Consider the following 50,591-nt stretch of genomic DNA (forward strand, 5'->3'; position numbering starts at 1 on the left):
GCTGAAAAATGTTATCAGGATTATATTTCAAGTGACTGCTCTTCAATACTGAAAAGCAAGAATATATAGGTAGTGGCAAATAAGGCGGTTGGGCGGTGGGTGTTGGGGTTTTTTTTAATATTATAATAAAACTTTCAAAGTCTGTTTTAAGCCAGCGCAGGCCCCGGCAGACAGCACACGATCCTGCTGGCTTTGCATCGCCTCACCTCAGAGAAGAACTTTTATTTGAGCCTTATCAACAAGGAACAATTTATGTATTAATAGACGAGTGTTTTTGAAGAAAAAAAGCGCCTCTACCGTGCCTCCGGCCGAACTGTAGATCCTGAGAACGACGCTTAGTAGGAAAAAAAATATTTTGTTTTTTTCTCTTTTGTACTTTCGCCGTCAGAGCCAGCTGAACTGCAGCGCTCGGTCCCTGAGGGGACCTTCCCCGCCCTCCCCCGCGCCCCGAGTCGGCGTCCCCCGGCCCCCCCCGCAGCCGCCAGTGGTGCGGCCCGGTTGGGCTGCCCCATTGCCTAGCAACCGGGGCGGCCCGCCGCGGCGCTGAGGTGAGGGGACGGCCGGGCCGGGCAGGGCCTGGCCGAGCCGGGCGGCGGGGTCCGGCTGCTGCCGTGAGGGAGCAGCGGGGTTGGCCGGGGCTCCCGCCGTTAGCAGGGGCTCCCTCCCGGCCGGGAGGACGCGCGGGGCGGACGGGGGTTTCTCTAGGCCGGCGGTGTGTCGCTCGCAGAGGCCCAAAGGGGCTGAGGCGGGACGTCCGGCTCCCCTCCGACCGGGCCGGAGGTTGAGGAGGACGTGGCACCGGCAGGGATACGTGTTGTGAAGCTATAAGTCCTTCTGCCCGCCAGGAGACTCTGTTAGCCAGATTATACGGAGTGGACATTAAAATGACGTTTTGCGTTGCTCTTAAAACACGTCGATGCTTTTGCAAGTCTCATGCAGTATGTAACGGCATTAAACCGCGTCCCTTTCTGGTGGTGAGGTGCGCTAGGGGCTCTGAGAGACACAAATGGTTTGGAAAGCCTAAGTGCTGACAGAAGAAGGGTGGTACCCTGGCCTGAGGGGATTTGGGCTGAGTTTTGCCACGGCCTCCAAGGGAACCGGGATTTGACAGCCCCAGAGTTGTCCTGTTGGTGGCGTTGCACAAAAAAAGAGTCATGTTAAGGACAGACGGAGGTATCCTGGAAAGCTTAAGAACATCAGTCTTACCAGTCAGAGATTCCAGGACCTTGGCACATAAACATTCACCCTGTATTAGCCCTTTGAGGAAGACTGCAGTGCATTATTAAAGTTGGTGAGTGGTGATCGTAGTGTCACTTTGAATTACTGGCAAGATTACACTGGGAATCCTTTGCTAATATAAGTCTGTCTACAGCCTTTCAAAACTTGTATCCATGATGGGGAATGCTGACTGAGAGAAGGACAGCAGTTGTATAAATTGAACAACACGAGTGGAAAGAATGTAAGCCTTATGTTTAGAATTTTTTTTAGCATGTTTTTGTCCAAGTTTGGTTGGTCTCACTACCTCAGAAGAAATTTACTGTTGTGCACAATAATACATTTTCTCTTACAAATTTTCTGTTGCAAGTGGAAAATCTGTACTTGGAGCCACGGTGTGGAAAATATTATTGAGGCCAGGGTAGTGGTGGCACATTATTTTAAGCTTCTTCCTTATTTATTATTTAATACTGCACAAGGCCATAAATTAAAACAGCACTTTATGAGGTTGAAGCACCTCTCAACTTCTGCCTGAAAGATCTAAAGCAGACTAGAAAACCACATACCCGAGATGAGGCCTTAATGTAATGGGAGAGGTGGATGTTCTCAGTCCTCAAAAGTGCTGATCCAGGTATGTTGGGCATTGCTTTCATGCTCCCCTCTGCTCTTCTTCCCTCAAACTTCTATTGCTCAGTGATGATTTTAGGTTGGGGCCCTATAAGGTTGTTCAAGCCAGTACAAGAGTGTTAAAACAACAAAACAAACACAATACCACTCCTGGTACTAATATTTCAGCTTTGGAACTGTTGAATCTTAAAGTGCTGCCACAATGTGGATTATACAACTGAACTCTGTGTTGTCCTAGCAGCTAATCAGCCTTTGTGCCACTGCTCCAGGAGCGGGAAGGTGCCTCGTGACTGGAGCCTGGCAGGAAGAGTCTAAATTGTCTAGCACTGGGTGAGTTCACGTGCACATTGATATTAATGCAGCACCCTCCTGAGCTGCACTTCCACCTTCCCGTTCGTGAAGAGCGAATACAAAATGAAGAGATTTCAATGCCCTTCTTGAGGGCTGAAAAACCTAGTATGGCTTTTGAACTCAGTACTTTTTCCAAAAGTACCTTGTCTTTTTCTCAATGCAGTTCTCCAGTTCATAGGAGAGCTGAGGGCTATGTGCTATATTTATGAAGATAATTTCTTGCGGGTGGATTGTGTCTGGTGTCCCTATTGTGTAATATTTGCACTTGTCATTAGAGAAGTTTATGTTCTGATAACTGTGCTTACTTAACATAGGATCTATAATAATCATGGCCTTCTGGGTTTACAGTTATCTTCACTAAGCAAATAACCCAGATGATGCTATCCAAACAAAAGATTCAAATGCCAGTTTTCTTATCCCTCACATTAATATTTAAAAATTAAAAATGAATCTGCAAGTTAACAACCCAAACACTCAGGAGAGATTGGAAGAACATCTCTGCAGAAATCAGTTTGGATAGTGGAATTATCAGAAGAACCTTCTCTCCTTTTCCGTGCCGGGGGACATGAAAGAAGAGAGATGTTTTACACACAGCCCTGAAAGCCAAATATCCCCAATAAGCCTTAGAACAGATGAACATACCCAAAGTGCTGGGGCTTGTGGTGGGAGCAAGGTGTCCTGGAATCACTCTGTCCTTGTACTTAGCACACAGAGAGTAATCAACTTCAGTAGGAAAAAAAAGTAACTCCCTCTCCTAAATGTTTTTATAAGAAACAGATGTTACCAGAGCAAGGGAAGATATTTTGATTATTATGTTATTTTGATTTGACCCCAGGTGCTGAGGAGTCTTAGTACCATTCACGCTCTGTTTCTGTCCTAACATGGATGTGGTTCAATCAGCCATGACAGAAATCACAGTCACCAAGAAATCCTTCAAGAAAATACCCAGTGTCCTTCTGGGCAGCCTAGTGGAGGAACCTAAAAAAAGACATGTCCCCAATCACCTGCTGGAATCAAGTAGGTTTCTGCTCTTTGACTGTTCCCCAACCTTGGAGCAATCCTAGAAGGCGCTTCTCTGGTGTTTTTGGTTTGGTTGCTGGGTTTTTTGGTTTTGTTTTTTTTTCCCCCACAACTCACAGGCAAAACTCCCATCTTGCAGCTTAAATTGCATCTTCCTGTGAGCCCAAATTGTGGGAGAGATAGTCAGGAAAGAAAGAAGTACTGATCCTCGCTGACCGTAAAGTTTTGCGGTGGCTTGTTGATGCCAAGAGGTAAACTGGCAACAGGATCTGCTGGGGTAGTAGTTGCTGCCTTAACTTTCCATTTAAAATGTCGTGCCTGCTTAACAGGAGAAATAATGTCTCTCATTTTTTTTCTCTATAATATGTTGGGTGCAGCATACATATACTTAATCTATGTAAGTAACAGCCATCATGTGTGTTTCACCTCATCTCCTTTTCTCCCTGTTTTATTATCTCTCTCTGCAGAGATTTATTCAGAACTCCAGAGGAGCAAGGTTATACAGGCTGAGCCTTCTGTGTTACACTATGGAGGGTATGAAGTTGGAAAACATCACCAACAGACGCTGGTAAGTGTCAGAGCAGGGATCCTCTTGGGGCTCGTAAAAGGATAGCAGAAGGCAAGTAGACTGTGGTCTACTTGGCTTGTGGTCATGAGGCCTTTTGCTCTATGGAGTGCTCTAAAAAGCAGCACTTAAAATCAGTGGCCCTGCGGTAATACAACAGATGAGTACCACGCTGTGTGCATCACTGTCCTTTACGGTCTCTGTTTTACCTTTCTGTTTCCTGTGTCTGTGAGCAGTGTTAGTGATAAGTGATTTGGATGTCATGAATGAAGGATTCATGCTTTAGCTCTGTAGGAGACTGTTTTAAAAGTGTACTTGGACCATCACTGCGTCTGCAAACATGTTCAGTGGTGTGAAAATTTTGAAAGTACCTCTGGCCTTCTGCCAAGAGCAATTTAATCTAAGGAAGGAAACTCAGTGTGTAGGTTTGATTACCTTTCCTTGTGAATAGTTTGGGTATTTCCTTTTCTTCTCTCCACTTTCCCTTTGTCTGCCTTTATTCATGTGGTAAGTGTTTTGAGGCAGAGGCTGGGTGATTATGGTGGATTAGGTTCTCCAGATATAATGAAAGTAAACAAGATGCAGGAGGCTTTACAGGCTGAACTGTCACCATCCAAAGGTTTGTTGCTTGCAATCCAAAACAAAACTATGGAATATTACATAATTTCTGTTGTTTCAGACCCCTGTAAAAGCAAAGTCAATAGGTTGCTTCATTTTTTGTTACTTTTGCACAAAAGCAAAACAAGACCAGAATTTGATTCAACAGTAGCGTCTTCTTTAGCAAGGCTAACTGTTATTCCAAGGTAAGGAATTGTGACTTGGTTCCAAAGAATAAAAATGTAGGATGTAAGGTTTACATAGTTTTCTTTTAAATGCAGAGCATATTCAGTATTATTGCTGCTAAAGTAGAAATTATGACTTCCTTGTTTAATACAGCTTCTTTTCTGTGGATAGTCTTACAAAAAGTACAGTTGACGTTCTCAATTGGCCTCATATTCTAAAGTGTTTTGCGGTTTTGGTTTTCTTTTGTTCTACAGAAGCTGATAAATATTTCTGGTAATATAGTAAACCTTCACATAATACCACCCCAGACAAAGTATTTTCAGATCAAATACAACAAAACGGTAAGTGTCAGAAAGCCTTTACACTGCACTTTGCCTGCAGAGCTGTTTTTTGTGTAATATAAGTGGCTTTTACATGCGTTCTATCTTATTTTGGGTCATTTTCTAGCACCGGCTTGTCCCTGGCTTGTCATATGTGGTTACTGTTGATTTTTGTCCTGATGAGTGGCGGTATTATTATGACTGCATCCGAATTCACTGTCAGGTGAGGATTTATTATAAAATATATTTACAGTTGTAATGGAACCATTAGGAGATGATGATAATAATGAAAATGATAAAGTGAAGGTACAGTTAATTTCCTAGAGCCACGTGGGTTAATTCTCAGTAAGTCTGGATTGAAGTATTTTATTTTAAGCATTTAAAATTTTTCTTTATGTAAACACCCTAGAGCTGTGGGTAGAATATCTTCCTTATTCTGTTATTCTTCGCCAGTAGATTAGTCTTTGTGCCACACTGGTGTAACATCTTAGCTGAGCAGGCTTGGAGGAGCTCTAGATAGTTGCTGAAAGTATGGAAAGACAGATGGGTACTGAAAGCAGGTAGAATATTGGTATCCTGAGGTGCAACATAGTGATCATCTTGAAGACATTTTATGCCTGCTTTTTGGCCAACTACTACAGAAACTTTTTCCTTCCATAACATTTATTCATTGTAAGAAATAAATATTTACCTCGTTTTTTTTTTTTTTCAGGGAGAAGACACATTACTCGTTCCTGTGCATGCTTATCCTGCTGTGAATGTTGTAGAATTTCCATCATTTATAAATCTGTCTGATGTAGCAGTTGGTAAGAGGTGAGTTAGGGACAGACATTTTTCCACATTTTGTGATACAGAAACGGAACTGGGGTTTCAGCTAGTCCCAATTGGTGCTGACTCAGTTCATTCATCATATGGTGAAGCAATATGGCTGCTGTTCATAACCTGTATACTCCCAAGTGCTATGTCTTTTTAGCATTAATAAGTTCTAAGTGAATAGATCTTCTTTTCCAGATGAAGGGTTCTGGAAATGAAGGTATGGGCTGGTAATGGTACGCGTAAGTGACAGCAAATAACTAACTCAGTACAGAGATTGATCAGTCATTAGATTCACTTCTTTGTTTAAAAATATTTAAAGTGATCTTCTGATGTGGAGCTCTAAATGACATAGACTTCATCTTTCTCTGTCTGTGGCACAGATGTCACACTGACTGCCCTCATGAAGTAATCAGTAATAATTGTTAATAGTAACTGGGAAGGGAAAAAGGAGAAGGGAGATCCTGTTGATGAGGATCTAGTTCTGTAGTACATTGACTGTACTAGTTGTAAATATAGTGATTTGTGTTAGTGTGAAGTTTTGAGTGAATTCTGGGAAGTGAAGGTCTTAGCAGCTAGATTGTGTCTTAGCCTGTGAGTTGGAAGTAAATCGTTAATTTTACTGAAGCACATAAATATGAATAGGCAAGGCGCATACAAGGACAATGCAAAATTCTGCAGTAAAAATGAGGCTAGCATCGTAGAATTAACATACAAATGTTAATTTTTCTGTTTATTTGTTTTTTTCTAATTCCCCTTAATCTGTTAAACCCTAGTGAATCCATCAGAAGTGATGTTACAGCTTTCTCAGAGGACTGAACATAACTCCTGATATTCTAGGCATGATATGATTCTGTTTATTTGCTCCATTTTTAAAACAAGGGCTGAAGCATACAGAATTTTCATTCTCTTAGAACACAGAGAAGAGATTAGGCAGAGTACAAAATAGAGTTTTAAATAATGGGGAAAATTTCCAACACAACAGGGTTGCTCAGAGGTGCCCCTGAGGGAATTTGGAAGAGTTCCTGAAGAGAGTACTGGTGGTTTCAAACCTTATTTTTTACCAGTATTTTTCATCATTAGGCTGTTAAAGACTTTCCTAAAAATGAAAGCTGTCTGAGATACTTGGTACTGTACAGAACCCAAAGGACTATGGGCTCAATCTGTAGCCCACTGATGTCAATGGATAAACTTCTTTTTACTTCTGTAAATGTAGGATAAGACCTATATTCTACCACCCAGCTTTCTCCTTAGATACAGAAGATCCACAAGGAAACAGGCAGCATAATTGTCTTGTTTTTAAGTCACTTTGGTTACTGTACAAGCTGCACTATAGCTTAAAACAAATTTCCTCCCCAGTCTGCTGTTACCTCTTCTTTGTGAACAGGTCAGGTTGAGGCAGAGAAAAAAGGACTTGGCTATTACTATTTCCTTAGGCATTTCAATATGTGCTTTCCAAAGGAACACTGTGTGTAACATGCATTCTTTGCTAATCAGCACGATAGGATTTCAGACAGTTTACAAAAAACAGAAATAAGCCTGCGTAAATTGGTCTTCATTTGTGGGATGATGGATGGTGTTACACAAATGTTTTTGTGTTTCAATTTGAGACTTGAAAATAGATGCATACAAAAGCAAGACAGCTTGAAAAGGTGTGCGCTAATACCCCTCACACAACCAGTGTGAGACAAAAGGGCTTTTATGAAAATCAGGCCACAGCATCATTATTTATGCAGTGGTTGAAGTCCAGTCATTCTGAGGTGCTGGAGTTCTCAACACTTTGAAGACTGCACAGATTCTTTTCTCATCATTGTCCACAAAGAGGGCCATGAGAGAAGGCTGATTTCTGGTTCTGTACTTCTTATTGCTCCAGTTTGGATCGTTTGTACTTGATAGATATTGCAGTTTGTGGGAATGTGAGGAAACACACAAATACCTTCTAAAAAGTAAATTTTATATTTTTTTCTGTAATCAGATTCTGTATGGGTAGGAGAAAGTAAGTCAAAATGTAAAATATCCAGCATTCAAATCAAGATTTAGTTCTCATTTCCTCACTGAGTGAAAGATCTGAAATATTTTGCTTTTTTGGGACAAAGAGGAACGACTATTTTCACATTAATAAGAAACTCATCCCTCCGAACACAGATCATTTCAGCACATGTTGTGTATAATGTGATTTTACAGCTTGTAATTGATGCTCAACTGTAGTTTCATTAATTTCTTTCTTCCTTTCTCTCTTTTCAGTAAGGAGTATGTCATCCCGTTGCAGTGCAGCTGTCCAATAGATTTTGAATACCACATCGATTTTATTCAGCCTCATAGAGCCTTCACTGTCCAGCCAACATTTGGTAGATTGAATTTACTTCAAATTCAAAATGTTAAATCCGTATTTATTGAGTGTAGTTACTTGTGATTGTACCCAGTGCTGTACAGAATAAGACCTTGCCTCAGAGTGTTTCCACGTAAATGCAGGCTGGTAAATATTAGTCATATCACAGAATCACAGAATCACAGCTTGGAAGGGACCTTGGGGATCATCTAGTCCAACCTTTCTAGGAAGAGCAGAGTCTAGGCAAGATGGCCCAGCACCCTGTCCAGATGAATCTTAAAGGTGTCCAACGTGGCCGAGTCAACCTCTTCCCTGGGGAGATTATTCCAATGGTGACTGTCCTCACTGTGAAAAATTTCCCTCTGGTGTCCAATTGGAATCTCCCCAAGAGCAACTTGTGTCCATTCCCCCTTGTCCTCTCCATGTGACTCCTTGGAAAAAGGGAGTCTCCATCTTCTTCGTAGCTGCCCCTTAAGTACTGGTACATGGTGATGAGATCCCCTCTGAGCCTCCTTTTCTCAAGACTGAACAAACCCAGTTCTCCCAGCCTATCCTCATATGGCAGCTTCCCAGTCCTTTGATCATCTTGGTGGCCCTTCTCTGGACCCCTTCCAGCCTGTCCACATCTTTTTTGTATAGCGGGGACCAGAACTGTACACAGTACCCCAGGTGTGGCCTGACAAGCGCTGAGTAGAGCAGGATAATGACTTCTTTATCTCTGCTGGTGATGCCCTTTTTGATGCAACCCAGCACCCTGGTGGCCTTCTTGGCCGCAGCAGCACACTGTTCGCTCATGTTGAGCTTTCTGTCCACCATGACCCCCAGGTCCCTTTCCACAGAGCTGCTCTCCAGCCAGGTGGATCCCAGTCTGTGCTGCACTCCTGGATTATGTGTTCCCAGGTGCAAGACCTCACACTTTTCCTTGTTGAAATTCATAAGGCTCTTGCTGGCCCACTCCTCCAGCCTATCCAGATCTCCCTGCAGAGCAGCCCTCCCTTCTGGAGTGCCTACTTCCCCGCTCAACTTGGTGTCATCCGCAAACTTCATCAGGCTACACTTGATCCTGTTATACAGATCACTTATGAAGATGTTGAATAACATTGGGCCCAATATCGATCCCTGGGGGACCCCACTAGTGACAGGTTGCCTGTCTGAGAAAGAGCTATTTACCACCACCCTTTGGGTGCAGCCTGTCAGCCAGTCCCCCACCCACTGCACAGACCACTTGTCTAGGCCATAACACACTAATTTCTCCAGGAGGAGGCTGTGGGGAACCATATCAAAGGCCTTGGAGAAGTCCAGGTAAACAATGTCCACCACTCACTCCATGTCAAGCAGGCAAGTCACTTTGTCATAGAAGGCCACCAGGTTTGTCAAGCACAATCTGCCTTTAGTGAAGCCATGTTGGCTTTTCCCAATCACATGCTTCAATTGACTTGTGATGTCCTCAGGAGAATTCATTCCATAACTTTCCTAGGGATTGAAGGAAGACTGATATGCAGCCTCATGGCAAATAGCCCTCTGTGGCTGGTAGATTTCCTTAGTCAATGCCCAGCTACAGACCTCTGGCAAAATATGGGATGCCTGAAACAGTCCATCCAGCCTTTGTCTGCTTTCTTTGCTGGAATGCTGGCATCTTTGCCTTTGGAAAGGAAAGAGGCAGGAAGCCCAGCATTCACCTCTTTATGACACCTTTCCCCAAGGATTGTCTGGCTCCTGCCCCATTCAAGGAACAGATGTCTGTCTTTGTGGAATAGTTATGCATTGTGGTACTTGACGGGGGGGCGTGGAGGAAAGAAAGGTGACCGCTGCTCTATCAAACATATCCCCCTACCTGTTTTTCCCTAGCAGTCTGGAAGAACTTAGTAGAATTGTGTCTGTTGCTTCAGGAGCTTCAGTGTTGGGCACAAACCACACTGCCACAGGTGTTTCATGGGACAGCAGTGGCTATTAGATTCAGTCTAGAACTCTGTGTATGGGCTTCACAAGAGGCAGGGACTTACAGCTACAGTGTGCTCAGCTATTTTCATGTCTAATGCTGGAGGGGGCTCTGTCTTGAGGCTGACGTAACTATTTGCAGGTCAGTTGCTGTCACTGTTGCATTTGCCAGGTGCCGTCAGAAGCACATAACTACCCAGGCGTTCTGACAGAAATGTGTAAGTCAATGAGACCCGGCTGCATTATTCATTTAGGCAGTCTGGTCAATTCCATGAAAATAAGTAAAGATGTAAATTAATAAAATCCTTCATAAATCTGGTGCTTAGTGCCATGTGTGGCACTGGAATTTAAACTTTATGCACTTCAATAGAAGTTGCTCTTTTTTCATGTATGTACAATAATAAGAATTTTCCCTGTCTCGTCAGATGGATTTTCATTCTTCAGAGTAGTAGTTGGGTTCTATCAGATGTGTGGTTCAGCAAGATGAACTATGCTGCTGCCTTGATTTGGGTCATTCTTTCAGGATAATATTCTTTCTTATTTTGTGCTTAAAGAAGTTTTGATATATCAAGGGAGGAAAGGAACAATATTATAACTGGGTAGAACTAGGGAGAAGTTGTAAAATTCATCAGGAAGTTTTTGGGGTTTTGCACAGTCATAGACAAAGTGGCTAGAACTAATTCATGCTTTCTAAGTTGGCTTAGTGCTTGCTGACAGAAGAGCAAAAATATCCAGAAAAAAACATCAACCCGGTAAAAGTTAAGTCAGAAACTTTGGTAGCAAGAAACTGTGAGGTGCTGAAGCCATCTGAAAATCACTAAGACGTTTCAGCTCCTACTCAAGCCATTGTGCTCTGAGACCAGTAGTGATGAAATACCACTAACAAATTACACACACACACACAAAAAAAAAACCAGTGAAACTAATTGGTATTTAAAACTACAGGATGCCGAAAACCAGGCAATGGTCACTTTACAAAGAAAAGAAATTAATATTCTCGGTGAGCTGAATAAGCACCTTGTTGCAGAAATGCTGAGGAGCATCAGGGCCTGTATCCTGGGATTGCACTGAATGTTTATGGATATGAAGGGTGGTTAAAGTGGTTGAGAAAATAATGGAATAGGTAATAAGGAAATAAGACCAAGTAGAGACAGGTATTGCATCAAATCCAGATGATTCCCCCAACTTGGAAGAGCACAGAGGGATATGTTTATAATGCTTTGCTTATGTAAGCAGGAAGTGCCAGAGACTTAAGACTGGCAGATGCAAGTGAAGAATTTCTACATCTAAACAGGCAATCATTCTCACAACAGTAGGAAATATTACAGTCTTACAGTCAAATCTCTCTGCTCTTGCAAAATATCTCCTATTATCTGGCAATGGATAGTTCTTGAAAGACACTTTAAGACCTGAAATGTTTTCCAGGCCTACTGCCATCCATTCAAACATTAATATTGTTTTTAAAAAAAGTAGTCCAGGATCAATTTCGGCATACTTAAGTGGGCTCACGTTAGATGGACTCTTATTGTTTTTCTCCTCTAATCACAGGAATTATTCCAGGCAATGGGAAAGTGGAAGTAACTGTGAAATACTCCCCACTTGAGTATGGAACAGCACGAATGACAATGCAGTTATGGATTTCAGAGTTTCACTCAAAACCCTATGTATGTGTGTTCACAGGAACATCAACACCACGTCTGGGTCTAATGTATGTGTGGCTGACTGATCTTTGAGTATTTTTGCCCAATGATGAAAAATACCTATATAATAGGATTTCATGCCATTTTGCTGTAATCATTTTAAGCATTTGTATCTATGGACTCTTAAAATGCACTAGTGTAATTCAACTGTTAATACATGTACCTGCTCTCTTACGTAATTTGCTCAGAATGCCCTTAATCTGTATGAGGTGAAACTGTACCAAAATAAAAATAACAAGAAGTTACATATCCTCAAAGAACTGTTGAGGTTCCTCAGCTTCTATTATGTCTGTTCTGTGTTATTCTCATTGCTGAGGCCTTGCAGGATGCAGTGTTCTTTGAGCAATAAGGTCTTTTGGGCTGTACATAATTTTTTTGTGAACTCTGAAGATTAGAAAGTTTGGTTCCAGTTGTAATTGGGGAGAGAAATTTCCATTCTCCTTGTATATCTAAAGATATACATGTATATCTTTATATATAAAGATATAGATATATATAGATATAAAGATATGCATGTACTAGACTTATGTGCCATTTAGAGAGTACTTACTAGAGCAATATCTGCCCTTCTGGCACCTAGAAAAGAATATTTTGACAAGCAACGAAGTCATCCAGAGAAAAAAGCTGCGTCTGCAGGAAAATCCATGGTGTGGAGTAGAGACCAATTCAGCCAACCACAGTCCAGGCCTCTTCAGAAAGTAAAGGTGTGAAGAGATAATAATCACAAGTACTTTCCTGGGCTGAAAATCTTTCTTGTTTCTACTCCTTCCTTTTCTTTTCTGTCTTGTAGGAGATTGAATACCAGAACCTCAGATTCCCCACAGACTTGTCAAATCCATATGCTGTAGCTACTGTTTTGAATCAGGAACCAGGCAAATTGAAGATTAAGGGCTTGAAAGAAGGTAATGTACTTAAACAGAGTAAACTTGGTCTTAGCATTGTTTGTGGGTTTCTGATAGGGAACTCCGCTTCAGAATTGCTGAGGTAATGTGACTGTAGTTCCTGTGAAAAATCTCACTTTAGCTTTATGTATTCATGAGTTCAGTTATTATAATGGGTGGATTTCCCAAGTAAAAATTCAATCTAGTTTGAGGCGTGATATGGCTTTCTGATATTCCTGCAGCCCTTTCCCAAGGCAGTGAAGGGATAAGAACAAGACAGATGAAGGAAGCCATATTTCAACTAAAAGTAAAACAAAATATTCAGGAAGAGGAAGCAAACAATCTGAAGTGGTAAGTGTTAGTTAACCACATTAACAACACTGGGGTTGCCTAACTGAGGCCTCTATGAATGATGTATGCAATATCCACTAGTGCGCAATGCTGCCATTTCATGTCCTGATACATTTATTTTACAGCTAAGTTACAGTTGGTTTACTTTGAATTTTTTAGCTTCTGTCTAAGAGCACTCTCAGTAGTAATCTGTAGTAGTACCCAATGAGGACTCTGACAGTGTTATGGTTGCATTCAGAAAGAAACCTGCTGAAAACCTTGTTCACCTAACCTTGTTCTCATACATCTCATCTTGTGCCCTTAAGGGCAAAGGAATCTTTTGCCATGGTTGTCAATAAATCAAGGCAAAAATGTACAATGGAGTGAAGAGAATTACACATTTTGATCAAATGGTGTAAAGCAAAACACATAGTCATGTGTGTAAGCACACTGTGGTTTCATACGCAATCCACAAATCTGCTCTTATGCTGAATGTTATGGGCCCCTAGACACCTTAGGAAGAGGAGAATATGTCTGTTAGCCTTTAAATAAAGCAAAACTGTGCATTAAGTAAAGCATTTTTCTTGCCTTCACTGTAAATGCAGGCAAGTTCATAAAGGCAAAGATCCAGTCTCTGTGGAATTTAAAAAAGAGATTATCGAAAACCGACAGAGGGAAAACGAGCAATACAAGGTTAGTCTTTGCTGGTTATTCTATAAATTTAAAATCAAATTTATACTTTCAGATTATGCAGTGCACTAGTGAATTGTATTAAGCTCTCTGTGTCCTTAGTTTTTCTTCATAGATCAGTGCAAACCTGTACCAGCTGTACTTCTTACTGCAGTTATATATTTATTATGCCTGTGTATTACTGTTTCTGAGGTGGTTTTATCTTGGAGGTAGACAGAGAGGAGGATAAGTTATTAATGGAAATAGATATTTGCCCAACCTAGCAGATTTGCACCACATCACAGTGCAACATTGCAGCATAATCATGTCAGCACTGTGGTCACATCCAACCTTCTGTTTATATTGAACCTCTCTGAAGAGCTGATGTCCTGAATGGCTCACAGTTAAAGATCTAAAGCCACTCAGTGCTCTCACACAGAGCCATGGGATGATAATTCATCAGGTTGTTCTTCTACACCTTCAGTCACCTCAGAGTGCAGGTCATCTTGCATGGAGGTGGCAGCAGCAACACTTGGTGGCAGGAAATATTCTTCCCCATGTGGCACAGCCCTCAATGACAGGTGGGGCTCGTCCCTCTTATCCTCCCTCCTGGATATTCAAGTAGCTTCTGACATCCCACTAACTTCCAAGAAGCTGTTTATGGGCATAAAATTGTTTATAGATAGGGTAAAGGCTTCATTTATACACTGAATTAGGCACTGTGAAATAATTCAAATGTATTTAGTACTAACAAAGGAGGAAGTGAGTAAAAAGAGGATCTAAATTGTGAGATTGTTGTATCACTGAATTAGATGTGTGTTAACTTTGTTTAGAAACATTTATTTACTTACATGTTGGCCATAGGGGCTGTGGAAATCTCTGGCTGGTTTCGCAGCTGCCCACATGACTTTCTGACAAAGTCATATTTTTCCTCATGCTGTCAGTTTGTTCACCTTGAGTGTCATTAGGCCTCACAGAGTATTTATTATCCCTCCATCATTTGCTCGAGTGGCCACTATGTTACACAGCTGGGGAGCAGCTCTCCTGGTCTGTCTTCCATTGTACTAACTAAAACTTCAGTCCATGAATATCATGGGAATTTCACTCTGCAAAGTAACTCCAAGGTCTTTGTTTAAGACATAATGGTATCCTGGAAATTAAACAATAAGTAAGTAGGACTGGGATGGAAGAGGCGCAATGAAAAGAAGCTCTGGTATTCATCCAGCATGCCTGAACGCTTTGAGAGGGTGTTAAAGGAGTGAAGTGATATCAGTAGTAAACTGTTTCACACATAACCTGTTTAACAACAGGTAAAAGAGCTGGAACCATTGGAAACCATGACAGAGATATTCACAGAACATGGGAAAGCTGCAGGAAATTTCTGTAGTGCTTTTTTCTGGGAAGATCTGTGTGGGTGCTAACTCTACAGTGTTGGTTCTGTAACCCCTCACTGGCTGATTCTGGCTATGCAAAGTGAACTGTATTTCATTAGGGCAGGGATCCAATTGAAACTCCGACCCCGAAAGACATTGCTCAAGGGTTGCAGTAATCACTCCCTAGAAGAGAATGAAGTCTGCATTTTGTCAAGTACCTCCAGAATGTTACATTTTAAGTGAGTTCCACTAACTGTAAGGGAGAAAATAATTCACTGGATGCTTTGTACTAATGTCATTGTTCTTCCTGGTGACAAATTAGATCCAAAGAGGAGATCCTATCATAGAACAGGAGTTTCAAAGGAACAAAGTAGAAGTTTCTTTCAGACCTGTTCTCCGGCCTGTTGACCAGGTTTGTTTATATGCTATTATCACCTACTGTATGTTATTATCACTTACTAAGCTAACAAACAGCTGTAGGTATTTGGCACTGAATACTTTTCCTCCTAATATTCCCATTTCTGTGTTGGTGTCATATTTCTCATTTTACTTTTAGTACAGTAGGGCAAGCACTGTGCTACATGTACAACTCATCTTCTGATGATCTAATATGAGAGACAAGTGGAAATCTGCAGGCCTAACCTGAGATTCACCTTGCTTGTTTCTGAAAGTTCTCTCAGGAGTAGCTTTCTCATGCCTAAACATAAGGTTCAGCATACCACAAGATTTGTGACCTTTACCTGCAGGTCAGATTGACGGGAACCTTTCTGGTATTTAGATTTTTTTGTCCTTCTCTGTGGTGTGAGGTACTTCTTAAGATCCATTTCCCAGGGTTACTGGGAGCTTTGTTTAATAGATAGCCTTCTGCTGAAGGAACTTGGAACATTAGCAACAGAAAGAAAGTGCTGAAAATAGTTTGGTGAAGCATGACACAGGGTTGTGTGGAGTTGATGTTCTGACAACCTTCCTAATCTAAACGCTGGTTGAGTGGCTGCTCTCCTGTTGAGAGGTACTGTACTCTGGGGCCACTGGAGTCTCTTCTAGTGCCACATTCTTCTGTCAGATCAATTTAAAACTGGAGAGGAGATTAATGCATCAAGATTTACTTATGTTCAAAGAACATTCTGACATTTTAAGGCATTAAATATAGAGATATCACCTCTGTCTCAAAAGCCAGAGATCACTAGATGTGGGGAGGTTATTCTGGGGAATTATCACTCTAAGTTTACCCTGGTCTTTCACCCTTCTGTGGGTATGTGCTATCAGCCATTAATGCAGACAGGATACTGGTTTTTCTGGGCCCCAGTTTTGAGTCTTTAGAGCTATTCCAACTTCATGTCTGTGCAAGATGAAGTGTGTACTCAGTAGAGACCTAATCCATTCTCTCCACTGTCTGACTGCCCATGTATTACACTTAAGCCCTAGTCATTTGAGGTGGTTGTCATTTATATGGGGATGCAGACCATGCTACTATCTCTGCATTCGCTATGCTGCATCTACAAATATTTGGCCATTATCTCCCATGAAGCCCTGCAGTGAAGGCTTCTGGTTAAATGCCAATACTGTGAACGTTTTCACTTGACTTAATTTCTGTGTTTGGAAATAACATATGGATTCAGGCCAAGGAATGGCTAGGGCTGGAGGAAATTCCTTCCTTGTTTAGTTGTAAAAGGGATGCCCTTTTTCTTTTTCTATTTTTAAAAAACACCACGCAGCATCCAAGTGTCCATCCCACATTTGACTTGCTCCGTAATGACCCTTGGGACAACAGGAACAGGATGTTAAGGAAATTCCAACAAGCAGCCTACAAGGTAATGTGAACAACCAGAATGCAGTGTGATGGCATAACACCTTGGAAACAGCACGAAATAACATGCAAACTAGTACGTAAGGAGCCTTCACAGTTAGCCAGGGATTTGATAGATTGATAAATACATCCCTACTTCACCAGGAAATAAGGATCTGGAGTAAGTTTTGTATTCAGCGGGTGCTTCTGCTGGTGCTTGGTATTGCAATCAATACTGAACAAATGCAGGTGTATTTAGATTTTTTAAAAAAAATACTTTTGGACAAAAAAGAGAAGATTTCAAAATGCATATAGAATACTGCACCCAGTTTTGGGCCCCTAGTACAAGACATACATAGATGAATTCATTGTAAAGCCACCAAGATGGTTGGGGTCTGGAGCATGCAGTCTATGGAGAGACTCTGTGGAGAGACATGCAGCCTGGACAGGGAAAGTGGGGGGAGAGAGCAGCACCTTCCAACAACTCTGAGGAGGTTATTGATGATGGAGCCAGGATCTTTCCCATGGTGCATGGTGGGAACATGGGAAACAATGGGCATAAATTCAAATAAGAGAGGTATAGACTGTATATGAGAAAAGACTCTTCACAATAAAGACAGTCAATCATTGGAGCAGGTTGCCCAGAGAGCTGTATAGCCTACATCCTTGAATGTTTTTCAAGCCCAGATGGGATAAAGCCCTGAGCAACCTGGTCTGATCTCATCACTGACCTTGCTTGGAGCAGGGGGTTGGATTAGGACCTCCTAAGATCCCTTCCAACCTGGAAACTAAAGACTAAATCAGTAAAATCTCTTTTCTCATTGGATTTAAATATTATCTTGCATCTCCACTGCTCATTTCCCAGTAAATCTAAATGCAGCAAACAATATGGAAACTTCCTGCTCTCCAAATATTCAGTTTGGGTATTCTCCTCCAATCTAGTCATAATATTAGGCTCGATACGGAGGTCCTGAAATGACATGCTCTTCCCTGTATTGCACAAATAAGGAGGTGGCTAAATGGCCCCTTCTGGCATTAAAATCTAGGACTCTTCATTGTTACCCGGTGATACATGGCACTAAGTGAATTGCACCGTGCAGATTCCTACTTATTCTCCTCATTCACAGAGCCACAGGTATTCACACGGCCCTGATCAACTGACTGTTTACACATTGTTAAATCCATATGTGCCAGTAGGCACAACTGAAGGATTAGGACCTAGCCAAAAAGGTCTAAATAATCTGTAAGAGTAAATGAAGGTTTGAACTGTTTTTCTTGTGTAACGTCACTGTAGAGTTGAGATCCATTCTACATCTTTCCTTCCTCATTTTCTCCCTCCTGAACAGAAAGCTATAGTAAAAATTCTGAAATAGAGATGTCTGAGTGAGCTCTGTAGGACAAATAGAGTTGTATGTATATTTCTATGGCTGTAAATCTTAGAGTGTTCAGCTTAATATTAAACTTGAAAATAATTCCTTCAGACTGTGATTCAGATTCGGCTAAATCGTTTACTGCTTCTGTTCCGTGGGCTAACCAGAGAAGCCAGAGGTTTGGAGGAAGGCTCTGCGTCTGGTAAGGAGTAGAAGAACAAGTTGGTATTTTGGCCATGAATTATGATAATTAAGGCTGTACTGCAATGTGTCAGGTGTGTTACATATATACCGACATGTAAACGTAAAGAAAGAGTCCTTACAAAGGGGCCTTCAAGCGAAAAAGAGAAGTATGACAAGGTAGAAATGGTTGTAGTCAAAATATGTCTATTTTTAATGCACATTATTTACCAGATTTTAAAAATGTATTAACTCTTCTCAGGAGCCTTGCAGCTTATCTACTTAATAACGGGGCAGAAGTTGTGAATGCTCCATCATTGGAAGTGTTCAAGGTCAGATTGGATGGGGCTTTGAGCAACCTGATCTAGTGATAGATGTCCCTCCCCCTGGTGGGAGGGTTGGACCAGATAATCTTTAAAGGTCCCTTCCAACCCAGACCATTTTATAGTTCTACTGATAGGCCTGAGGAGTAAGGAAAGGGCAGACGGGACTTATGAGAAACACAGGTAGGTAAACAGATCAGGTGAAGCCCAAGAGGTTAGAGATGTAGAATAAGAGGAGCTTATCACATGGGGGGTGGAAGAGGGAAAGACACCTGAATGTGATGAAGGCAAGATATCTGAACTCAGTGAAATGAGATGTTAGGAACCATGAGATACACGGCTAGGTGTCCAGTTGGGTTTTCCTCCTTTTAATTTTCTCATACAAGTGCTTTCAAGCAATCACTTTTCTTTACAGTGAAATGAAAGTGCTGGCCTGCAAAAGTCACTTGTTCTTTAACAGTCATAAAGGGAAACAGGCCTTGGATGGGAGTCACAGTTGGGTATACTGGGGACAGAAGAGAATTTGTGTCTCTTATTTCCCACTCCCTCATACACACACAATTTGACAACTGCTGAAACAGGCCTTTTCCTGCTTCTGCAAGCAGTCACCTTTAATTCCCAGTATGCACGAGTTGCAGGGATGCTTGGAGTAGAAGGCATAATGGCAGGTAGTGTACGAGAGGCCTTCTGGCTTGTCTCCGCCTTGCTGAGAAGAATGAGATAGAGGACCATGCTGGAATGAGGGGGATGTAATGTCCTTTTAGAAAAGGGGAAATTAAATCTGTCAGCTAGTCAAGGTATTGTGCCTGCTGTCTCGTAGATGTGGCATTTAAAGCCTTTAGGAAGTATTACCCTACTTTTTATATTACAATGGCTAGACACATCCTGTCTTAGGAAGATGCTAAATATATTTTGTGCTTTGATTCTGTTTTTGAAACAGTGTATTAAGATATATTGCAAAATCTTAATGTTTGCTTTCCATTCACGATAGAAAGCAGGAGTTTCAGCAAACCAGAAAAAAGTGAAGAATGTAAGGGCTTTTCTTCAAGCATATCCGAAGATCGTATATTGCCTTTTGAATTCCCCTTTTCCAGTTCCCATGAACTGCACCGTGATTTGGTAGGTATAGTAACTAAAATGGTGGCCAATACTCAAGATAGAATTTTGTTGAAGACATTGGCCCCAGGCCTGGTACCACCTTGATTAAAATTTCACAATGTGACTGGTGTTCTGAGGTTCCCCAAATTAATTCAAGACTTCAGATTTACTAAAGGGGCTGCTGAAAACAGTAAAAAAATCTTTGCATTTTCTTAATTGCATTCTAAAGTTCTAAGAAATACGTCAATGATCAGAGTTAGTTAACATCCATGATTTTGCTGAAGACAAAAAATGAAAAATAAGTGAAATGCCAAGAAAGTCCAAGAAAGGACTTGCGTATGTTTGCATAATTATTGCCTTATGTTTTCAAGTAGCCGTGCTGATGGATTCTTGCCAATGCAAAACAAAATGCCCACCATATTGCTGGGTTTTAAATACTGTATTCTTGCAGGCACCTGATGCTCTTGGCCTAGTTCCTATCGAATCTGTAGATGTGAAAGTCGAACACATTCTTCCTTTTTACGACTTGAAGGTGAGTCAGTAAAGCTTCCTCAGCTGTATCATGTTTCTGTCTTTCACCAATCCGGTTCAATATGTTTTCTGCCTGTTTCAGTGACTCCATTGTGCAGCCCAGTAGAAATGTTACCTTAATATGGCTGTGTGATTAGCATGCTTTTATTAAAAACAAATCTCACCCGTATGTTTCCATAAGGAACAAGCTTATAGTCAGCAATAGTCCACTCTCCTCAGACAGAGAAATGAATCACCTCAGCTGAAATTATTATATCTCAAACATACTGCAAGCCCTGCATGCCACACAGTTTTTCTTTTGATTTTAGAGTTTTATAATAGAAGTGTCCTTCCTTTTAGAAAGTAATGGAAGTCGTCTGTTTATTTGGCATCCAGTTCTGCATGCTTAGTTCCTTCTTTCCTGCACAGGAAATGCAAACATCTCATTCTTGAAATATATGGTGTTTTTTCAACTTTATGAGTACGGAAAGATTTTTTTTCTTCTGACTTCTAAACCCTTTTATTTCCAATTTTTGAATACCAAAAGATCAAATTCTGCACCCCATCAAAGTCAAAATACTTCCTCAGGTTCAAATCAATGCAGATTTTGGCTCAATGTCTACTTCCTTTTTTTTCAAGTGGTTTAATAAGCCTAGAAGCTTTCTTGTAGCATCTTTTCCCGTTATTACACATTGGTTCATCTATCAGTTACGTACATTACTTAACACAGCTTTTCTCCACCCCATTAAGTTCAGTATATTTGATAAAGAAACTGTTAAATCCATGATCTTTGATAGAAAAGCAAGAATGGAAATATTCCTTTACCCACTCATTCAGCTTGTCCTGGTGAAGTGTGGCTTCTCAAAGCTTTGGTCATATACCATGCTCCAGAATAGTGATCCAAGTATCTTTTACTACAGAGAAGTGATGGGTTTGTGATAAAGCTGGAATGTTCCATTCCATCTATGTGTCAATCAAAAGCGATTACTGTCATCTCCTGCAGCACACCTTTTTCCTTTGTACTTAGGTTCCTCAGCATTTCAGCATTATGAAGTATCAACCATTTTGCACACACCATGCAGCCACAAGTTACATACCCCGAAAACTTTATCGACCGCTGAGGCAGGGAGCCCAGGTAACAAGCCATCTCAAATACAAACTTCGCTGGAGTCACTCCCAGTTATACGGTTCTACAATGAGTTGATTTATTTTGTCTTAACATTTTATACCAAAGGCTTACTACACTCTGAAAACCTTTAATGTCTGTGTTTTTCAAGGATGAGTTGATTCAAGTAGTTGCTTCTCCTGAGGGGCAGCTTAACCTCGTCTCCCAAAGGATGCATTTTAACAAACCATCCCCAGAAGGAGTAGCAGAAAGGGCTATCAGCCTCTTAAAACTGGTGCCTCCCCAAGCTTTAGTCTACCCTACAGAGAGCAACCCGCTTCGCATTTTTGTAAGTAGAAGCTGATTTCCACAAAGAACCTAAGAAAGGAGGGGGAAAGATGTTTGTTTCATCAGAAGCCTGATGTGGAATTGGTGGGCAATTCTCTTACTCAGAGTGGTATATAAAACTATCCAGAGTGAGAGTAATCCTTCAAGGTGCAAGCCCTGGTAGGTAGGAGTCGCAGAGCTCATCCCACTGAGATGGGCACCATTTCACTTTAAGGTGGAATTTGATCGTTTTAGGGGAGGGATGATAAGGCAAAGTTACTGGTCATGGCAGAGAACTGGAGACCCTTCCACAAATGGTCACTGATCCCAGGGTTCTCTGGAACACCATGGGCCCCCTCCCTTCTTCTCCAATTGTTTCCCCATTTGGATGTTAGAAGAGAAGTTGTGATCTTGACATCTCAGTCCTTCTATAACCTCATGCTCTTGCCCAGATAGGTGGGACAGGTGCAACTTTTTTCTTCTGTAGCTAGGGGACTGGAGTTCTGTCTGATCCTTAGGTAAACTGAGAAAAGTGAAGTCAAACTCTTTGCTCACATTGTGTCTTGCTGCCTTAGAGTTTCCAATAGTTCTCATAGCATCCCAAAACCACATTTCCAAATTATTAGGCACAGAGATTAAAAAACAAAAAACCACAACCATGCGTGGGAGGATTTTCTGTTCCTTAATTGTCTTGTACATCGTGCTACTTGGCACCAACTACAGAAGGTATTTCCCACACAGTGCAGCACAGCCTGGAGGTCCCTGAGGTGTCTCTGAGCAGACAGAGGCAGCTGTATAGCTCAGTGGAGTGCTGTGTGTGGGTACAGGCAGCATCTCCAAGCCAGCGTGGCACTGTGCCTTGGGTGGCTCTGTCTTTCAGCGTTACTTAGCTGCAATGGCCCAGAGCCCAGTGTGCTAGTCTGGTGATCTTAGCATAATATATATGGTATAGATTTGTCCTCATTGCTTGTGGCCAGGACTCCAGTGGACTTACTGATGAGATCCTCTGTGCATCTCTTTCATCCCTGTGTCATGTCAATGGAAGAGCCAGGCACAGACTGATCTACCCGGTATTAGACTTTATTCAGAAACAGATGCTGGTGAAGTAAAATAGATGGCAAAATACTCATTAGCGTCCACCACAGTAAGGCCAGTTCCCATTCTTGGATTCTGAGCTTTTTGAAGAATCAGCAGTGGATGTTGGAGTAACAGGCAATAGTTTTTTCTTCCAAACTTGGAAAGAACACCTAATTTGCTGTATTTTAGACAGCAGAGAGCATGGATAAGCCAGACAGATATGGGTCTGTGATGTGGGGAAGAGACGGGAAATGAAGGGTCACACTGAACAGAACAGTCACAATGAGACAAAGGTGTGAATCTGAGAAGACTACCTTAACTGTAAGAACTGAATTTTCATCAGTTTAGTTCCCTATGGAGCTCAGAATGATTTTTTAAAATAATCTCTTCTTTGCTTTTAGAACCCCACTCCAGGATTAGTTCCAGTTTTACCTCCTTTGGCCTATGCTGAAACAAATATTGAATATCATCTTTGTCCTCATCCAAAATATACCTTTACCAAGGAATGCCCCAAAGGATCCAGTATTCCAGTCACACAAAAGAAATTCCTGCATCACAAGGTATGGCCTTTTGGGTTTATCATATGAGTACCTGGCTTGAGTATGTTCTTCCTGAGAATTTGCTCCAAGGAATCAAAAAGGAAGATGAAGAGTCATCCTAGATAGAAGACATTTTCAAATATAAATTATGCATGCACCTGAATAGTCAGTACATGGGTCAGAATAACTTGTTCTTGTTAGGCTTTATCTGTGTCTCTTATTTATCCCTGAGTGTTCTCTGCTCTTTCCTTCTTTTCACTGTCTGTTGTCTTTTCCTGACCTTGCAGTGGAGGAACCATCTTTTAAATATGGAGAACTGCAGCTCCCCAGATTCAGATTTTAGCCAAGAAGTCAGCTGTTTTGTCCTGCAAGTCTCTCTCCCCACTGTGGTATGTGTTTGAGGTCTGATTGTTGTGGCACTTGTCATTTCAGGAAGTGATTTGTGGAGTAATGGAATGGAGAAGATTCTTGCCAGTGGTGTTTTCCACTTTTTCTAACACTCCCGCATTGACAAGTACAACATCTAGGTAAGAAAGAATTTGAATATACAGTGCCTTTACACTGCACCAGTTTCTGCTGTCTGTAACTACATCGACCAGGAATTAGTCCCACAAATAAAAGTGGGCCTACGGGTGGAATTACTTGCTGCTCAGAAATCTGAAACCAATGGGGAAACCCCCTACTGATGTACCTGAAGGGTGAGCTAAGAACAATATTATTAGAGGAAATACCTAGCCCTAGAAGGATAGTTCCAGTCTGGACTTTCAATAACACCTCTCCTGAATGCTTTTTGATTCAGTGTCAGAAGACCCTGCTCTGTCTGTCCTGCAGAACTCTGAACAGTAAAACCTTTAATGTATGGGCATCTGCACCTAGTGGCAGCCAACATCTCTCAGGCTTGTGGTCCCTTGTATCACAGCTGTTTCTGGTATACTCAGATTTTCCAGGAATATTTAATAGTACATCATCTTCATTGTAACTACAACTACTGTGAAGCTTCAAAATATCAGCATTGAGCGCAGTTACTCTCTGTCCATCTTAACTAATACCATTTCCATCACAGGGATCCTTACAGTTTAGATATGCTTCCACGAGATGTACCACCAGTGCTGCGTGACTTACCTGAGAGAGACAGGGAGAACATAATTGACCAGTAAGTTTCTCCTCTATCTTGTATTCAGTGTGATTGATTATATCTTAATCACTCTAAACCTGTCCCGAGAGATCCTCAAAGGCAAAAGCACAAAGTCTCCTTGCATAAAACATACTTTTTTTGTTGTTGGCTAAAAGATACTTTTAAAAGGATAAAGCCCGATTGTTCGTCATATCCCTAATTTTTAGTGAGACAGATGAAACTGAGTTCAAAATGATTCTTACTCCAGAGATGGTGAGAGCTGAATTTCCGCAAATTGGACAGGCAGTCGTAGAAGAAGTTAAAGAGAAATCAGCAAAAGAAAAAAGGTAGGTAAAATTTTAAATTAGAGGAGAAGAATGGGAATGAATCTGAAGACAAGCACCCCCTTCAGAAAGTCATACTGAGATGCTCCAGGGGCTTCATCACAAGTGGGATGCAGATCTGGTACTTTGAGCAAATTTGCACTGCAAATGCAATCTCTGGATTTTACTTCAGAAAGCAGCTGTGAATGTGACGCACTGGCCTGGATGTCTCTGACTTCAGTTTTATCAACATGATCTAACGCTTGAGGCAGTTTTCTTGCCTTCACAGCGATATTCAGTGTTCTTGGACCAGTGGCATTTCCTTTTCTGTGACCCTTTCGGTTAGGTAGTTATTAATGCTGGCAGAGGAATGAGCCCTTAGAATTTCCCCCTGGCATGGTGCTTTTTTCTCAGGCTCTTCCTAGGAGCAGGTCACATTTGCTTTGCTGTCTGAGCTTCACACTTCACCAACACGCACTGTACTTTAAGCACACAGCGCAGTATGTAAAATAACTTACATTCATAAACACAGAATTACCTGCTTCCTAAAATATTGTAAACTGGCCACAGGAAGGGCCAAATTCTGCCTTTTGTCTCCATTGTTTTCAGGCCATGTCCTGAGTTTGCAGCTCAGCAGAGAAATCTTGAGGGGGAACCTGAGGACAAGGAAAGCTCTGAGGGATGAATGGGTCTTTGATGGGGTTGATGATTACCACCATGGTGTCAGAGCAGCATCTCAGAACTGCCCAGCAGTGGGGCTGGAAGCAGAAGTGAATGCACTATATGAAACTTGGGAGTGTGTGATGTTGCAGGAAGGTATGCAAGGAGGTGTATGAGCTGGTGAGTGGGACACTGGGGGCAGTGGCTTTGCACAGCAGGCATTATGGGTAGGACAAGTGATTGCAGGGCAACAAAGGAGAAAGTGCTCAGTTCTAACCCTCTGTTTTCACAGATACCTTGTGTGACTTGGAGCAAGTGAACTAATCTTTCTGTCCAACAGTTGCCCCTGCTTTAAAGTGGTCACGGTGTGGCATAGATGTCAGAATGTGCATGGTAGCCTGAAACTTTCAGAGCCATCAAGAGATTTGAATGTCTCATTTTCTTTAATTTTGGAGGGAAATTATTTGATTGATATTCAAATCCTGTGCAACTGTCAGCCATTAAACTTTAAAATAGTGCCGTGTATTATGAGCTCTCTGACAAAACACTGATTGCTGTATTGTGATTACTGCAGCACTGATTGAAAATAATTTGCTGTAAAAATGCAGGTGTGTCTGACTCAGTGCCGCTTTTTTCATTTTATGAAACTCTGCTTGTCAGAACCTGGGGATTTGGGATAGCTTGTATAACTAAAGAGTGACCATTTCCTCCATAGTGATACAGTGTTAGATGGTGCTTTTCCTAGGGAAGTAGTTTTATAACCATAAGGTTCTTTCATGTTGAAGTTTTAGATGCTTTCTTCAAAAATGAAAATACTTTTCTATATTAAACACCTCTGGGTATTGATATTTACTTGTTGAAAGCTTCCCTATTTCTTTGGCTGTGTAAAGACAGAAGCAAAAAATTTATTAGCGAACTATGAAGTCCCAGTCCTTTCTTTTGTCACGGGAAGTTTCTTCGTTGTTATCAATGGGGTGGTGTTTCACTGGATGACAGAGCACACGTTGCTCCTGTACAGCGGCTTCAGCACTTTATGCTTAAGGCAAATCAGGTTTTCACATGGATGCTCTTGTTTGGGCCATTACAGCATAGGCTCCTTCATAGATAAAATGTAAAACTCAGTCTAGCATGTGTTTACCTATCAGATGGTTAGCTTTCCTAACTGGCCAAGCCAAGAGTGAATGTTCTTTTCAGTTTCACTCCTTTTCCAGTTCTGCATAAGTAATGGAATACCCTCAGTGTTCATTATAAAAAAGAAGTTATGTGTGAGTGTCTCTTCCTTTGTTTCTGTCAGCATTCCTAAGTAGGGCCCTGGCTATTATAAATACAAATGGCTTTTTAAACTTCTTGCAGAGACCCACACAACCATCCAGATGGACATTTTCAACCCCAGAACAACGAGCTCAGAGAGAAGGTTCAGAAACATGTGGAGAAAATGAAGCTGAAAGCACTTAATAAAACCCTTATTCTGGGATAAGAGTAATTTTACAAAATCCATGGTTTGGCACTGCTTATCCTGTTAACACGTGAGGCCTCCTATGTCCCAGCTACACATACTTACGTTTAGTGAGATCAGCAACTTCTTACGCAAAGAGAAGAGAAGCACCGGTAATGCCACCTCTGTCAAGGACTCTCACTGTGATCATTACCCCAAACACAGTAATTGTTCCGATGAGAATCCTCAGCCATGTACCTGCTCATTTTGTCCTGGTGTGAAGGACCAGAAAACAGTACTACCATGTAAATAATTTGGTAATGGATTTGCAGCCCACTGTTTTCAAATAAAATGTGAAAAGTCCTCAGGACCAAATTCTTCTGATTTTGTTTATTTAGTTGTGACCTGTCCTTGAATTTTTGCAGGTGAGTCACTAAGTCTCAGACTTGACTGTAAATCATACACTTGAGGTTTTTAATGAAAGCGAAGACTCAAACACAGTTACTGTCCGCAAAGACAACATCCAAATAGATTTCATTAGCTGTTCAGGGGTTTAATTCAATGCACAGCTCTCTTGGCAAAAGTGTACATGGACTGGGGTCCTGAACTCCAGAGTCTCGTGAGAGACCTTTAATGCTCGGGGGGTATTCCCTAGGAAAGGAGATTTCTCAGCATATCACCTTTCCGCTGAGGTGTCTCCTACCTTTTTGTGGGCAAGCTGGACATCAGACAAAATTGGTTTTATCCACAGTGAGTTGATGCCTCATTTTGAAAAGTGGTCCAGGCTATTTATGCTGAAAAGCACATATTCTTGTATACTAAAAGGCATGGGAAGTGCAGCAATACATACTATGTTCCTAGAAGCCCTACTTCTTTCAAGACATACTTAAAACCCCTAAGAAAAGAAGTTTATTCCATAGAGAGATCAGTGTAGACAAACTGTAAAAAGCCCAGGGAGATAGAAAATGGGAAAATAAGGTGAAAATAAAGCTGCAGAATAGCCTGTATTATACTAGCTACATACTCTCTCTGCTAACTTCAAAGTAATAAAAAGCTGTTAAGTTTCTGCTAACTGTCTAATTGGCAGGAGAATGCACGTCTGGATATCTGCAGAGTTTCTCTGACTACAAACAACCGCTTAAATATGTACACATTACCTCTTCTTTTGCAAGTCCTGAGGAAAGCAGTTGATCTTTTAAGAGGCCCGCTAAGACTTCAGCATGTTCCTTAACATGACCATGACAAAAACATTCTCACAGTTTACAGTGAAAGCATTTACAGTTCATAATTCACAGTTTAGGTTAAATCAAACATAGATCATTCTTAGGAACTGTTATCCATCAGCTAAATTTCAATGTCTAGTAAATATGGAGTAAGTGTTCAGAAACAATGGTGGTTAACCAGGGTTGAGGTGATTAACCAGAGTTGATGTCTTCTTTTTTTTTTTCAGCAGTATCCTCTTCCCTCTCCCTTCTCCTCCAGTTTCCTGGTCATCCCAAAGGAAATTAGTTGTGCTTCTCCATTCTGCAGTGGTAACCGCCAGCCTTCAATGAAATAAGCTTCTTCTATTTAAGTGATCCTCCCTTCTGTGTTTTAAGGCTTTTACGGGCCAGTTTTCAGTGTGCAAAGAAGGTAAGAAAAAGCTGTTACCTTGCCTTAAATTGTTTCTAAAATACAAAGGGACTGTTTTAACAGCTAGTAATGCACAGACCTCTCTGCATTATATCCTTTCAGGATACCTCATAATACAAGATTGACTCTTCTCAAGGTGATAAGCTTTCAGAGGCAATTCAGCTGTGTCTAAGAACACGAAATTTGGCTAAATAATTAGGAGTCTTAGATCTTCATATAGGCCACTTAAGTATTCTCCTGCTTCACTACAGAACACTTTCAGAAATGGGATATAAACTATAAGAATTATAACCTGCAGTTGGTGGTTATTCACAGTTCTATGCCTGTTCAGTGTTTCATGAAAGGTGTTACAGAAAATATACTGGAAGAAAAAGGAATGATGTAATGGAAATTGTGCTTTTAGTGTAACATTACCCAGTGTGCTGGAATATTTCTGACGGTTGTTTTTATCTGGATTATCATTTATAATGTACTGAACCACAGCATAAATTTTGGAGCACATTTTTATGTATAAAAGACATATATATATAGTTGTCTCTAACAGGCTGCTAATACCTATTAATAAACACTAATGCTTTATAGGGTCTTTTTAAAGGATCAGCCAGTGGGATTCAACAGCAATTGTGTGAAATGTCAACATTCAGTCTCAGTGCTATTTAAAACAGCATTAGTGCAAACTTCAGCCTTAAGACTATGTCTTTACAAACTGTGGAAGAGTTTATTAAGGCATCTTTTAATCTGCTTTCTTATGCCTCTACTAAAGATGCAGATCACACTCTTTTGAAGGAAATGTAGTGTTCAAGTCTAGATTAATCCCATGAATGTGCAGACTGAGTTTACATACAGGCTGCAAACTAAGATCAATTAATATGTTATTTATAGCCATATTTCCATACATTCTAATGTTCATTTGTATACTACCTTATTTTGGGAATCAAAGACCTGCCTTCTTATTGATTTAAGTGGGAAAGTAAGAATGTGTAAATTGATATGCAGAATGTGACAAGTTTATTTTCATTCACAGCAGATAAAATTGCTGCTGCTGCTTCCCTTGTTTGGAAAGGATTAATTGGCTAAATGATGATGCAACAGTTTTATCAATTAAGATATATCCATCTTGCCTGAAAAAGCCTGTTCTTATTAGCAAGGTTAATAAACACTGACTCACGCTTTAGCTTTTCTCCCTTTTATTACATAAGAAATGAGCATTAACTTCTAAATCAAATAAAAGTGCATTTTAAAAATGAAGACAACGTTAATGTTTTTATATGGGAATGATTCATGAGCCTAAGTGCTCAGTAACTGGGTTATTAATCTCACTTATTGTTCCACGATGAAAGAAAACCCATCAAGGTCTTTAAAATGTAAATTAATTATATTTTATAAGAAGGCTGGGAGAAAAACAGTGGTACGTGTCTTATGTAAAGAAGTGGGTGAAATTATATTTTCTGCTTATAAGAATGGTTTCATGAAGCCCAAACTAAAGAAACCTTGTTACTTTTAGATTTGTAACACAAGGTTCAGTTATTCCAAGCTGCAGTTGAAGTTTTTCTTGTGGTCTGGGCAGTTATTTGGTCTCTTGTGATGCCATGAAAACTTTATCACCTGCCTTCACAGTTTTTCTTGTGTTTAATGAGAGCTATGCTCACGCTGCAGCCTTTGCCTTATGGAAACACTGTGAAGGCTTCTCTCCAGCTTTTTAACTATGGAAGACTTTAACTCCTGCTGAGACCCCTCGTGCTCCTTCAGTTTGGTTGGAAATATCCTGCAGGTTTAGAATTTATCAGGTGAGATATACACAAACCATGCCATTTCCTTAGAAAGCTGGATAAAGGCAGAGAGTAAGGGCTTCTCTGTGTATTCGTGTGGGTAAATTTCTTTGTAAATGTAACTTTGAAGTGTTGCTTTGCATTCATAAGTGCATAATTAGTACAGTTCCTGGAGAAACTCCAGACAGGTGATGTGCTAAGGGCTTCTATGACCTCTGAAAGCCAGAGCTGTCACTGATGTACCTAGGTTTTGCATAGAACTTACTTTAAAGCAGAATTCGTTTAATAATTGTTTTGTCCTCCTCTACCTTCCACTTCTCCTGCTGTCAGCCTGTGCACTGAGTGCCAGCAGCATTTGTTGCTTGGAATGAATCGTCTTCTTCAAGTGGGTGTGCCTAGCAGTATACAGTGATAAGACAGCCTTCTCAAAATCTTTAGGGTTTCTTTTTTTTTTTCCCAAAATGTAAAAAAAAACTTCAGAGAGGACTTTTAAAACAGTGAGCAGTGTCTACAGCTGTTTGGTCTGGTGGCACAGGAACCAGCTCTTCTAACCTGAGCAGCCTCTTCAACCCCCTCCAGCTCTGCCTGCTGCCAAAGGGTGGTCAGTGTAGGGCCCTGGAGAGCCATTAAGAATACAGCACTACACTCACAGTTCTCCTCTGGGCCTTGTGGCATGGGGTACTGTCACTAGCAGGGTCCCAGCATGTGTTCAGAAGAGACCTCCTACCATTCCCAGGAATGAGTCCCATTCATTAGGCTCCCACAGACTGAAGGATTCGATCAAAACTGTCTTGTGATTCTTCATTTTTATGGACATCTCAAGTAACACGTCATTTCTACAAAGCTGGAATTCATCAGAAGTCTTCCATAAATACTGGCGTACTGAGCCGTCCTTTCAATGGCTGTGTCATCTAAGAAAGCTGAATTCATCAAAACCAAAATCAGTGCAATATCATGGCAATAACTTCAACCACAAAAAAGATCCAGAAATCACATGGTTTGGCCAAAAAAGCCAGACACATCTGATAGGGCTATCTCGTGCCACTTAACACCTGCAGAAGCTAATTGGTCGTGAGGGACTTCCCAGATTATGTCTGTATGACCACAGCAGGGACTTGAAAATTAAATCAAGCTGCTCTTGAAAAACTCCAGGTGATTTCAGAACACCTGCAGGAAGTATTTTTCCAAAGCACTGGTACATCAAAAAAACATTTTCTGATGAGCTGCTCACTTGTGCCAGGCACTGTTTAGTTCCAGCACATTCATGTTTGACTGTCCAAAGGTTAAGCTGCATTTAAGTGTATGAGGGCTCTCCAGATGAAGAGCAATAGCACATTCTTCTGTCTTTAAAGAAATAAAATTTGCAGGACCCAATCCTACTGTTAGTTGAGCACATTTTTAAATGGTTACATTTTTTTCCTGCCATTAAAAGGCCTTTCTAACTACTCCAGTCAGGTTCTATGAGTTTTTAATTACACAAGGGACTGTGTTAACAGTGCATTATTTTTAATCAGTTTATTTTATCTGGCTTCAGAATTCTGAACCAAATTATACCTCCATCACCAACTAATTACTGGTTTATAATCATTTCACAGTATGGAGTCTCCAGTAATCCAATATGTGTTGCCTACAAATCAACAATGCACTTTGTCACCTCAGGGATATTGGTTGTATGTATTGTTGGCTGAGTTTCAGAGCATCAGGTGAAGAAACCAAGGCTTATTTCCCTTGAGTTTGGATTTGCATGATTAGTTCTTTGTATCTCACCCTGAAAATGGACATCAAGTATCAAGAGAGAATTGCTTTCAGACAATTCCCTCTTTGCTTCCCTGCCTCTGAAGCACCCTACCCTGCAGGCAGCATTGTGTTTCAACAGACTTGCTACTTTGGTAACGGAGTAGGCGCAGATGTCCCCATGCACGTGCTGTCAGCAATCACAGTCATTTTATATATTGGTACAGGGAGGCCAGATACAGCTCAGGATGCTAAGACTGTTGTTGATGAACAATAGTCCAGCACCAGAGCTAGTAGCTGAAAAGCTTCTGATTCCCCTTGTATCTAACAGAATGGGGCATCTGAAATTTCTGACGTTCAGCTCTTCCTCCTAATAATCTCTCCATGTCAATGGGAGGAGTATTCCATCCTCTGCTGGAACACAGGATAGTTTGTAGTAGCTGTTTGGTAACACTGTAGATCAGCTGAAAAGGAACAAAGCAGCTATGTCTGCTATGACAGTAATACTCACCTTGGACGCTTGTTTATCCCTTCTGCAAGAACCTCTCCAACTGCTTGTACACACTCTTCCTCAACAGATCCTTCCTTCTGGAAAGTTCTGAAGATCCTACTGATGAGTTGTCTTTCAAACCTGCCTTCCAGAAACACAGTTCTGGGCTTCTAGCCCAGTAAGGATTTCCTGTCCACAGCCTTCCCTTTTAATCTGCACCACCGGAAACACTGGCTTATGGAACCAGGTGAATTTCAGTGCCATTCCCAGTGCATTATCCATCATTTTGCTATCAGTCAATTTAGTACAGTCACATTCTTGCCTTGCTAAAACCAGGTGATATAGAAGCTGTGAGCTTCTATTCATGGTACTGATATAAGCATTCACACACTTGCTGGGAGGAGTGACTGAAGCTAAACAGGACAGTTCAAATCCTGGTCACAAAAAAGGCAAGTGTCAGTGCAGACTGGTCACTGATGTCAGTGTCCAGCATCCCAGGAGGCTGGCAGTGCCCACTTTTAAATCAACCTTGATTAAAACTAGCATGGACAGCTTTTTGTGCTGCAGGCAGACCTCCCACCTTAGCAGAGACATGCTTGAAGACTCCTGCATTTTACAGTGTGACTCTACTTCTTCAGAATTAAAAGTGAACAGTGAACAAAAATAAGTTGTAAATAATGAGTGATCCTGATTACCAGCAGGAAAAAAAAAGAGCAGAGATCTGAAAGACCACCCCTGGGTACCAGCATGAAACTTCAGCTGGTGTAAACTGATCCAGACCTCTCTTGAGAACAGGCAGAATTTTTAATGTTGTGTTGTTTGTAGTTCATATTTAGGAAGTGAGGGAAGAAGAGGTTCATATGATTTCAGTGTTATGAATGAGTGTCAAAAGGCAAGACTGCTGGCCAGATATTCAGCCAGTGTGCTCAGTAATGCCAAACAGAGACATATAAAGCTCAAGCCGGATCTCCAGAATGTCTGAATTATTTTTAATCAATCTGCATTTCTTCCTCTTCTATTTCTGGTTTCTGAGCTGCAGGTTATGGTCAGAGGACAATCTCAATTTTTTATGAAACTATGAAAGCTGGGACCTTAATTTCAAATATATTAAATTAAAAACTGTGTTGCTTAAACATGCCCAAAACAGTCATTTATAACAGCACCAGACACTGTGAGACTCCAGACAGTTACTGCTAGTGTCCTAAAACAGGTGTCAATAAAGCCAAACCATCTTCACATGAAGACTGGTTTAAGGTCTGGTCCTGTTTTTATAGGAATGATCGAGCCTTTGAAAAATCACCCTGTTTAGCTATATTTGATTCTTTCTGCCTGTCAGTGTTTTTTGAAATTACTGGCTGTCATCCTTGATGCTTCCTGGTCCAAAGAAGGCGCAATAAGGGAGTAGCAGGCCTCAAGGAAACTTCAGCAGAATACCTCCATAAGAATTAAACTGTAAACAGCAGAGTCTGTGTTAACATAAAAACTACTTTTCTGCCATTTCCTTTGGAGACTCAAACACTGTGTTCGTCACACAAATTCCTAGTCACATCTGGACTGAGTGTGATAATTGTGGCTATGTCTAGCCATTGTTGGATTCATTATCCTGATGTATTATTTAGAAGACTCTGTTTATACCAATGGGCAGATAAAAGGAAAGTTAGTTTTGCAAAAGTGACAGACTGAATTTTCTTCAGAAGTTTTGAGTTTTGGCTCTGATCTGCCTTGGCTGAAAACAACAGGCATTTTGTCACTGACATCAATGGCATTAGTATTAGCTCTGTTAGGCTATGATGTTTCTTGCTACATTAAACATTTGCATTGACATCATCCTATATTTAAGGTGATAGATCGGAACTTGATGACTGAGAGATCACTTCATCCTGCTAGGCTGGGATTACACAGGAGGGGCATGACAGTAACCTGTTTTCCTTGGAAAGCCTTTACTTTGTTCTGCTATTAAATGCTGTTAAATGTTGTCTGTTAAATCCTGTGTGTTTATAATAGCATCAGATGCTGCTGCGAATCACTGAGGGAGCAGACAGCGAGGAATTCAGGTACCTAACTCCCTTTGATGCCCCTGGCAGGGTAGCATCCAAAAGTCTTCATAGATTTGAGCCAAAGAGCTGTGCCAGAATGCAAACAAAGGAATCTTTAACCTCAGACATTGCAGCAACTTGCTGATGGTGGACAGTCCTCCTTTCAGTCCCTCAGACCCCACAGGTTGTTATTGCTCTGGAGTGTGTTAGACTTCCAAAGGGACAGAGCAACATTACTAATTTATACGAGTCACTCCAAAAATAACCAAAAAGCGGTGGAAAAATACCAGGGAGGAGGCAACGAGAAAGCACAACTATCCTATCTGCTCTTCCAACCCTGCAAATATACAAGATCACAGCGAAAAATCTCATTTTTAATGAAACATGGTGACATAACTTGTAAGTACCCTGAAAGATGTCAAAATTTCCCACTCTTTGTAGTGATGACATCTCACACAGGAGAAGTAAAGCTATTCATGTACTTTCGGAAAAGAAGTGATGACTTATTACTCTGATTATGGTTATTATTTGAGTGTCTAGAACATCTGTTCCAGGAGTTGGAGATTGATGTACAATTGAGTGTCACTGCTAAGGTGGATTTTATGTATTAGATTAAAATAAATATTCAAGATAAAGAGGGTACATAGTGGAAGAAAGTGCTTCCCAAAAGGATGAACTGAGAATAGATAAAGCCTATGAAAGCAGCCCGGTTGAAAAATATTCTCCAAAAGGGTCTCTTATTCAAATCAGAACAACCCAAGTCTGATAAAATGTCGATAAAGGAAACCAAAGGGGGGCATCTGCAATGGAAAGATATACCTGTCTTAGATCACTGGGTTTTTTTGTCTTTAAGTGAAAGTTACTGGATGAATACATGGTTCATGTGGTCATGATAATCTCTCTTATCCTTAAGACAAGTGAATATACTAGTCTGTCTCTGTTAAGGTATGCAAATGTGAGGAAGTGATGTTTGCAATCTGATTTCAGCCACCTAAAGTAAAGAAATCCAGACACAATGCCACAAAGACAAAAATAACTATTACACCAGCAATTATTTGTTTAATCTGCAGGCAGAACTCAGATCAGTTTAAAGTCATTTATATACAGCTCATCACTGGAAAGTCTTGCATAGGTCTGGACTCTGGTTTGGTTTTGTAATTTCTACATTTGTCTATCTCTTATCTTGTTCCCTTTGAGTATTTGCTGCACTTGCTATGTGTAACAGAAACAGTGTCCATAAATACCCAGCAGAAGTCTAACAACACAAAGCTTTCCACTGATAGCAATGGAATAATACCTTCTTGGCATGGAGCGCCCTTGGAAGGCCCGTTTACAGATTACAGAGGTGAATTCTTACACTGCCAACAGCAGGACAGTCCTGGAGCTTCATGGAGAAGACCCTGATAATGTTTTGATTTTATCACTCAACATAATATTGCAGTTACTGGTCCTTTGTCTTCAACCATGGCAGCCAAATCTCAGAAAGCTACCTGGCTGTAATGGACTCTCCGTTGGCTGGAAAGTTTTCTGGTCACTTGTAGCACTTGAACCACTGAATGCTTTAAGGAGTGCTACCTTTTACAAATATTTCCTAGAATAGCCTTTTCGAATACGTTCTTCCTGCGACTGACATGTAACATGGCAGTTCTGCATTTTCTTATGCTATACTAGACACTGCCAGGGAGATACTTTCTTGTAAAAATCTTTCTCTCTTTATTTCGCTTAAAGATACGGCTATACTTATGGTTTCCATCAGCAAGAAAGGCCTGACTGTTTTTCAGACCTATACAGTCAAGATAACCTGTTTTCAACTGTTTATTTGGGGACTTAACAGTTTGAGGAATTCTTAGCATCTTTTCTTTGATGAGATTAGTAGCAGCAGCTCAACTGTAAACACATCAGTAATCACTGCTAATGAAAGTACCCATATCATTGCCTTATTCACATCTCCAGGTAAGGCTTTAGTTCACATTGCAGAAAACCAGATACTAATTTCTGTAAAACCTCCAGCTGTAGACTTGAACAGATGTCTCAGTGGCTGTTTGCAATCTCACATTGCAGTTATTCTGATTTAGATCCTGATTCTGATTTAGACCAGCCTTCAGTTGCTGAAAGAATTTCAGTAGAACTGTATTAGTTTCTATCTAACCCTGTTAGCTGCATTCTATATGGGCAAGATTTTCAAAAAAGGCTGTGGATGTTTTGTGTGACCAACATTGGACACCACCAGGGGGGTATGAGCTAATGGACTCCATGTGATTGTGAGGTATCTCCAGCCAGGCACCCAGAATTTCTAGTCAGCTTTAGAATTTGGCTTGAGTGATTTTATTAAAAGGCAGCAATTCATATCAGAAAACTATTTGATAAAAACCTAACTGTCTCTGAGCTATCTATCTAATGCATTTTGAAAGCTTTTGACTTAATGTATTTTAGTTTATCTGCAGCTACTTGAGTAATGTATGAGGGAACAGCTTGTTTCCTTTGGAATGGAGATACTATTTGTGAAATAGCCTTTCCATGAGTGAGTCACTGATGAAAGGAGGAAGTTCATTTAATATGCTCCCATGAAAACTGCAAAGAGAAAATTGAGTTTTCAGTTTCTCTGAAAGAAAACCGAGTGTTGACAAAGTCTGGCAGCATTAAATATGGCATCTTCAGCTGCCATATGAAATAAACTCTTTCCTTTTGTTCTGATTTTGATGGCACTCAAAGCAAAAGGTGGTATCTGGGTTGTCAAAGGTTTAGCATCTCAAACTGCTGAGCCAAACTCAGTCCTCACTAGAAACAAGTACAGTATGAAATATTTGATCCAGTCACTTGTAATTGACTCTGAAGCAGAGCCATGTCCACAGTAGCAGGGGTCCTGGCAATTGAGAGTGCACAGATTGCAAGTCCAGGGAGTGGGACATCAGGTGCCCGCCCAGAAAAGTTCTTTCCTGAGCATGCCCTGGTCTGGCTGTGAGTCTGAGGTGGAGCCAGACACCACTTCTTCTTGTGCACATCAAATGTGACTCTGGACTGCATGCACAGGCATAGAAAGGACCTCCTGTGAGACACCTTTCACTCCAGCAAGCTCAGAGGACAAGTCCTGCATGCCCATGCTGGAAGGTAGTGCTGCTGTGGGAACACATGAAACCTATGGGTCAACTTCAGCCCTGGAATTCGTCTCCACTGAATCCATTTGGTGGTTGTCTGATCAGCAGTGTTGGGCTCAGTCCTGTTGGGATTTGCTGACTTCAACTAATAATTGTCATGATAGGTTTATTTTAATTATAGTCAAGGTCAGAGGCTTCATCTAGGACCTCTCTTATTACACATGAACCCTTATTAGACCCTTCTTATTAGAACCTTTGTTTTATAGACTATACATCTGAAGTCATGAAACCATTCAGAAAAAAGTCCATCTCTTAGTTCTTAGCTGTTGAGTCCTGATTGACCCCTGGCAGCTTCCATTTGGCAGAACATAACTTCATTATCTTTCCTTCTAGGCCTTTTCAGCATGTTCTGCTAGATTCAGGCCTGCGCTCCAGTGGATGTATTTTCTGTACCTTCATCTGGCTTAACTTCTCTATAAGAGAAAGCATTACTGAAACTACCATTCAAAATCACACAGAAAAGCTGAACAGTTTTCAAGGAGCTAATTAAGTCTAGTGGGCCTTTGCTCTGCTCCTCTGAACAAAATATTTTGTGGTAACGAACATATTAGAAACAAATGCAGGAACAGGAAACAAAGGAGGATTTTCAGCTGTAAAGTAATTTCCAGGAAGAAAACAGATGCAAAAGAGCTTGGACAAAGAGAAGGAGCAGGGCTACTATTGTGTTTCCAGTTTGAAATCAATCATGACTTTATTGGCCGTGGTGCTTAGAAGCAGAACGTTTTCTCAGTAAACAGTATCTCCGTCTTTTTCGCGCTCACTCAGTTGTGAATGGCATATCCCATCTCATCAGATTTTGCTACTGTTGTTACTACTGTTAGCCTACAGGCTACACTGGGACTTGCTGACCCTGCCATTTTTGAAGAAGCATCCCCAGATGGCACTTTATTTGAAACAAATTGAACATTTTAGCCTTTTGCAAAAGAACTCACCTAGAAAAGAATTATACAGGGCTCAGTTTCTATCTATGATTTCTCTGCTGGTGGAGATCTACAAATAGACCTGGTTTGGCACCTGCCTCCCCCGCCACTGTAAATGGGAATGAGAGGGAGTGGGTTGTACAGCTGGGAGGGTAGCCGCCCTCACAGCACAGCCATACAGCCCCTTCGCTGTGCAGAATGGTTCAGTGGGGTGGGCTTAACCCTTGCCTTACTCCCACTTTCCAGTCCCCCAGCAATGTGTAATAGAAAGCACCAAGCTGTGATCATGTCCTGTAGGGGGTTAAGAGGAGTTCTCACCCCACCCTATTGCTTTGTATCATGGGAACATAATAACAGCCATAAGGGTTCAGGCCAAGAGTTATCCCATTATCCATAAGCAACCACTTAGGGGAGAGTAAGGACAGGCACTTAGAATACTCCTCCAAAACTCTCCCAGCCTCCAGCTGTTTGGGAGGGATTTCCTGAGCCTGATGTGCTAAACCTCAACAAACGTCTTCTCTCAGTACTTGTCCATTCTCCCCTTGAATCCACATGATTTTTTGCCTTTCCAGTTCCCCTTTGTGAGGGCTCCAGAGTTCTGTTACCATGGCATAAAGAACCTTCTCTCATGTTATTCCCAAAGATTCACAATTTTTCTTTTATGTGGAAGAGGATGATAGGAACATTCCTGCCTTGGAGTTTTTCTGAGTCTTTTCTCTCTCTCTTTTTTTTAAATTTCATTTTAAAACATTATGCTGTTGCACCAGTCCTTGTTTACATTTCCCAGCAGATATAGTTTTGACTACTGATTGGCTGCAAGGTAGCATGTATCTCAGTTATTTACACACAAATTTAATGGTAATGGCAACCTTAAGTTTATGTCCTAATGATTGGTTTGCTTATAGTGAAACAGAAGTTCTTAATGATCTCAGTATGGAAAAGGCTAAAACCAAAATCTCCCTTAAATCTTTAAAGTAGAACCATAACAGAGGAATAAAGGAGGGGGGGAAGGTTTTAATTTGTTTTTCTTTATAATATATGAAACCCCAATTTTGTAGGAATTCTCCTGAGCAGAAGAAAATATAGGTGGTGGTGGGTTTTTTTTTCATAAAATAATCCACCTTTCTCTTTTCTGTATCAATAGGCTTTTCCGTAGGCAATTACTGGAATCCAGAGCCCATAAAAGATTGGAAACTGATTGGAAGGTAAGGGAAAGAACATGGAGCTATGATATCTCTCAAAAAGAAACCCTTTAGTGGAAGACCACCGACCCCCCACAGAGAAACAAGGAGAAAAATATCTGTTTATAATGATAAGATAACTTTATATTCTTCTAGCACCTGACAATTTATACTCCCTGGCATAGGGAGGGTAAGAAGAAAAACAAGATAAACCGGAAAGCTGAGTTTACACAAAGTTAGAGGAGAACACCAGGAAAGCAGCCCTATTTTTCTAATGGTCAGAAAATAGCTGACATACGCTTTTTGCAATCTTTTTGGCAAGATCTCTCAACTGAAGTGCTGAGTAACCAGAATAGTGTTTTCCATTTATTTGAGAGCACTTCTGTTCACACCTTTACCGTAAAAATGCTGTTCTTGGAAGAGTGGAGCACTCCCAGCCATGCACACTCCCGGTCAGTGTCTTCTTTTATCGTATTCCTGCAGCACCACATAAAGCTGAAGGTTTAACAGATGACTCAGTTTCAAATCCAAAACAGCAATCACATCCAAAGTTTGACTTCAGTGATTTTGATTTGCACCCCTCAAGATTTTTTGCCAGAAATATTTCATGTCCAAAACAAGGAGCTAGAGTGGAACAGTGATCTCTAGTGAGAACTTTCTGCTGCCATCAGTAGCGAACCTGTTAAGGATATAGGAACTGACATAGGTATCTCTCCATCTGCTCTGTATTTTCTGGTCTGCTACTTATCGGCTTCTTAAGCAAAATGCCAGACCAATAGACTTGACTTTCCATTCCTTGTCTTTACTAACAATGCCCTTCCTGTTTCAACTTACTTCTAACTTACGCTGCCACTTTGCATGTACTGTCCACCAGCACTACAAGCCTCAATTGCTTGTTTGTCCACTTCTCTCAGCAGTGTCTTAGCATGAACCTTAGGGTATTGTGACTCCTGTCTCCCACTGATATTGCTCCTGTTGCTTACACAGATGTGAAACAGTCTGTGAACTTTTGTAGCTCAGTGTTCAGTCAGAACATGACTGAATAGTTGCCCCTGGCCCCTTGCCAGGCTGCTGAACACTGATCCTAACAGCGTTTTAGGTTTTAAATTCTTTCCCAACAATATTTTATAACTTTTTTTTCCCTTCCTCTTTTTCTCTTCCTCTATTTTTTAACCAAGACCTATTTTGCTGAGGTATACATGTCTTTTTAAAGGAAAGTAAACTAATGAGAAACTCTCTCATATAGCTGAGATCACTATTAAACATACCTTAATCCATCTGATTTCTTTGTACACTTGTAACACCAGTTGTTGGATCTGTGTTTAAATTAGATCATAAGTTTTTCAGGGACTGGCCTATATTGCAGGAGAATGTAAACAAATGAGTTCAGGAAAAGATATGATAAGACTAGCAATCCTTTACTTTTTTAATTTGTTGCTTTGTTGCTTGCTGCAATCTGGAAGCAAGGTTGCATCATGTACATCACCACAACTGTGAGCCAGACAGGACTAGCAGCAGCAAATGTACTGCACTGAAAATACCCTCTTTTTAGGGTAAAAAATGTGGACCACTCTGCTAATGTGAGACAGTACCTCCACTAGGTCTTTCCTTTGTATACCGTGACAGAAGCAGTTAATCAGAAATGACAACTGCTCTCTAGCCAGGTGAAAATCTGGTATCTTCGTTGTTGTGCCAAAAAGAGACTATAGTGAACAAAGCCACAAAACTGAGAACAGCAAGACCAAGGGACACAAAGTCCTTTCCCCCGTGGTTCCTCTGTAACACAGTCTGCTATAACACAGAGGTACAAATTCTTATTTTCTGGACAGCAGGTAGCTCATTTCTTTATGGACTTTTTCCCAATCTCAAGCCCTTTCAGAGTCTAATAAAACAAGAGGATACCACTGTACAAAGAGTACAAAAATTAGTACAGCTTTTCTGCTAATAATGTTCCCTGTCTGGGCTAAGGAAACTGTCTCGGCCTGTGATGGTGCCCCTCCTACCTTCCCCACTTGTGAGGAACTACAGACACTTGTGCCTTTTCTCTGCAGGAGAACTTCATCTCTCTTGACAAATACTTTCTCAGAAAAAAAATGTTCTGTTCCTTAAATTTCCTGTGTATTAAATTTGACCTGGTAAAGGATGGTTATAAATGAAGGTAGTGAGCTTGAAGTTTGATAAACTGAGCGGCAGAAGCTAGCTAAAAACCAAATGGGTTTTTTAGTGCAAGTACACAATGAAAACATAAGAATTTGATGTCCAGAGCTCCAGTGGTCGCACTAAAATGCTAGCTCCTAAACACCTGTTTGTGAGCATTTAATATGCAACAATTGAATTTACCCTGAGAATGAACAGTATTTGCCATCTGAAATGAAACTCATAAAAAAAGCAAGATTATATCAACTGCTACCTTTTTCCTAAAGCAAAAAATATTATTTTCATTTGGAGGGTGTATGTTTTGGGTGTTTTTTAAACCTTAGAAGTCTAATCACAAGAGCAGTAAACAATGACTCCAGTTAGCTGTCCTGGTTTCGGCTGTGATGGAGTTATTTTTCTTCCTAGTAGCTGGTATAGTGCTTCATTTTGGATTTAGCATGAGAATAATTTTGATAACACACTGATGTTTTAGTTGTTGCTGAGCAGTGCTTATACTAAGCCAAGGACGTTTCAGCTTCCCATGCTCTGCTGGGTGCACAAGAAGCTGGGAGGGGAGGGGGCACAGCCAGGACAGCTGACCCAAAGCGGCCAAAGGGATATTCCATACCATATGCTGTCATGCTCAGTATATAAACTGGGGGGGAGTTGGCTGGGGGCAGTGATTGCTGCTCAGGGCTGGGCTGGGCATCAGTCAGTGGATGGTGAGCAACTGCATTGTGCATCGCTTGCTTTGTTTATTGGTATTATTATTATTACTAATACTACTTCTTTATCTAACCTTATTTAAATTATTAAACTGTTCTTGTCTCAATCCAAGAGGGTTTTTTTCACTTTTACTCTTCCAATTCTCTCCCCCATTCCACCAGGGGGGATTGAGTGAGCAGCTGTGTGGTGCTCAGTTGCTGGCTGGGATTAAACCACAACATGAACACAAGCCCAGATGTAGCACTGGCTTCTCTGATTCAATAACACTCTCTCTCCTGCTTTCTCAATAAGAGCAGGGTTGCAAATACACTGCAAACATTGGCTTGGAAACCAGAAACCGGTTAGGACTGCTCATTGTATTACTGAATCAGTTGTTTAATTTCTCTACCCCAGTTTCCTCTCTTGTAAAGGTGCTTTAACAGCATTAGTCCTATGTATGTTGAACTGCAGGTCACACAATCAGCTGCTCTGTATTAATTTGTCTCCACTAAATGTAATGGAGCCAGAACAGTTTGCAACAGCCAATGATGTGTTTGTAGTCACTTATTCTGATATTCCTCAGTGCTAAGCATTTGCTGGCTTTTCTATGCACTTCTCTTTTTAACCATAATGCAGGACATCTACCCTTGAGTACCAATCTCAGTATAGCACTTATGCCCTTACATACCACTTATGCACTTTTTTCACTTACCAAAGATTTGGGTGACAGAAGAAGTCTGTGGGAAGAGTTTTCTCTAGGACATAGCTTAGAGAGCCTTCCATACCAGCAAGGATACCTGCACCTGCACACAAAAATGAGGTAGGAAAGACTTGGAAAACCTGGGCTATTTTGCAAGGCCCTTGGTATTGTATTGCTGTCAGTGACTGACGTGAGCAACATGCTTAGCATCAGGTGGGATGCTTGCAGTTTAATACAGTGCTGTAGATGGTGTCTCTGTTGTTGTCACCAATAAAATACCTATGTAAATCTTAGCTGGATTGAGGACTGCTAGCATTTAACCAGATGCCAGGATCTCAGTCCTGGCCAGCAGAGGCCACTAGGAGATTACAGGAAGGGCTGTGGTACAAGGCCCTGGAGGCCTTGTTCAGCATGCTGCTGCTGGACAGATAGCATCTGGGCTGTGGATTAGGACTTTTACTAAAAAGAAGGAATCTTCTGATGATTTTAAAAATTTCCAAGATTTTAAAAATAAACTTGGGATGAATATTGCTTTTGCTGCTGGTCTGTGCTCTGAGTAGACCAGTAGTTGCCAGCAATCAGCTGGAGCAGGTGCAGAGGGAAAACTCTGTATAAAAAGAGATGCAGGATACTATTTGACTTGTGCACAGTGCTAGGGAGGACTTTGTAACTACACCACGCAGTTTGGTACAGTTAGCCAAAGACAGACTGTCAGCATGCTTGTGTCAGGGTTTAATGATCGAGCTGAGATGTCGCCTGTCATCCCTTTTGGATGGACAGTAGCAAAAGCTCAGGTGTAACCCATGGAGCCCAGCTGTCTGTGTCACAGGGATGTGGTGAAGTGGCTGAGGTGGACTTTGAATCTGCTGAGTTTACTGTAATCCCATGATCCTCTTGACAGGGTTTTTGTGCTTGTGAGCAGCACTGTTAGCTTACTCCAAAGTTGTCTTCTTTCCTCAAGTTTTCCTCAGTCCCTTTGGGTTTTATAAAACCCACCTAATTCCATCATGTACTTCCCCAGTCCAAACAATTCATTGTTCTGTGCCTAACCTGATTCAGTTCTAGGGTACATATTGCTGCAAAGGGAGAAGCGTCGGGTAAAGGGAGACAATTTTGGTTGAATAGCCTACTTCCACAGTACTGTGCAATTCCTTTAAGTCTTGAGCTTGTTTGTGTGCTGCAGCTGCTCATGATAAGCTAAGATGTCATCTGAAAATTCACCCAGTGCACATCTTCAAGTGCAAAATTCAGGCACAGAGCAGTTCTGCCTGCTCAAAGAGGTTTCAGGACACTATTGGATTCAGCACTGATTCTGCTGTGAACAGGCTTTTCACTGACCTTTCTAGAGCATTGAAGGTAGCACTTCCCCAAATTTGGGGAAGCACACCCTGAAAACAGGTGGTAGGAGCTCTTCAGAGGGAGCTTTTCAGTCAGGCTGTATACATTTTCCTTTCTCAAATAAAAGGCTAAGCATGCTAAGCAGAAACTCACTAAGCAGCTGGGAGGTGCAGCCTCGCGGAAAGGCAAGATACTGTCATTGCTCCTTGGCAGTAACTTGACTCAAGGACAGTGGCTTCTGACTGACTGAATTCCCAGCCCTGTGCCAGCCTGGCTGTGCCATTGCAAACTGTGCCTGTGCCATCTTTGGCAGCTCGCGTTCCAAGTGGGAGATGGCACACAGGTGTTCCCGTGTCAGGATCCATTACAATGAAGGGATGTCTGAGCAGGTAAAAATGCAAGCAGTATTCCTCACAGTTTCATGTGTGTTGCTTTTGTTGTTACTCTGTAGGTCTCAATTTGATCCATGTCCCACGCTGTGTCAAATACAGACCACAGACTTGAAGAGTGCTCAGGCAAATCTGCATTTTAAATGGACTTTATTAAATGTGCAGTTATGACTGAGCCCTGCAGCAGAAAGAAAAGAGCAGAAATGGTCAGTTTTTACCTCCCTCCTTTCCTTCTGGGGAGAGAAAGCATAGCAGATGATGTATCCATTACTTCTTTAAAGCCTGGGTGTAAAGAAAGTAGCTTCATAGGGATGATGTTATTAGGTAAAGCAGGTACCGTTAATCAAGAAACCCTTTTGGTTTGTGACACTTCAGATGGAAAGTGCCAGGTAAATAAGATGCAGCCTTGCAAGAAACTTGAAAGTTCTGTTTGTGTGTGTGTGACAGTGAAGTCAACCAGTGAAGAAACAAGAAAGTTTCTCCTTCCTGGCTTCACCGTTGATGGGGAGGTACCAGGTGGGACAGCAGTTCTGTAGTTAAGGAATTATCTTCCTCCACTACTTGACAATTTTATTGTTTCACTAAGGTTGAGCACTCAAACTCCTTAAAGAAGAGGTTTCTGTGAACTCAATCAAGTCCTTTAAGCACTTAAAATACAGCAAGATGTATGTTGTACAGATTACAGGCTAAGCTATACATTATTAAGCTTGTTCTGGAACTTCATCATAGACTTGAAAGGCAATTTTTACAGCCTAATGTGTGTCAGTAGCCTGTAACAGCACGCCCGTTCACTCAGCCAAGTAGAAAAGGATTTAAAAGGATGTGGAGACGATTTTTTTCCTAGAGTTTTCTTTCTTGACTTTCACTAACTGACATAACAAAATCTATAAAATATTTTATCCTCCAAGAAATGTGTTGTGCTATTTTTAGACTGAAGACATTGTATCCTGTGCTCACAGCTCCCATTGCAGATATAATTGTTCAAACAGAAAAATGGAACAAATTAATGTTATAACAATGGCAAAATTTAAAACAAACAGATGTAACATGCTGTGCTTCTGAGACTAAAATGTATAGTACAATAACAGAAGTTGTACTCAGCAAAGTCTTTTAAAAATAATCTGAAGTTCCCCTGGCTCATTTTAGTTCTCTGCAGATTCTGTTACACAGCCTAATTTCAGCAAGATTTTATTTTTTGGGTAAGAAATTATTTTTCCTCAATCCAGACTGCAAATTACCTACCAAATCCAGTCTGAATACTAACATCAATGACAGGGTGCAAAGCCACCTTGTAATAGCACCCAGGGAGCAATCGTAGGTGGACAGGTCATAACTACTCTCAGGTAATCTCTGCTCTTGCTCTATTTTCTGTAGCCTGCCTTCCTGAAGTGAAAGCTGTCGTGTTCAGCAGGTGGCACTGGCTCCAAGATGACACAAAGGTGTGCTAATGTGTCTTGTGAGAAAAGCTGGGTCGTCCCTAAAGCCAGGAAAGTGACAGTTCCAGCTCGCAGGCCATCTCCGGAAGCACTAGAAAATGCTGTCCTCAATGTAAGGGGAGTTTATTTTTTCTCTCCCTCTGCTACCATCATAGCTTGCACTTTGTATTCTCTGCACTTTCTCGTGCCTCACCTGGGCAGTAATATAATTTGTGTGTACAAGACAGAGCTTTTCTCAGTGCTCTGCTGACCCAGAGGTCCACGGTGACTCGCAGTGTCAGAGCAGTGTGGGATTTGCTGGCAGGAAGGGCAAGGCTGGGCAAGGGGCATGGGGTCACACTACCCTCTTACCTTCTGGAGTGGATATTCTGCATCCTACTGGTCTGCCCTCACATTAATGGCACCATTGTAGAAAGAACAAGTGAATGTGTGAAACCAATTCCTGTTACTGGTTTTGTTATATTGCCAAAAGTACCAGCTGTTTGGTGCCTCTCTTTGCTGCCTGTTGTACAAAAGCAGTGAGAAGCCATGAACCAGGCAGACTCAGGGTATGGTATGGAGGAGCAAGCACAGTGAAGCAGAGCCTTTAAAGGCAAGAGTCATGTACTCCCAGCCCAGCTTTGCACATATTCCCAACTAAAGCGCTGGTCTTGCAGTTTTTCACGTGCGATGATTTTTCACATGAGAAGAAATCCTGCTAGCTTTACCAGTCCAGACCAGGTTTATAGATAATACCTATAATACCTATAGATAAGTCCTAGATCAGGCACGGTTTACCCAGTGTCCCACAGCTAGGCTTGAGGTTGGTATTATTTTATGCCAGTGGAATGATTCCCAAAACAGGGTGTACATTCATAATTATTTTCACGACCAAATACACTTCTCCAGGCAGAATAATATACCTGGCTGAGCAATGTAACATGGGCTCATTGTAGCTGCCCAGCTCATATTTAACTTCTGGACAGAACCGGACAGAATGGAGGAGCCACAGCTTTCACTGGGGAAAAGCACTCTGGGCTTGGTGGGAGTGTTTGCTTGGGAAGACAGTAGGAGTAGATACAGGGGTTTTGCCCTATGACGGGCAGAGTCTGGATGTGGCTTTGCTTGACAGGGTGAACAGTGCATGGACAGAGAGTACCAACCCAGGGGAAACTAAACAATAATTCCTTGTCAAGTGACAAGGAGTGCCAAAAGGGGCAACTACTTTAATCAGGTCTTGATACAGAAGTCATTCTGTTAACGCAAGGATGAAGGCTTTATCCTTACATAAGCGTTTTCTATTTTGCTGTGGATGCACAGAGAAAAGACAGTGTGCCTCTAAGATTTGCTAGCATTAATGTAGGAATTTCACACTGGTCACAAACCCTGAAGCCACAAGAAAGTTAGAAAGTCATCTTCAGTAAACCCTTTGATATCTCACTGGTATGCGCTTAAATGGATATTTCAGATTAATTCCTTTATATTCTGCATATTCTCTATAGTTAAAAGAAAAAGCGTTGGCAGTGGTTTTTCGTAACTCCCCACCTTTAAAGTGGGTTGCCTTAGTTACCGTGGCCAGCTTGAGAGACAGCAAATTTAGTACTAATACATTTTCAAAGCCCTGCGGTTTCTGTAAAATCTCTGTGTCATAATCAGCTACAACATATGCTTTTATCATAGTGTTAATAAGCTACAGTGGTGATGTCTAGCCAAGTTAAATCAGAGGTGAGGATTGTCACAGGCGAGAACAATAGCCTTGAGTCACTACCTTAGCGACTGTCCTGTGTATATTGGGAGAAACAGGTTGTGGAATTTCCCTGTAATTGAAAATAAGATTGGCTTCAGGTGGCTCAGATATCAGGTTCTTGAAAGCAGTCTGCTGCAGCAAGATCATACTTTCCCCAGTAAGAAATTGATAAGTCTTAAGTTGTCCTCTTGATCAGTGGTTCATATTTCCTCTAACGTTTAAGAAAACCACAGGAAACAATTCTTTAAAGGGTAACTGCTATCCATCATAAACACAGTTAACAGAGGTCTCAAAGGCTGTTGACTTATCTTGTTCTCATGAGTGCAATATTTGGTTTGAGAACAGCTTTCTGTGTAACCTGTTGTGATACAAGTAATTTTTCGCCTCTCCTCTTTTTCTTTTGTTCAACTTCTAAAATTTGAAGTAGTATGAGCTAAAGTTTAAAGAAATCTTATATTATTTGTGTAATTGTTTAAAGTTCCTAAAATCTCTTTAGATCCAGAAGGGAATTGTCTCTTCACAAGGTAAGGAGTTGGCAGCAAAGGAGAAGCAGTGCCCAAGAGAGTGTGGCTGTTTCTGAGCTCAGGGCCTTGGGGGACAGTGCAGGATGCGACATGGAGTTCTGCTTTCATGGAAGCACCTCCTTCACTAAACAGCAGCTGTGGGCTGTGCTGCAGGACTGGAAGTGCTCTGCTCATTCGCACGGAGGGAGCTCTCTTATTATCCTTTAACTTGAACCTAGGGTTTGTGACCAGCTGAGTGAAGAATAAGAAAACCCCCAAAATTGTACTTTATTTATGAAATTAGCCAGTATGTATTTCACTGCAGCCCCACTGTTTTTTCCTACTCAGTAAGCTGCCACCTGTTGGTGCTCCTAAACTGCATAGTGCTCTGAGTTTGAGCTAAATATCTCCAACTCCTACAGAGTAATAATTTGAAGGAGGGAAACACTGGATCTACCTTTTATTAAAGGTAGCAAAAGCAACTTCTAAGTCTTCAAAGCAACAAAAGAGCCTCCTTTTTTTTCAGAAGCTTCTCTTTTACTGAAAGGTCAGACTTTGAGGCTGAGATTATCTCTGTGAAGTCCCACCCCATGGCTGAAATGTCATACTGAAAATGTTTTACAAAGCTTTAAATGGCAGCAAGGAAAATAAATAATAGGTCAGCTTCAGTTTTTGGTCCAGTTAGAACAAAACCAGGTGTGTTTTTGCATGTAAACATATCTCCTGATATATGTACTTGTGCAAACTAACCATTGCATGTGTTTTACTGTACAGTATCAAGAGGGCAGATACTCCTTCAGCTGTTAGATCCACCAGTTTCTGGTCTTTCTTCCCCACTTTGAAAAGAGAAATGCCCCCTGGGCTCGGACCAGAGGCCCACTTGCTCTCAGTGGTGACAGGAGCTGCTCTTTAGGGAGAGAGCATGAGCCCAGTCATTTTCTGCAATCCTTTCCCCTCAACCTCCCCCAGCATCCACAGCTGTTGTACCCTTGACCTCAGGGAGTACATTTATGGGCCTCGTTGTTTCAGAATTTATCTAATCCCTTTCTGGACCAGCTGATACTGTCTGCCTTGCAGCTGCATCCAAGTTCTAGAGGCTTACTGCCCACTGTGTAAAGAAGTACTTTTTAAAGTGTGTTTTATAATGATTTATCTTTGCAACGCCCCCAGGAAGAAGAGCATATTCATCCTCATTTGGCAGAAGGGGAAGATTAGGGGGGTTGTTTCTAAAAGTACCTGGTAATAGTAGATGTCTCATGCATGAGTTTGTCTAATGTGAGACATGTGAGGCTTGATTTTTTCAGATGCCTGAACTGATTTCTGTCCCAGATCAGTCATGCGCAATGATTAACATACAAATGAGGAACACTTGTGGTATTGGTTTGATTTATTGACTGACCCATAATTTAATACCAATTCCATGGCAAAGTGGGGGCCAAACCTGGTTCTCCCCAGTCATGGTCAACTTCCTTTCCTTGGCAGTTTGCGTCTGGCTCATCATTTGTTATCTTGTGCAGCCAATATCAAAAAGGGGCCACAATAAAAGCTGGCGTCATTCACTGATGTTCCAGACTTATCCACTGAACAAAGGGTAGCATTTGCCTGATCCAGGGAAAACTGCAGTGGAAAACACTGCAGAACAGTGCAATTGCAGCCTGTCTCTTAAGGCATATTTGGAATGGTGTAGAATTAATATCACAGAATCACAGAATCTTAGAATGGTTTAGGTTGGAAGGGACCTTTAGAGGTCACTTAGTCCAACCCCCTGCAGTGAGCAGGGACATCTTCAACTAGATCAGATTGCTCAGAGCCCTGTCCAACCTGAACTTGAATGTTTCCAGGGATGGGGCATCCACCACCTCTCTGGGCAACTGGGTCAGGGTTTCACCACCCTCAGTGTAAAAAATTTTTTCCTTATATCCGTCTAAATCTACCCTCCTTCAGTTTAAAACCATCACCCCTTGTCCTGTCACTACAGGC

The 50,591-nt window shown here is 41.3% G+C and overlaps 1 protein-coding gene across 1 annotated transcript; it reads left to right on the plus strand.

Moving 5' to 3' along the window:
• Nucleotides 1–1,685: 1,685 nt before the first annotated feature.
• On the plus strand, nucleotides 1,686–27,124 carry CFAP221 (cilia and flagella associated protein 221). The gene is made up of 24 exons (XM_064451138.1): nucleotides 1,686–2,172; nucleotides 3,029–3,210; nucleotides 3,681–3,781; nucleotides 4,816–4,902; nucleotides 5,009–5,104; nucleotides 5,594–5,694; nucleotides 7,939–8,042; nucleotides 11,510–11,669; nucleotides 12,242–12,365; nucleotides 12,452–12,563; nucleotides 12,785–12,893; nucleotides 13,478–13,565; nucleotides 15,237–15,326; nucleotides 16,630–16,725; nucleotides 18,182–18,272; nucleotides 19,565–19,692; nucleotides 20,123–20,203; nucleotides 21,209–21,316; nucleotides 21,459–21,635; nucleotides 23,092–23,250; nucleotides 23,662–23,756; nucleotides 24,293–24,382; nucleotides 24,571–24,690; nucleotides 26,680–27,124. Exons 2-24 carry the CDS (start codon nucleotides 3,075–3,077, stop codon nucleotides 26,801–26,803), a joined length of 2,577 nt encoding a protein of 858 aa, XP_064307208.1. The 5' UTR covers nucleotides 1,686–2,172; nucleotides 3,029–3,074; the 3' UTR covers nucleotides 26,804–27,124.
• The last annotated feature ends 23,467 nt before the right edge of the window (nucleotides 27,125–50,591 follow it).

This window comes from Phalacrocorax carbo, chromosome 5 (assembly GCF_963921805.1).
Source record: "Phalacrocorax carbo chromosome 5, bPhaCar2.1, whole genome shotgun sequence".
Lineage (NCBI taxonomy): Eukaryota > Metazoa > Chordata > Aves > Suliformes > Phalacrocoracidae > Phalacrocorax > Phalacrocorax carbo.

Coding starts and splice junctions, on each gene's coding strand:
- CFAP221 (XM_064451138.1), top strand. CDS start 3,075: ATGGATGTGGTTCAATCAGCCATGACAGAAATCACAGTCACCAAGAAA. Junction 19,693..20,122: donor ATGAACTGCACCGTGATTTG/GTAGGTATAGTA, acceptor GTATTCTTGCAG/GCACCTGATGCTCTTGGCCT. Junction 23,757..24,292: donor TTGACAAGTACAACATCTAG/GTAAGAAAGAAT, acceptor TTTCCATCACAG/GGATCCTTACAGTTTAGATA.